The sequence below is a fragment of the Nicotiana sylvestris genome, chromosome 9, assembly GCF_000393655.2.
Source record: "Nicotiana sylvestris chromosome 9, ASM39365v2, whole genome shotgun sequence".
Lineage (NCBI taxonomy): Eukaryota > Viridiplantae > Streptophyta > Magnoliopsida > Solanales > Solanaceae > Nicotiana > Nicotiana sylvestris.
The window spans coordinates 101,740,569-101,812,657 of record NC_091065.1 but is presented as its reverse complement, the minus strand read 5'-3'; the positions used below and the strand labels follow the sequence as shown (position 1 = coordinate 101,812,657).

At 38.6% G+C, this 72,089-nt stretch overlaps 4 protein-coding genes and 1 long non-coding RNA gene across 5 annotated transcripts; 2 read left to right on the top strand and 3 right to left on the bottom strand.

Annotated features, from left to right (window-relative positions):
- Positions 1 to 36,061: 36,061 nt before the first annotated feature.
- Positions 36,062 to 42,866, bottom strand: LOC104227636 (BRCT domain-containing protein At4g02110-like). Its single transcript, XM_009779916.2, has 10 exons — positions 42,569 to 42,866; positions 42,361 to 42,450; positions 42,010 to 42,114; positions 41,247 to 41,348; positions 41,032 to 41,116; positions 40,323 to 40,392; positions 40,147 to 40,191; positions 37,274 to 39,454; positions 36,984 to 37,200; positions 36,062 to 36,883 (listed from the first exon to the last, which is right to left on the bottom strand). Exons 1-10 carry the CDS (start codon positions 42,668 to 42,670, stop codon positions 36,551 to 36,553), a joined length of 3,330 nt encoding a protein of 1,109 aa, XP_009778218.1. The 5' UTR covers positions 42,671 to 42,866; the 3' UTR covers positions 36,062 to 36,550.
- Positions 42,867 to 46,359: 3,493 nt separating this feature from the next.
- Positions 46,360 to 47,172, top strand: LOC138877077 (uncharacterized). Its single transcript, XR_011402390.1, has 2 exons — positions 46,360 to 46,535; positions 46,619 to 47,172. It is a non-coding gene; the product is annotated as an uncharacterized lncRNA (long non-coding RNA).
- Positions 47,173 to 48,093: 921 nt separating this feature from the next.
- LOC138877983 (uncharacterized) lies at positions 48,094 to 49,010 on the bottom strand. Its single transcript, XM_070157634.1, has 3 exons — positions 48,986 to 49,010; positions 48,602 to 48,941; positions 48,094 to 48,519 (listed from the first exon to the last, which is right to left on the bottom strand). The coding sequence occupies exons 1-3, from the start codon at positions 49,008 to 49,010 to the stop codon at positions 48,294 to 48,296; spliced, it is 591 nt and encodes a 196-aa protein (XP_070013735.1). The 3' UTR covers positions 48,094 to 48,293.
- On the bottom strand, positions 48,914 to 49,976 carry LOC138877026 (uncharacterized). Its single transcript, XM_070156420.1, has 3 exons — positions 49,610 to 49,976; positions 49,223 to 49,351; positions 48,914 to 49,112 (listed from the first exon to the last, which is right to left on the bottom strand). The coding sequence occupies exons 1-3, from the start codon at positions 49,897 to 49,899 to the stop codon at positions 49,085 to 49,087; spliced, it is 447 nt and encodes a 148-aa protein (XP_070012521.1). The 5' UTR covers positions 49,900 to 49,976; the 3' UTR covers positions 48,914 to 49,084.
- A 16,773-nt stretch (positions 49,977 to 66,749) lies between these two features.
- LOC138877982 (uncharacterized) lies at positions 66,750 to 67,592 on the top strand. The gene has a single exon (XM_070157633.1). It carries the CDS (start codon positions 66,750 to 66,752, stop codon positions 67,590 to 67,592), a length of 843 nt encoding a protein of 280 aa, XP_070013734.1.
- Positions 67,593 to 72,089: the final 4,497 nt, after the last annotated feature.

The window sequence follows — 72,089 nt, the reverse complement described above, 5'->3', positions numbered from 1 at the left end:
GAAATGACCCCGAAACAGAAGTAAATGCGGATGCAGTCAAGAGATACTACGTCTGAGTGACGCCTCGGCGATCCTGACACATTTGAAATGCTGAAGGTTTTTTTTTCCACTACCAACTCTCTCTACAAGCCTTTGAGCCGCTTACAATAAAAAAAAATGAAACAAAACATTGATTGAGGCCTGAACTACGTTTGACTTGATTCCGAAAGGATACGTAGGCAGCCTCTCCCTGAGGTTCAGTCACACCAACAATAAAATCCCATTCACCCTGAAATTGAAACTGGGGCACGTCAAGCGGCCTAGAAGTTAGTATCATCTGCCTCTCTTTGCCAAGCACAAGCTTTCAGATCAAATTACCAAAGATAATGGGAAGCCAATAAGTGTCACGAATGGAGACCGGCACACTCTAAATTGAGAGATAAAATGAGAGAGTCTTGTTGGTGAAAACCTTCGGGCACCACGAGGCGACGGGAGTAGAGAAACCAAAATGAGAGAGCTTGTTTAGTAAAAACTCGCAAAGAGTGCTATCAAGCGATGACAGGAAGAGAAATGAGAGAGGTCAGCCAGCGAAAACCCGCAAAAGGGCACTGTTGGCCGAAAAGAATGACTCCACCCCAAGGAGATCTCGGCAAAGTTCCACCGGTTTGGAATCACAGATCCGTTTTGGTTCGGCAGGAAACGCAAGTTCATTGAAGATCAGGCGTCCAGTCCAAAAAGCATGTCATGTTCATTTAAAGCCAACATTGTCTTCCTCAGATAAGTCTTTCTCGTCCCGAAGGTGATACTCCTTTTCTGAAATTCGTTTCCTCTTTTCTTTGTTTTTCTTCAAATCTCTTTCATGTTTAACCCCAAGTTCTAGATATACCGGAAAGGACAGGTGGCAGGTTTGTTTGCACGGAATTCCGTTTCATGAAGGAAAACACCTCGTTTCGTTGGTACGTTTGTCTAAACCTGAAGAATCAGGATGTTTGACGGCGTTCGAAGTAAAGAGGAAAGAGAGAAGTTTCCCCAGCAAGTCCGCCTCGGACAAATCCCCACAGGGTTTCCCTTTGTACGAATCCGCACAAAGAATCCACTTTGTAAATATTCCCCAAAAGGTTTGCTCCAGCGAAATCCACACAGATTTTCTCTTGTACAGATCCCCACAGGGTCTTCCCTTTGTTAATAAAAAATGGGACACAAATCCCCATCACATCCCTAGCGAGTCCCTTTGTAAAAAATTCCCCAACAAGCTTACCCCAACAAATCCTAGAAAGCCCTCTTTGAAACAAATCCCCAGCATGCCCCGTTATACAAAAATCCACACAAAGAATCCACCTTGTAAATATTCCCCCACAGAGCTTCCTTTTGTACAAATCCCCACAGAACACCTCCAATAAAATCCCCGTTGAGAATCTCCAAGCAAAACGGGACAACAAAAAAAAGGAAAAAAGAAAAAAGAAAAAAAGAGCCTTACGAGGCAAATCATCACAGAATCTGGAAATACAAGCCTGAGCAGTCTAAAGGGTTTCGCCATTTGAATCAAATCAATGGCGGGACTTCGCAACAGAAATAAAGACGCAACAAAGCAACTGGGAACGATCAAGGTCACCGAACCGACCGTCATTTCCGAACTAACAATTGTTCTTTGTCTGAAAAGTTGAAACAGGTATAATCCAAGACAACCGTGCAAGAAGCAGGTGTCGCCCAAAGAAGAAGGTACATGGGTACAAGAAATATTTTGGCAATAAGGAATTCACTCGAAAGGTAAGTTTCCACGAAACTCCCTTTTATCTTCTACTAAAACAAGAAAATTCAAAAAAAGAGGTCGGTTAGTATTCTCGAACTTTGTCCCCAGCCAGTCAGCATTAGGGTTTTAAACCCTAAACTGAACTTTTTCATTTAATCAGCATTAGGGTTTTTAAACCCTAAACTGAACTTTTTCCCTTTAGTCAGCATTAGGGTTTTAAACCCTAAACTGAACTTTTCCTTTCAGTCAACATTAGGGTTTTAAACCCTAAACTGAACTTTTCCCTTTAGTCAGCATTAGGGTTTTAAACCCTAAAACTAAACTTTTCCATTCAGTCAGCATTAGGGTTTTAAACCCTAAACTGAACTTTTTCCTTTAGTCAGCATTAGGGTTTTAAACCCTAAACTGAACTTTTCCAGCCAGTCAGCATTAGGGTTTTAAACCCTAAACTGAACTCTTTCCCTTTAGTCAGCATTAGGGTTTTAAACCTTAAACTGAACTTTTTCCTTTAATCAGCATTAGGGTTTTAAACCCTAAACTGAACTTTTCCATTTGGTCAGCATTAGGGTTTTAAACCCTAAACTGAACTCTTTCCTTCCAGTCAGCATTAGGGTTTTAAACCCTAAACTGAACTTTTCCATTCAGTCAGTATTAGGGTTTTAAACCCTAAACTGAATTTTTTCCTTTAGTCAGCATTAGGGTTTTAAACCCTAAACTAAACTTTTCCAGCCAGTCAGCATTAGGGTTTTAAACCCTAAACTGAACTATTTCCCTTTAGTCAGCATTAGGGTTTTAAACCCTAAACTGAACTTTTTCCTTTAATCAGCATTAGGGTTTTAAACCCTAAACTGAACTTTTCCATTTGGTCAGCATTAGGGTTTTAAACCCTAAACTGAACTCTTTCCTTCCAGTCAGCATTAGGGTTTTAAACCCTAAACTGAACTTTTCCATTCAGTCAGCATTAGGGTTTTAAACCCTAAACTGAACGTTTTCCTTTAGTCAGCATTAGGGTTTTAAACCCTAAACTGAACTTTTCCAGCCAGTCAGCATTAGGGTTTTAAACCCTAAACTGAACTTTTCCATTCAGTCAGCATTAGGGTTTTAAACCCTAAACTGAACTTTTTCCTTTAATCAGCATTAGGGTTTTAAACCCTAAACTGAACCTTTTCCTTTAATCAGCATTAGGGTTTTAAACCCTAAACTGAACTTTTTCCTTTAGTCAGCATTAGGGTTTTAAACCCTAAACTGAACTTTTCCATTTAGTCAGCATTAGGGTTTTAAACCCTAAACTGAACTCTTTCCTTCCAGTCAGCATTAGGGTTTTAAACCCTAAACTGAACTTTTCCATTCAGTCAGCATTAGGGTTTTAAACCCTAAACTGAACTTTTTCCTTTAGTCAGCATTAGGGTTTTAAACCCTAAACTGAACTTTTCCATTCAGTCAGCATTAGGGTTTTAAACCCTAAACTGAACTTTTTTCTTTAATCAGCATTAGGGTTTTAAACCCTAAACTGAACCTTTTCCTTTAATCAGCATTAGGGTTTTAAACCCTAAACTGAATTTTTCCTTTAGTCAGCATTAGGGTTTTAAACCCTAAACTGAACTTTTCCATTTAGTCAGTAGTAGGGTTTTAAACCCTAAACTGAACTCTTTCCTTCAGTCAGCATTAGGGTTTTAAAACCCCAAACTAAACTTTTTCCTTCCAGTCAGCATTAGGGTTTTAAACCCTAAACTGCACTTTTTCCAATCAGTCAGCATTAGGGTTTTAAACCATAAACTGAACTTTTCCTTTCAGTCAGCATTAGGGTTTTAAACCTTAAACTGAACTTTTTCCAGTCAGTCAGCATTAGGGTTTTAAACCTTAAACTGAACTTTTTCCTTTAATCAGCATTGGGGTTTTAAACCCTAAACTGAACTTTTCCTTTTAGTCAGCATTAGGGTTTTAAACCCTAAACTGAACTTTTCCCTTTAGTCAGCATTAGGGTTTTAAACCCTAAACTGAACTTTTCCTTTCAGTCAGCATTAGGGTTTTAAACCCTAAACTGAACTTTTCCATTTAGTCAGTATTAGGGTTTTAAACCCTAAACTGAACTCTTTCCTTCAGTCAGCATTAGGGTTTTAAAACCCCAAACTAAACTTTTTCCTTCCAGTCAGCATTAGGGTTTTAAACCCTAAACTGCACTTTTTCCAATCAGTCAGCATTAGGGTTTTAAACCCTAAACTGAACTTTTCCTTTCAGTCAGCATTATGGTTTTAAACCCTAAACTGAACTTTTTCCAGTCAGTCAGCATTAGGGTTTTAAACCTTAAACTGAACTTTTTCCTTTAATCAGCATTGGGGTTTTAAACCCTAAACTGAACTTTTCCTTTTAGTCAGCATTAGGGTTTTAAACCCTAAACTGAACTTTTCCCTTTAGTCAGCATTAGGGTTTTAAACCCTAAACTGAACTTTTCCTTTCAGTCAGCATTAGGGTTTTAAACCCTAAATTGAACTTTTCCCTTTAGTCAACATTAGGGTTTTAAACCCTAAACTGAACTTTTCCTTTCAGTCAGCATTAGGGGTTTAAACCCTAAACTGAACTTTTCCCTTTAGTCAGCATTAGGGTTTTAAACCCTAAAACTGAACTTTTCCTTTCAGTCAGCATTAGGGTTTTAAACCCTAAACTGAACTTTTCCTTTCAGTCAGCATTAGGATTTTAAACCCTAAACTGAACTTTTCCTTTCAGTCAGCATTAGGGTTTTAAACCCTAAACTGAACTTTTCCTTTTAGTCAGCATTAGGGGTTTAAACCCTAAACTGAACTTTTCCTTTCAGTCAGCATTAGGGTTTTAAACCCTAAACTGAACTTTTTCCATTCTGTCAGTATTAGGGTTTTAAACCCTAAACTGAACTTTTTCCATTTAGTCAGCGTTAGGGTTTTAAACCCTAAACTGAACTTTTCCATTTAGTCAGCATTAGGGTTTTAAACCCTAAACTGAACTTTTCCCCAGATGGTCAGTATTAGAGTTTCAACTCTAAAACTGAACTTCTCCCCAGCTAGTTGGTATTAGGGCTCCAACCCTGAACTGAGCATTCATATCTTCTTTCATCAATTTTATGCACTTCTTGGCGAATAATTCACGAAATTTTCCTAGTGAAACCGGGGCAAAAAATTTCGTTCGTTTGTTTTTCCCGCAGGTCTAACCTCGAGCCACACGGATCGAAATGACCCACGAGATGAGTCTCAACTCAGAATCTAAGAAGAAAAAGACAAAAAGAAGATGTCCCGAGATACCGGAGAAAATGGAAGGCGGATCGCTCCAAGATTTGATTAAGGTCCTGAACTCTGCCAGTCGCGTCTCACTCAGCATCCCAGAGAGTAAGCAAGCACCTACAACTCGCAAGCATCAAGATTCGGATCGAAGTCTACAAGCAAAATCAGCTAAGACCCAAGATCAAGTCGCAAAAGAATCATAGATAGGGATCTTGTAACTAGCAGTTGACTTGCGTATAAGTGTTTAGTTAAGTTTCAATTTTTCTTTGATTGTAATAAGGCGGTCAGTAAAGCAACGGTGACCACAGCAACAACAGTAACAGCAAGCATTGCAGTCCCATGGTAGTCTCAGCTATCATGAATTTCCCGAACTACATTGACCTGATTCCTATTTAGCCCAGGATATGTAGGAAATCTTTGAAGCAAAGATTCGGTCAGATCTTTCAAAACATGCTTCACACGGAGTAGTCCATAGGCAAAAATCGCTCATATCCGCTCACTTTATCTTTGCACGAAAACTCTTCGTGTTTCCGAACAAAGAGGGGCAGCTGTGAGCACGTGATTTTTGTTTTACGCGACAATCGCTCCAAAAGAAATAAAAAATAACAAATGTTCCTGTTGTACAATTTTTGGATTTTATGTGGCACTTTGTTAATTATTTATGATTTTTTGCCCATTTTTATTTTTATTAGAACAAAACACAAAAAAAATGTGTGTGTCATGCGTAATTTGAACCGTAATCTGGTTGTTAAATAGAAAATCATAAATATGCATTTTTGTCCTTGATTGTTGTCTTATTTAATTTTACCTACTTTTAATATTTTTATATGCGTGTAATAAAAACATTAAGTGTTAATTAATGGTGTTTAGTTTTATTTAATTAGGTTGTGTGTTTAGGAAAATTAGAAATAAAAAAAGGGGTGAAACTTGTTTTAAATGAATTTGGGCCGATTCCCATTTCAAAATATGAGGCCCAAACGAGCAGCCCAAGCCACCAGTCCAGTCCAGTTCAGCCCCTAACTCTCCAAACGACACCGTTTTAATTTGTCTGATCTGGGCCGTTGATCTCTGAATGATCAACGGCCAAGATCTCACACCCCGTACCCACGAACAGACCCGACCCGTCTTACCCGGACCAACCCAAACCCTGGCATAAGAGACGACACTGTTTCCCCATCAGGTGAAAGATCTTGGCCTTCCATCTCGCCTCATCCAACGGCTGAGATCAACCCACCCATTCCATATATAAGCTTCCTACCATACCCTGCCCCCTATCCAATACCCCAGCCTTCGTCCTCATCCCCTTCCCCACGAAACCCTAGCCGCCCCTTATTCCTCGCCATTAATCCCGGCGGCATGAACGCCGGTGGCCTTCACCTTAACACCCTAGGACCACCTTGACACCCTGAACATGAATCCACCAACCTTTCAGCTCGAATCCCATCACACCTTCTCGAATCTTCGTTTGAAGATTCGAGCAAAACTCGATCCACCCCGATCTACCCCAGCTTCGCACCAGACAGTCCCCGAACCTCCCTCGTGACCAAACCATGCTTGGTTTGGTCCGAATCTAACCATGGAAGCCCAAGTCCCAAATCTACCATCCACGAACCCTAGAAACCCCAAGCCTGGTCCGTGTCCGTTTGAGCCGAGTGATTTGGGTCTAATGGACCTTAATCGAAGTGTTTCTCATTTGAGAAACACTTCGATTAAAGTCCTTTCAACCCCAAGAAGGGTCTGTTCGAATCCAAGCTAAGACTTTTGATTTTTCGGGATTTAAGGTGAGTTTTTGTTTTCCTTTTTCTTTATTTTAATCCATGAGCTGATTAAAGGTCTGTTCGTTGGCCAAATGTCTTGTTTAATTCGTGTTTTGAATTTTTACCAACTGTGTCCTGTCCACTTTGCCTGAACCTCTGTTGTTTGATCGGGTTTTTCTTCTATTCATTGATAATGTGTAGATGTGCATGTGTTGTGCAATTGGTTAAACTTCAAATTTTGATTGATTAACTGATTCCTCGAGTACAATTTTGCTTAGTCAGTACAATTCGAATCATGTGTTCGATACTGTTAAATGTCTGATCATGGTTTCGATGATACATGTTATGATTAGTATAGTCGAGTCGACATATGTCGTCAATTAGTTTCAGTTTGTCCGAACAATAACCAATTGACCTGCTTCTGTTAAGCATTGCCTGAATCAATTAGGAACTTAGTTTAGTTACTTATAGTTGTTAATTTGATTTCAGAAATCTAATGTTTGGTCTGTAATTGCAATCTGAATTGATGGCATGTGCACTTGTGCACAACATGTGCATAAAGGCCCTTTTTGAATTAAAATAGTTTGACAGCATATGCTGTCAGATTACATTCTGCTGCCCATATTCTGCTTTAGTTCCATAAATAATAAACCTTACTCAAAAGGTAAGTCTGCCAGGGAATATCATGGGGTTGTGTTTTATTTAAATAGTAAGTGGAAACTGAAAAGAAGATAGCACATGGAAGGGGTGTTCTGATTGTCGAACAGGCTGTTAAAGGGCTGATTTTAGGTTTATAAAAGGGAGAACTTCCATCAGTTTAGAGGAGGACATTGATAATAAAAAAGATACAGATAGAAAACTCATACTGAATATTTGAGAGCTGAGTTCTGAAAAACAGAAAACTGGAAAGAATTCTTCTTGACAACTCAAGTAAAATTTCAAAACTGAAAATTGGAACTGGATTTTGAAGAGAAAAGAGATAGTGAGAGAAAATAGAGGGGCTTATACAGATACACATTCGAGAGGAAAATATACAGAAAATCAGCAACTGTTTCTTCCTTGTTTGTGTGATTCTCAGTTTGTTCAACCTGTTCAATCAACTCTGTTTTCTTTCAAGTATCAGCTGAGTTCATTGGTTGATTCACATTGTTTGTTTCTCCTGGATTTGGTCTGCCTTGGAGTTTTGTTCCTACTGCATTGTTTACTGTTGTCTTTCTGCCATTTTTTCATCGGCTCTAACTGTATCTTGCACTGGGAGCTGTCCTATTTGTGCCTGTTGTTACTGCTGTTGTTTGGTATTGCTTCTATTGCTCTACTGACCCCTTGCTTCTTCTGTTGTATCCAACATCCAGGTACATACTAAGACTTTGCATCTGATGTAATAATGAAAACATGAAATCAAAGATATGCTGGAGTTTAATCATTCGTTTGCTACAGTTACAGTTTTTACGAATGTTATTAGATTTGTGTAATTCATTTAGTTTGTAATCCAATAAAGAAACACATTAGGTAGCCTTGTACTTAATCGCAGCTTAGTTCGTCCTAAATTGTGATTTCGTTTGCTTAATGGGTTGTCTGATAAGGAATGTATGAGTGTTTTGGCACACAGATAATTAGGTAACCTTTCAACTAATATTCTGCATGTATAGAACAGAATGCCTTAATCTTGCCAGATATGATGTAGTTTTATTGAATCGTTGTAGGTAGTTCACATGATCCTGTTCAAACTCTATTAGTAATAGTTTCCGATAAGTTAATTCCACTGACCTGGTTTAAATAGGCGAGTTTCGAACTCGAATCTGAAGAACATTTATCATAAGCTTTTAGCAGTTCTATTGATCTTGTATATTAATTTCCCCTGACAATTTAACAACATGTTCATCCATGAAATAAGGCACAAAACAATTCACGCCTCATAAAATCAGATAATCAAATAAGGATCCGAAGCTGGTCAAGCATGTAATTAGCACGTAATCCTCTTTCTTTCATTTTATTAGAGACGAACACAATAGAAATGTAGTCGCTATAGGTTTATCCTCTTAAATAAAATCGAGACGAGCCTCGCCAAATAAAAATGCAAATTGCGGGGCCCTCAATAACTAACCATAATAAATATTTAGAATTCAGGACAGGCTGTTTAGTGAATTTCATGGCCTTCCCCAAAAATAATAACGCGTTTAGACTCTTTAGGCGCGGCTCAATTAAATTACATTCTTAAACTCGGGTGCACATTGATGTGACCCGAATCCAAATCTCAACGGAGTCGAAATGTGTTAACAACTACGGGTGCATTGATTGCGACGTGGCTCGAGATACATTTTCACGACGTTGCAATTCTATAAAAAATAAATGATAATAAAAGCGGTTTAAACTTAATAAAAGCACATAAGTCACAACATGTATTTAAATCAGATATTTATCCATTATAACAATTTAAGCGACCGTGCTAGAACCACGGGATTCGAGGGTGCCTAACACCTTCCCTCGGGTCAACAGAATTCCTTACTTAGAATTTCTGGTTCGCAGACTTCATTTGGAAAAGTCGAAAATTTCCTCGATTTGGGATTCAAGATAAACCGGTGACTTGGGACACCAAAAGCCAAACCTTTCCCAAGTGACGACTCTGAATTAAATAAATAATCCCATTTCGAATATTGTCACTTAAATTGGAAAAACTCACTCGCGCATCTAACCCTTTGGGGCGGGGCGCGCAAAAAGGAGGTGTGACAATTAATTACACTACAAAATTATCAATTTTGATTATTCTCTTTCCATATTGTTATTTATTACCAAGTGCCAGGCGCTACTATATTAAAAACAATAGGTGAATCCACTATCATTAATTCCATTATAGATTATCGGTTTTGATTATTCCCTTTTCAAATTCTTTATTACCAAATGCCAAGTTGTTGGTCTTTTTTGTAAGCAAAAAAGGAAATACATTAAATATTTATATTATATCTGATTAGATTATGTCTTAAAAGTGCCAAGTGGCATTTTCACCACTTGACTTAACCACATGCGTCACTACTCTCCTTTTAATATATTATAGATATAGATAATTCCGTTGGCTTTTAAACTTATATTCCCTTTTGTTGCTCTGAAAATCATTTGTTATCAACTTTTAAATCACGCACCAAAATAATGTACAGTACTAATTATTTTTTTATATTTGACTTAAGATCTGAATTTGAATTTAACACAATCATTCTTCATAAATGACCGTTTACACGTGCCAACCGATTTAAGATTGTGGACGGCAGTTTTTTCAAAATAAAATGTCTTATGCGATTTAAAAATATACTAGTATACAGATTCCAAATTATTTGCCAGAAGCATTTGATCATATATCTGCCATTGACTGCAGGTTTCCCATTGGAAAGGCTTATACACAAAGATGGATCTAGGTTAATGTATTGGGAAAAAACTGAATTTACATTGTAGGTGATTGTAGGTGACGTGGCATGACACGTGGACTGGTCAAACGGTCAAAACACAATAAATAGCCAAGAGGCACGGGCGACAACAAATAAGGGAAAAAGAAAGCAACATAGGTGTGGATCGTTACTAAAATAGGTACGAGTCTCGTACCTATCCAAGTCATTTAAAGACCGAAGATCGGAAGAAGTTGAAGATACGAATCTGATAACGTAAAAGAGTCTAAATACAACATTAAATATCAAATACGTTAGAACATTTTAATTAAAAAGAAATGATTGTGTAACATTTCTTTTAATGTCATTTATTGCTCATAATTGCCTCATTAAGACAAAGACATTACATATTCTCCTAGAATTAACTATAAAAGAAGAAGAACTCACCATCTGTAAGGATACGAAAGACTATTGGGATCTTACTGAAATACAAAACTATTTATTGCTTTACCATCATTCTAAAAAATATTTTATTTTCGTCTCCTGATTATCAGTAACCCGAATTTCTTTTTTAGCTTTGACCAAAGACTCAGATTTTTGGTTAAACAAATTGGTTCCGTTGCCGGGACTCTGATAATCTTTTCTTTTTACGCTATATCTTGTCCATTGTTATCACCATGTCAAACAACACCGACAATAACAGTAATAACCCATTGGGAAACCATGAAAATCAAATCCATCAAAATCAAGGTGACGTGGTCTCCTCCCCTCCAAATTCCCCACGTCAATCTCGTGAAGGCACTCCTGTTACTGAATCCTGTGCCGATCAACAAGAACAATCTGAACACTTTGAAGGAGGCACAAATGAAGCTTTACAAAAGCTAATTGATGCACAGGTCGGCAAAGCTCTTCAGGCTCTAGTTAGTCGACTGTCTGCTGCACCACCCACACCAACTCCTAATAATAATACATTGGAGAATTCCCGTTCTGGTCTTGTTAATTCTGGGAATGGAGGAACCACCAGCGAACCACAGGAAGGGGGACCAGGTAATTTAAATAATTCCTATTTGCAAAATTTAGTACTAACCTTGCAGAAACAGATTAAGGAACAAAATGAGCGTATTGAGCAAATCCCTGGAGTTCCGCCTGTAATAAAAGGAGTAGACATGGACAAATACTCACAACAACCTTGGAAGCCAAGTGCTGCTCCCCTTCCAATTCCGAAAAAGTTCAAAATGCCTGACATCCCGAAATATGATGGTACTACAGACCCACGTGACCACGTGACTGCATTTACAACAGGCGTGAAAGGCAACGACTTGACCAAACAAGAAATTGAATCAGTACTGGTCAAGAAATTTGGAGAAACACTCACCAAGGGTGCATTAACCTGGTATTCTCTTTTATCTGAAAATTCTATAAATTCTTTTGCTGAGCTTGCAGATTCTTTTATTAAAGCACATTCGGGAGCACAAAAGGTTGAGAAAAGAATGGAAGATATTTTCAAAATCAAACAAGGGGATTCAGAGTTGCTTAGAGATTTTGTTGATAGATTCCAGCGTGAAAGAATGACTCTACCCCGTGTGCCTGACAACTGGGCTGCAATAGCCTTTGCAAGTAATTTAAATGACAAAAGTTCTGAAGCCACGAGACGACTCAAAGAAAGCCTTCGAGAATTTCCTGCAACCACGTGGAATGATGTTTACAACAGGTATAGTACGAAGCTGCGAATTGAAGAAGATACCGTACCTAAGTTTCATCATGAAGAAAGGGGTGGTCCCAGAAGATCAGAAACCAAAAAAAGATCAGGTAAAAACAGGTACGATCCATATATGGGACCTGCAGGAAAAGACCCACGGTCAAAACAAGATAGCCAGCAATATGATCAAAAATCGAGGAACAGGGACTCTGGTTCTTCTTCGAAATTCAGGAATGATCGGAACACACAAGAGTCACGCGATGATGACAAAAGTTTAAAGGCACGATTCGGCGGATATAATTTTAATGTTTTTACCTCCGAGCTCGTGGCTGTTTTGAGAAGCATGGGAGATAAGGTACGGTGGCCAAAAGAGATGCGGTCAAATCCAAATAGATGCAATCCAGATCATTGGTGCGAATTCCACAATGATCACGGGCACAAAACTTCAGAATGTATATTCTTGCAGAGTGAAGTGGATCATCTATTGAAGCAAGGGTACCTCACTGAGTTATTTAGTGAAAAAGGAAAACAAGCCTATATGAAAAATAGGCAAGAGCCACCAAAGCCTCCTTCACCCAAGAGAACAGTGAATGTGATAAGTGGGGGAGAAGATATTCACGGCATAACCTACACATCCTCCAACAAGGTTTCTAAGGTAACAATTACACATGGGAAACGGGTGCGGCAGGTTTTAGAAAATGAAAGTATTTCGTTCGATGACGCAGATACCGAAGGAGCGATAACTCCACATAATGACGCTCTGGTAATATCTTTACTTGTACATGATACTAATGTAAAACGAGTTTTGATTGATCCAGGGAGTTCCGTAAATATTATACTACTAAGGGTATTACGTGAAATGCAAGCTGAAGACAAAGTGATACCCAAGGCGCACACCTTGTCAGGCTTCGACAATTCAAGTGTGGTAACAAAAGGAGAGGTAATTCTAACAACTTTTGCTACGGGTGTTGTTAAAGAAACTAAATTTCAGGTAGTTGATATGGAAATGGCCTACAATATGATCATGGGGAGACCATGGATACATGATATGGATGTTGTCCCATCAACTCTACATCAAGTTATTAAATTCCCATCACCATGGGGAATTTGCCAAATTCGTGGGGATCAGCAGACGGCTAGAAGTGTCAATGCTGTAACATGTACGAGCACCGTAAATAAAGAAAAATAGCAATTACAGGAAACAGTTGAAGGTGTAAAAGATCAAACTTCAGCTGAACAAGAAAAGACAGATTTGGACTCGAGGCCTGATACAATTCAGGAACCTGAAGAAAATGAAAGCATCAAAACAATAATTGAAGATCTCGAGGCAGTGAATTATTTGAGCAATGGCCTGAACGGAAGGTTTATGTCAGAGCCAATTTAAGCTCAGACATGCGAGGTATGATAATTGAATTTTTAAAAGCTAACGTAGACTGCTTTGCTTGGTCCCACGTTGATATGACAGGGATACCACCAGATGTGATGACTCACAAACTCAATGAGGACCCCTCTTTCACACCAATAAAGCAAAAGAAAAGAAAGCAAGATGCTTTCAAGAACCAGGTGATTCAGGATGAGGTCCAAAAATTGTTAAAAATCGGATCGATCCGCGAGGTAAAGTATCCTAATTGGCTAGCTAACACGGTGGTCGTACCCAAGAAAAATGGTAAGTGGCGCGTTTGTGTGGATTATACCGATCTAAACAAAGCCTGTCCAAAAGATTCTTTTCCTTTACCGCATATAGACCAACTAATTGATGCAACTGTAGGTCATGAACATTTAAGCTTTTTAGATACATATTCGGGATATAATCAAATTAAAATGGATCCTAGTGATGAAGAAAAAACTTCTTTCATCACAGACAGGGGGACTTACTGTTATAAAGTAATGCCCTTTGGTCTCAAAAATGCTGGGGCAACCTATCAAAGGTTGGTCACCAAAATGTTCCAAGAACATTTAGGGAAAACAATGGAGGTATATATAGACGATATGCTCGTCAAAACCCAGCAATCTCATGATCATATTTCTCATCTATCTGTTACATTTGATATTTTGCGAAAATTTAATATGAAACTCAACCCAGAAAAATGTGCATTTGGAGTTGCATCAGGTAAGTTTTTGGGTTTTCTTGTTTCTAACCGTGGTATTGAGGTAAATCCTTCTCAGATCAAAGTAATAGAAGAAATCTCTGATATCCTTACTAATAAGAAGGAAGTCCAAAGATTAACGGGAAGAATTGCAGCTTTGGGGAGATTTATTTCCAAATCCTCAGAAAAGTGTTTCAAGTTTTTCTCTGCACTCAAAAAGCAAGATCATTTCGAATGGAATGAAGATTGTCAACAAGCCCTTAGAAATTTGAAAACTTATTTGTCAAAACCACCGTTATTGGAAAAACCAAAGGTGGGGGAAAAGCTTCTCATCTATCTGGCTGTATCTGATGTTGCGGTCTGTGCTGTTTTAGTCCGAGAGGACCAAGGTAAAGAATCTCCTATTTATTATGTAAGTAAGTCCTTATTAGATGATGAGACACGATACCCACAGCTAGAAAAGTTAGCATTAGCTTTGATCATGGCATCTAGAAAATTAAGACCTTATTTTCAATGTCATCCCATTATTGTAGTTACTGCTTTTCCGCTTCAAAATATTTTGCATAAACACGAACTGTCAGGAAGATTAGCAAAATGGGCTATAGAACTAAGTGAATACAAAATCATTTATCAACCTAGGACCGCTATAAAATCTCAAGTACTAGCTGATTTCGTGGCCGATTTTAGTCAGGGGATGCATTTAGAAGCAGAAAAAGAATTACTAGTTTTTAATGGTGCAAATCCGGGGACTTGGGTTTTATTCACTGATGGTTCATCTAATATAAAAGGGGCAGGTCTAGGGATAGTCCTCGTACCACCTACGGGTGAGACTATTAGACAGGCTATAAAATGTCACTCTATAACTAACAATGAAGCAGAGTATGAGACTGTAATTGCAGGTCTAGAATTGGCACGAGAACTCGGCATAACACAGATTATAATCAAGAGTGATTCTCAACTCGTGGTCAATCAAATGCTGGGGACTTATACAGCCAGGGAGACGCGAATGCAAGAATACCTCGCAAAGGTACGGGAGTTAATGAAGCAATTCCAAACTTGGAAAGTAGTGCAGATCCAAAGAGATGAGAATGTAGAGGCAGATGCTTTAGCTAATCTCGCATCTGCAGCAGACGTAGCAAATGATACAAATGCTTCAGTCATACATTTATTTCATTCCGTTCTCGAATCTGATAAAAACGAGGTAAATTTTAATCATTTAACATGGGATTGGAGAAACGAAATTGTTGCCTTTTTACAGCACGGTACCGTGCCTAATGACAAAGGAAAGGCTCACGCGCTTCGCAAAAAAGCTGCTCGATATTGTTTATATCAAGGAAATCTTTATCGAAAGATGTTCGGTGGACCACTAGCAAGGTGTCTCGGACCCTCTCAAACAGAATATGTGATGAGAGAAGTGAACGAAGGACATTGTGGAAATCACGCAGGGGGAGGTCACTGGTAAGAACATTAATTCGCGCAGGATATTATTGGCCTAAGATGGAAGAAGAGGCAAACAGTTTCGTGTCCAAATGTGATAAATGTCAAAGATACGGCAATAATATGCATAGACCAGCTGAGTTACTACACCCTGTTATAGCCCCATGGCCCTTTATGAAATGGGGAATGGATATCGTAGGTCCACTTCCACAAACAAAAGGTCAGGTAAAGTTTCTACTTGTACTCACAGATTATTTCACTAAATGGGTAGAAACAGGAGTATTTAAACAGGTACGAGAGAAGGAAGTTAAAGACTTCATATGACGAAATATAATATGCCGCCTTGGAGCACCAAAGGAGATCGTGTGTGACAATGGACCACAATTCATAGGATCTCAAATCACAGAATTTCTTCGAAGTTGGCAGATTAAAAGGATAACGTCTTCGCCATACCATCCAGTGGGTAATGGACAAGCGGAATCCACTAACAAAGTCATTATCAACAACTTGAAGAAGAGGTTACAGGATTCAAAAGGTAATTGGCCTGAGGTGTTACCTGGAGTATTATGGGCTTATCGTACAACGACAAAAACAAGCACTGGAGAAACACCATTTTCAATGGTTTATGGTGCGGAAGCCTTAATTCCAGTTGAAATAGGTGAACCAAGCACACGGTACGATCGGGCAACGGAGGAATCTAATGATGAAGAGATGCGGGTCAACCTTGATTTGCTTGAAGGAAGAAGAGAAACTGCATTGATAAGAATGGCAGCACAAAAGCAAGTAATTGAACGATATTACAATAGGAAAGCATGCCTCAGATTTTTCAAACTTGGGGACTCATGCTTTAAAAGGTGTTCCAATCTGCAAAGGCTGCTAATTCAGGAAAGCTAAGTCCAAAGTGGGAAGGACCATACAAAGTTCGTGACATTGCGGGAAAAGGAGCATACGAGTTGGAGACAATGGACGGCAAAGTTTTACCCTCACATTGGAATGCCGTCCATTTAAAGAGGTATTACTTCTGAAAAAGTACCCGCGGTCAGGTATCACCATGTTAAAATTTCTCTCTTGAATTATTAATGTTTTACTAACTATTTTAGATGTTAGGCAAAAAATCCTAACTCGTGCCAAATGATGAGTCACAACCTGCAAGGCAAAATGGAGTATTCTTAATTTCCCAGCCCAGGGTTACAATTAATCTGATGGAAATACACACGAGTTAGGCAGTCTTCATCTATAATCGCACCTCCGAGTCCCGTATATTTTTCTGTTTCAAGAAAAGGGCCAAAGTAAAAGAAATAAACAAGTACTCGAGGCTTCATACTTCACCGCTCAAACACTTGGGGGACTATATATTATACACATATTTGTGTAGAAAAACAGATACGAATATCGAACAAAAGTCGGCCACAAAGAGACAAGTGTTGAGAAAAAGTTACGAAGTCTTCAGCATTCATGAGAACAACAGAGTCATCTCTCAAACTCATAAACAAAGTCACCTCTCAAACCCTTCTTAATATATAAATATAGGGTCATGACTATGTACTGAAACAGGTTATGAAGAAAAACCTTGTTTATTCTATGTTATGTACAAATCTGTTACAAGAAAAATAGTTACGAGAAAGTTGTAGATGTATTGTAATACATGTAATAGTCAAACACTTGTTAAAGTTCATGAATAAAAACTTGCCAAAGTTGTTTCATACAAAACATGTGTATTCCTATTTCTTTCATCGTATTATAACACCATTATGAAGTTGAGACGTCTTCTTCATTAAGTGTCGATAAAATAAAAGGGCCCTCTTTTATAAGCCTCATGTTGATAATCCATGAGAAGAATCATAAAGCATTTTAAAAGGATAAAAATGCTAAGCTATTCTATAAGTCCTAGATAAATAGGCAAGAATAAAATATACAGAAGTACCAATAAAAACTTCTTAATATAAAAGACTAAGTACAAACTTAGTCAGCAAAATATTTGTTTTTTACAAATGCCCCATTATGATAACTGGGGACTTCGTCAAAAGATCCCTTAAAGTTGCCAAGGGATAACACCACCAATTAATAAAAACAAAAACAAAAACAGCAGTAAAGTTTGAAATACATTCAACTAGTCACTGAAGGGGTTGGAACATCAGAAGTTGCAATTTCATTTTCAGGAGCAATTTCAATTGGGCTTGGAATGTTGAAATCACCGAGGGAAGAAAGAGTCACAGGAGCTTCAGCTTCCATGGACTGTGTCATAGAAGTTTCACCCTCGGGAGCCTGAATTGCAACTCCAATTGCCACAGTAGCCACTTCTTCATTTAAAAGCTCTTCCGTTCCAGGAGCTTCAAGTGCAGGAGAAGGAGTATCAACAGGTTGTTGACTTTTCTCGATAGTGTCTAAGACTTTGGCTAATTCAGATTGCAAATCAAAGCTTTCCTGAGCAGCTTCCATCAAAGCATCACGGCGAGATTTAAGGAAAGCCCAACTTACCTCTATGTTGAAGTTCTCCTCCAGAACTCCATATTCCCTTTCCCACATAGCAAGATCATTCTTCAATATTTGTTGTTCAGCTAAATGGGAATCAAGGGAAGCTTCAAGGGAGGCATGAGAACTCTTCAAAGCTCGAATCTCGTCAGAGAAGGTCTGTAAGTCAGCTTGAGCTTGAGTCAAGCTTTGCACTAATTCTCCTATACTCTTCTTTCTTGGCTAAAAGTGCCTTAATCTCCCTGACTTCTTCACTAGCCTTTGATAATTGTTCTGACAATGAGCATTCCAAAAGCTCTTTATCTCTTTTAAACTGGTTTGAAGAAACCTTGGCAGTTGCTAGTTCAGAAGTCAAACCACGCTTTTGCTGCTCCAGGAGATTTCTACTTTCTTGCAACTCCTCTATGGTCCCCTGAGCATTCTCAAACTGTTCTTTCCAATTAGCTGCTTCAAGCTGGGCTCCCCTGGCTATTTCCTCGGCCTCATGGATAGATTTTTCAGACTCACGGGTTTTTCTTTCCAGAAGGGAAATTCTTCCCATCAATTCTGTACCAATGAGGTTAGCCTACAGATACAACTCATAGAAATGAGGATTTGTAGATTAAAAACAAAAAACTTGTTGGTAAAGGAAAAATACCTTCAAAGTAGAATGAACTATGTCATTCATCAGAGTTAGGCAGCTGTGGCTCTCCATCTTCTTCTTCTCAATATCTCCGATTAGAGGCTCGATCCAAACATAAACTCTACCAGTCTTTCTCAAAAGGCTATGGTTAGCAGGAACTTCAAGAGTAACACTTCTCATAGCCATGGTTCCACTGCTAGAACCCGCTTCTGTATGCTGAACAAAGGGAGAAGGAGCAATGGAAGGAGGAGTAGTAGAAAAGGTAAACACAGCAGCAGGAGTTATAGGAGTCAAAGTAGGAATGGAAGGAGAAGATGTAGAAACCAACACAGGAGCGGAAGCAGGTGCAGTTGAAACTGGCAAAGGAACGGAAGCCCTCAAAGCTGGTAAAGAAATACTGTCGGTTGGCAAAGGAATGGAGGAAATAGGAACGAATGAGGAGAGAGGAGCTTCATCAAAAACAGGGCCGAGCTCGCCACTCTCAAAACCACTATCAAAAAGATGCTGAGTTAATTCATTAGTATCTCTTGGCACGGTGTCCTCGTCAGAATGAATCAAAACAGGCTCGGTAGATGAGGTTTGAGCAGGGGTATCTTCAATTTCATCACTATTAATGACTCGTCTCCTAACTCTTGGCCTGGCAATTAAAGAGGTATCTTCCTCTTCCTCATTCTCAGAACTTTCTCCTATAGCTTTCCTTTTGGGAAGCGAAGCTCGAGCCTTGTTCAAATCAAGTGCAGCATTAGCAGACATGCGAATGGCCATAGCTACTTCAGCTTCCTCTAACACCAAATCCTGATTAAAAGAAGGATACATAATCAACATTGAGAAAAAGGTGTTTAACATGTAAAAAGAAAAAAAACGTGTAAAAAGGGACATACCGTGTGTTTTCAACTTCCAACCGTGTAAAGAAGAAATTGATTTCCAAGTTCTTTGATCCTTAAGAGCAATCTTCAAAATTGAATCTACCCAACCACGGAAGTCAGGAATAAGTTCCACATCTCCCATGGTTGCTACAAAAAAAACAAAAAGAGACGAAGTTAGAAAAAGAATCAGAATTCTCAAAAATAGGTGCGGTAAATAAAAGGAAACTTACGTGCAAAATTCCACTCCTCAGGGAAGGGAATATTTGTTTCACCAAGCAAGTCTACCGTACGTACAGCAACGTAACGGGTGTACTATCCACGATCTCTGTCATCTTCAGGGCTTACCAAAACCTTTTTGCTTCTTGCAGTTAAGGTAAAAAACCCATGGCGCATGAAATTGGGATGGTATAAATGAATAAGGTGAGAAAGGGTGAAGTTGACATTGGCTTTGACAGATAAGTATCTTAGACAAGCCACTGCTCTCCATACTAGGGGACCGACTTGGGCCAAACAGATTTTAAAGAAACGGCAAAAGTCAATAATGACTGGGTCAACCGGAGGATTAAAACCCAAAGTAAATGGGTAAGTATAAACAGAAGAGTAACCACTTCTAAAGGAAGAAATTCTTTGATTTGGGGAAGGAATTGACATTCGAAGACTATTGCTCCAGTTACAATCCCTTCTGATGGTAAGAATTGTAAGCTCGGTCACTAATGAAGGATAAGTGTTAGCTTTTTCTAAATTTACAATTTGCTTTTGAAGAGACGTTCTATCACTCCCAAAAGACAAATCACTGGGAACAATTTCATCGACTAAAGGTTCTTGAGAAGAATCAAGGATTTCTTTACCTTTAAAAGAAGGGGTCTTCGGAATAGAACTCCCGATACTAGAAGAAGAAGAAGCAGGACCAGATAAACCACCACGAGCGGACCCTAGACCCAAGCTCCGAAGCCTACCTCCTCTGCCTCTCCTATGGGGGCATTGGGGAAGTGATCGAGAATTGGAACTTTTCTAGGGTTAGGGTTTGGAGATGACATTGTTGAAGAAGGATGTACTAAAGGGGAGAGAATATACAAGTAAGTAAGAAATCGCTTGTTGAAGATCTATGAAGAAGAAGGTAAACGAAAGAGGGTTAAAAATGCTTATAATGACAACCGTCAAACTTAGAAGTGCAATGAAGGAAAACCTATAATAAAGGCAACTATCATTTCATGAATAGTGTGAATGAAGAAGTCTCGAAAAAAAGGGTGTAGAATTGCAGAACCAATCAGAAGGTGACACGTATGTAAGGCATTAAATGGAAGAGACAATTGAAGCGTCAGTATTTATCATAATATTAATTACGGCAAAAATTCCCTTTTTATGAAGATCCACTTCCCAATTATTTACTTGATAAATGGGGGGACTATCTGTATTGGGAAAAACTGAATTTACATTGTAGGTGACGTGGCATGACACGTGGACTGGTCAAACAGTCAAAACACAATAAATAGCCAAGAGGCACGGGCGACAACAGATAAGGGAAAAAGAAAGCAATATAGGTGTGGACTGTTACTAAAATAGATACGAGTCTCGTACCTATCCAAGTCATTTAAAGACCGAAGATCGGAAGAAGTTGAAGATACGAATCTGATGACGTAAAAGACTCTAAATACAACATTAAATATCAAATACGTTAGAACATTTGAATTAAAAAGAAATGATTGTGTAGCGTTTCTTTTAATGTCATTTATTGCTCATAATTGTCTCATTAAGACAAAGGCATTACATCTTCTCCTAGAATTAACTATAAAAGGAGAAGAACTCACCAGCTGTAAGGATACGAAAGACTATTGGGATCTTACTGAAATACAAAACAATTTACTGTTTTACCATCATTCTCAAAAATATTTTATTTTCGTCTCCTGATTATCAGTAACCCGAATTTCTTTTTTAGCTTTGACCAAAGACTCAGATTTTTGGTTAAACAGTTAATGTTCGTGAGTTCAACTAAATTGTACACACTGCTTACTGCTTGAACAATATATACATATATTTAAAATAATAAAATTGTATACATATCAATATAAATTCGCCTATGGTTGTACAGCTTGTTCAAGTGCTTTAATCGGCTGTAAACTTGACTATTTGAACATTATTTTATTTGAATTATCTAACAGCATGTGCCTCACTATTTTGATCTAATCGAATCAAATTATCATAGACAAAGGCAACAGATTTTTATTGGTTCAGTTGACTATTCCTTTCCATCCTAAACTAACCAAGAGGGGTAAACAAACATGTATAGACATAGCAAAAGTCTATGGTTAATTTTAATGAATAGAGAAAGACATTCTTTTCCTTGAGTTCCTTAACAGCTTTTCTTTAGCTTTTACTGATCAATTAAGCTTAAATACATGATTAACAGGAAAGTGGGACAAAATGGTGGGAATAGTAGTTGCCTAGGATTGCTTGGCTACACGAGATAGGTGAAGCAAAATGTCATTTATTTTGTTTTTGTTCTTATTTTCTTTTCTTTTCTTTTCTTTAAGAGAGAGCGAGGGTGAACGATCTTTTCTTTGATATTGTTTAGGACAAAATTGTTTAAAACTCTTGAAAAATTATGTGTTACTCCCTCCGGTCCAAAATAAGTGATTTTTTAGATGTTTTCACACAGATTAAGAAATCCACCTTTTAACATTAATTAGCAATAGAATTGACCATATTAATCTTTACTATCTCACATAAATACTCCTAACACATATTCCAACATTATTTACTCTAAGGACAATATAGAAAAAAAATAATTAATTCATTCTTGAAATCTGGAAAAATCACTTATTTTGGACCACAAGAAAAAGACCAAAAAGTCACTTATTTTGGATCGGAGGGAGTAATGTTTGACGGGAATGCCTTCCACAATGAGTTAATGACTAAAAATTTAAAGATTAATTAATTTTTAAATACGATTTTTCAACTTCAATATTACATTTTACATTTCTCAACTTCAATCAAATGTTGCCTAAAATCGAAATGCCTATCAACTGTGACAGACCAAACGACACACCCAACTCCTGTTTCACTCCCTCTCACCCCCTACCCAAGAGATAATAGGAATCTTTATATAAATAGTTGGCCAAATTTATTTTTTATTTTTTTGTTTTACATAAATTATACATTATTATGCATAATTATATATACTATACATGAATTAAACATCCGTAAGCTATTTCTAATTTAAGTTATGGAGTGGACTATTATTTAAATTAATTCAAGGAAAAAAATAGAGAAAATGCCATTTTATAGCTGCTCTCAAAATAATAGCTGAAAAAAATATATTGTTTCTATATGTATGTATGTATACACACACACACACATATGTATGTTGTATATACAAAATATATAAATTTTATACACTTTTACGACTACCATATGTAAATAATTTCGACTGTGGACTAAAGTGATCGTTGCCCTCAAAACTATACCTCGCCAGTGGCAAATAGGTCGATCTTAAATAGGCCTGTAAGCCTTGGACCGAGTAAAAATTGTATGAGGTAGCCACTTTTTAAAGTGGCATTTACTTTTTATCCAGTATTTTCAATGCTTAGCAATAGTAGCCACTAGTCTATTAAAATTAATATGAAAAGACTGTGTTACCCTTTCTTCTATCTCTTTCATGTTAGGGAGAAGAACTGTACTGCCATCTTGAGGCTCTTTCTCCATAATGGGTTCGCCGGAAAACGGATAATTCACCGATCGGAATACCAGAAACCAGGATATAGTCCTTGAAAATGACAGTTTTCACGTGACACCCAATATTTGAGTCTTGGTGCTATGGAACAGAAGAGACTATGAGAGGAATAGGTCTTGTTTGGCTATCGAATAGGAACAAATTAGAACATTATTATCCTTGGTACATTAAAAAGTTACAATTAATTCTTTTTTTTTTTTGCTATCAATCCATGACCTATTTAAGTGTAGATAATATTTAGTAAATGATTAGTTTATTGGGCCCTCTGTCTTTTCACATTGAGCTTAATACCTAGGTCCTGAACTTAGGCTAAGAAGTTCAAAAGTTAAGGACAATAGGTCCTGAACTTAGACTAACAAGCTCAAAAGTTAAGGACACTTGGTCCTAAACTTACAGTTACAAGTTCAAAAGTTAAAGAAACTTGGTCTTGAACTTAGACTAACAAGCTCAAAATTAAGGACAATAGGTCCTGAACTTAGACTTACAAGTTCAAAAGTTAAGTACAATACGTCTTGAAGTCCTGAACTTAGGCTAAGAAGCCCAAAAGTTAAGGACAATAGGTCATGAACTTATAGTTACAAGTTCAAAAGTTAAGGACAATAGGTCCTGGAGTCTTGAACTTAGACTAACAAGCTCAAAAGTTAAGGACAATAGGTCCTGAACTTACGTTAAGAAGCCCAAAAAATTTAAGGACAATAGGTCCTGGACTTAGACTAACAAGCTCAAAAGTTAAGGATACTTGGTCCTGAACTTACGGTTACAAGCTCAAAAACTTAAGGACATATAGTCCTGAAGTCCTGAAGTTAAGTTCAAAAGTTAAGGACATGTAGTCCTGATGTCTTGAACTTAGAGTTCCAAGTTCAAAAGTTAAGGACATGTAGTTCTGAAGTCCTGAAGTTAAGTCAAAAGTACTTAAGGACATGAGCAGAAGAGTATTTTCGTCGGGGCAGTTAAAGTTTATTAAAGCAGTGGCTAAAAACTAAAGACATTTTAAACAGTGGCTTAACAGTAAATACATGTGTTATTAGTGTCTAGCCGTGCACTTTCCCCTTGGACCGAACCTAGGGTCGGTTCTACTCTGATGGGTCTTGCTGACTGATCCCCTTACCCTTGGCCCCTAGGCTCTAATCTTTATACTAAGAAAATAAAAGTACAACAAATTAAAAATATAATATAGGCCATTAGATATATACTGTAGTTATTATATAAAGATTAGAGTATGTTTATCTCAAAAAATGTGAATAACAATTGAATGTGATTTGTGATTTTGTTTACTTCGAAAAATATGAGTAACAATTAAAGGTGATTTGTGGTTTTAGAGATATGTAATTTATTCAAATACTAGTAAATATACAAGTAATATTAGGTTTAAGTAAGAAGAATTGATGAACAAAACTAATGTTGCTAAAGCAACGGGGACATCGAGCTCGATTATTTCGGGGGCCTCAACATGAGTTAAGAGCAAGTAAAGTATGAACAATAATCGAACTTGAAGAAAAATTGTGGAGCACAGTAAACGAGAAAAGCAGAGTAGGATGTTCTATTGCAGTGAATGAGATGATGATCTTTACAAATGATTAGGTTCTCCTTTATATAGGAGGGGAAAACCCTAATATACTACATTTCTAATTATGGTAAAGAATTATATTGGTACAACTATATAACAACCTAGTACAAGCTTGTACTATTTCATACAAATCTTATCCCATAATTTATGCCCGGATCCACGTGTCCTTGAGAAATTCCCACTCTTTCTTGAGTGTCATCAAAATTGTACTGCCCTCGAGGCATATCATGACGGGTCTCCGATTTGCTTTCCGAGGTGCGCACATCCAGGCCAGGTTCAATTCTTACTTCGAGCTTCCCAAACTCGAGCTCGGGGTATGATCAAGTCTTCAAAATTGAGCTCTCCGATTTCGACCGTACAGATAGTCCCTGCGTTTCTTACAATGAAATGATATGAAATGATTTGAATTCCTGAAGTCCTTTATGATGACATCACTCTTATGAAGTAAGCGTTGAAATGACCAAAGCGTTCCGTCGGTTCTCTTCCCCAAAAGCATTAAATGCACATCAGAGCCGGTCGGTCATCAATATTAATGAACCGTCACCGCCTTCTTCTATATATACTTTTTTCTCTTCTCATTAAGAACTTTTCCGCCTTGCAATACTTATTTTCCTTTATACGTTTCCTTTTCACCACCAGTTCCCCCGCCGTATTAGATCAAAACTTTGCCAGTTCATTCATTTCTTCCTTCTTTTTCTAAAGAACCGATGGCAAAAACTTCCAAGTCCGTTCTTCAGAAAGAAGGAACCTCCACTTCTACTTCCCGTCCAGCCGGTGGTAAACTACCGGCGCTTCACAAGATCGTACCGAGCAATTTTTCCTTAAAAAAGGACTTTATAGTCGATAACCCTCCCGACGTCCCCGACCATCGAGAGCATACATGGAGATACATAGGGCCAATTGAGAAAAAACACCTCGATGCTGTGAGGAGAGAGTGTAAATGGGAAGAGAAGGTCGTTCTGCAAATACCTTCTCGTGAGGAGGACATTGCAACTTACGTAGAAGGGTTCTTGAGTGTACATACATACCCCTTTATGTTGGGTCCCCTCGACCCGCTCGTGCTTGAATTCTGCCGAAGATATCAAGTCACCCTGGGCAAGATTCATCCGTCCTTTTGGCGGATCTTAATAATGATAAGGTTCTTCCTCGAAAAGGTCAGGCTCGAGTTCACCCTCAACCACCTCATCCGATTATATTGACCTCAACATTTCTGAGGTTTAATCAAACTCCAACGCCGATCGACCATGTCCTTCTTCACCAATAATGACGAAGACAATGATCGAGGTTGGATGAGTTGGTTCATCAGGGTGAGGACCATCGATGTTATTCCCAAGGAGTTCCTGATGTTCCCCGAGGAATGGAACTTCAAATGTGAGTGGAATTTTTTGCTTTAGTTCTTTTCCATAATTTTGCTAAACTTGGCATAATTATTCCTTTCCCTTTTTCGCAGCAGTCCCGTGGATGCCTAATGCAGTCCTCGACCTCAAAGACTAGGTTCGCAAACTAGCTGCTACTTCATCATACGACAAACGCAAGTGGCGGGACTTGTTGAAGGGCAAGTGGGAAGCGAAACACCACGGTATGTGTCATAATGTTTCTTTCCTTATTAAGAATGTCTTTCGTCATGTGACCTGATTCCTCTATCGCCGATATTAGTGAGCTCTTCGAGATGAGGCCTCCCCCTCCCGGGGAGGAAGTAGGATCTTCGGCCCCAAATCCAAAGAAGGATAACAAGAGAAAAAGGTCCTCGAAGAGCAAGGACACTCAAAGCCAAGCAGGGCCATCTCGGAGGCGCAAGAAAAGCGTCGTCATCAGCGTGGATATTGAATCGGTCCACCAGTACATGGACGATAACGGTGACAAGATAGAGGGTTCGACGTTGGTGACTCGAACCAGTAAATATTTCGAGGCTATCAAGCCTGCTGAAATCGGGGCCCCTAGCCTCGAGGAAGGAACTTTAAAAGAGGGGATTAAGGCCCTGCATCACCTGACGTGATAACTGCTTCTCAAACTTCTAGGAATACTCCAAAGGGAGCGAGTTCGAAGCTCCTTTTCCTAAACAGAGCACCTCGGGTGATCTCCTCGAGGCCATGACAGTAGGTCATTCCCCGTCATTTCCGGCCTTCTCCGAGAATGCCATTAGGGATGCTCAGAATTTGAAGACGTCCGAGTTAGGCGGAGTCCCGAGTGAAAATGACCCCTTCCAGGGTTGCTTTGCTGGGGTCGACGAGGTTGACCCAGCGGATGCAAGCTTAATCTTCGAGGAGGCTCAACTTCTTTGCTCAATTGTAAGTTTTTAGTGGTACTGCAATTTCTCCAATGCCATACTTCTCTTATTTTGTCTAATTGATCATTACTTTCCTTTCTATAGGCCTTCGACAAATTGAAGACCGAATTGCATCATTGTGAAGCCGAGTTGCATAGAGCTTCGAGTGAGGAGAAAACCCTTAGGCTTCTCCTTGACAAAAAGGAGGGAGAATTGAAGCATCTTCGATCGGAGTTGACCAAAGCTCATAAATACGAGAGTGAGTTAGAAAATCAGGTAACCTCTGTTCTAAAAAAATACAGGCTACCTCTCCCATCTTCGGAGGCTAATACTTCAATGTCTTAGGTGCAGCAAAAGCTAGATATGATTGGGAAGCTCCGGGGCGAGGTAGATCAAGTTCGAGCCGAGTGCAATGAATGGAAGGTGAAGATGGACACCTTCATTGTGGCTAAAAATAATGCACTGGCGAAGGTAACATCCCTCGAGGTTCAAATTCGAAATACGTAAGGGAGCAACTTGGTTCAAGTTGGCAGAATAGCCGAGCTCGTGGCTGGTCTTGCGAAGGCCAAGGCCAAAGTTGTGGAAGTCCAGGCCGAAGCCAGAGAAATACAAGCCAAGGCTGACAGGATGGTGGCCATCTATTTGAAGGATGCTACCGATGCTCAGATGGAGTTGAGGGGTCTTCCGACCGAGAGAAAAGAAGCAATGACTATGCCCGACGCCGATCCCGGAGGGAGACCCTTGAAGAGGTCCATGCTAAGGGCTTCGATCTTTCCAAGGAGATAAAGCAAGCTAAGGCAGATGCCAAATTGGTCCTTTTCTCTGACGATGATGATGACATCGAAGATGATGAAGAGGAGGAGGTTGCCGAAGAAGCTACCCCCGGGAAAGGGGCTGGTCCCGGGGGAGTGATAGGTCCGGGGGGGGAGGGAATGCCCTTCTGGTGTAGGTAGAATTTTTTCTATCTTTTTGTAATTTTTTTCTTTGTAGGACTCCTATGTAATATCTTTTTGTAAATATAAAAAGGAAAGGAGTTTCCTTGATCGTTTTCCTTCAATTTTTCTTCAAAGTTTGCTTGATTTTGATGCTATAATCTCTGAGCGTTGATTCAAATTTGGGGTAGAGTAGACCCTCAAGTTTTGTGTTTTGATCAACGATCGATAATAGGTTACCACTTAAGGTTCGATCTTCAAGCTAAGTTTTAGCTCGGGACTTTTGAGTCCGAGCTGGGTAAGGTCTCGAGCATGGTGTGCTTCGGCCTTTAAGCTCTTTAAATATTCGCCCTTAGGTTTTTTAGGTTGTCCCTTAGGCTCTTTTAGGGTGGCCCTTAGGCTCTTTTAGGTTGGCCCTTAGGCTCTTTTGGGTTGGTCCTTAGGCTCTTTAGGTAGGTCCAACTCGGCCTCCAAAATGGCTATAAATTTTTCCCTCTTTATGGCTAAAGACTTAGTGAAACTTTTGGTATGCCTTAGCATGTATTTTTTGTATTCATATTCGTTCGATTCTTTCGAAGGTTTGATTGATTGGAACCTCGTTTGAAACTTGATATGCAACATTAATCGAATACCCCTTGAGGTTTTTTCGAAGGCTGATGTTATCGAAGCCTTCGCATTATTCGAGGGCTGATTATATCGAAGCCCCTTATAATTTTCTTTTGCTGAGGGTAGCCTGATTTAATCGATTTTTTCGAAGTATATGAAGGCCTTTTAGTTTTATGGCGGAAGTCGGACGTCTCCAAGGCACATTATTTCGGCCGTAGCTTTTTCATATGACCGTAGTCTTTTATATGGCCGTAGCCTTTAGTCCCCGAGTGTGATGGCCTTGGCCTTAATATCGAGGGGATGCCTCTTCGATCTTGTGAGCTCTAGTGTGACTCTTTGAGGTCTTATAAGTTCGAGTGTGCCTCTTTGAGGTCTTATAGGTTTGAGTGTTCGATGACTCGATGTGCTGATTGTCGATGATAGTCCCCGAGTATTCAGGTGCATTCGGGGTTTTGGCCATTGAGCCGTTAAATGTGAAAATAGTAGACTTCTTTGAGGCACAAAGTGTTTTGATATAATAAGAATGCTTCTTCAAATAATTGATACATGCATACATTTTTTGCCGCTGGGGGCTCGACTATTCTACATGGACACGATTCATTTGACCGTTTGGCCCATTACAACATTCCCCTATCGAGGCCCTCCTTGGCATGAATTGCTTTCTTCGAGAATGCGTCTTCCGAGGGTGATGCCCCCAGTGTTCGAGGTTGATTAAAAAGAAACCTTGAATACTTGTTGAATATTCCTTAGGTAGCATATAAGTGTTTCCTCATTAAAACCTTGCCGGTAAAACCCATTTGGGATAAAACCCGATCTAAGGAAAAAAGAGTGCAACACATGCTTTAAAACCCAAGGCCTTCGATCTGAAAGGTGCCTCAATGTTTCCAATCGAACATCTGCAATGAGTTAGTTTTAAATACAAATGGAAAAGGGGAGAAGGTCGTACCTCAGCAGTAATAGCGTTTGAGCAATGATACATTCCAATTGTTTGGTAGTTGCTCATCTTCCATTCTGCTAAGTTTGTAGGATCCTTTCCCTACGACTCCAAGGACACGGTACGGTCCTTCCTAATTGGGGCCTAGTTTCCCTTTGTTTGGGTCTCGAGTGTTGAGAGTGACTTTCCTTAGGACTAAGTCCCCAACTCTGAAATATCGAAGGTTCGTCCTTCTGTTGTAATACCTTTCGATCCTTTGTTTTTGTGCGGCCATTCGAATTAATACGGCCTTACATTTTTCATCTAGTAGTTCGAGAGAAGTGTTCATAGCTTCGTGATTTGAGTCCTCCGAGGCATGCTGAAACCTGACGCTAGGTTCCCTGACTTCGACTGGGATCAATGCTTCGGACCCGTATACCAAAGAAAATGGGGTCTCTCCTATGCTCGGCTTTGACGTCATTCGATATGCCCATAGCACCTCGGGTAATACTTCTCTCCATTTCCCCTTTGCATCATCTAACCTTTTCTTTAAGTTTCGAATGATGGTTTTGTTTGTGACTCGGCCTGAACATTTGCACTTGGGTGGTAAGGCGCTGATAGAATCCTTTTGATTTTATGGTCCTCGAGAAATTTGGTCACTTTGCTGCTGATGAATTGTTTTCCATTGTTGCATACTATTTTGGCAGGTATTCCGAACCGACATATGATGTGGTCCCATATGAAGTCGATGACTTCTTTTTCTCTTATCTTCTCGAAGGCTTGCGCTTCTACCCATTTTGAGAAGTAGTCAGTCATAAACAAAATAAATTTAGATTTACTTGGCGCTGTTGGTAGGGGGCCGACAATGTCCATCCCTCATTTTATGAATGGTCACGACGATAAGAACGAATGGAGTCGTTCACCGGGTTGATGGATCATCAGTGTAAACTTTTGGCATTTATCACACCTTCGAACGAACTCCTTGGTATCCTTTTCCATGCTATCCCAATAATCCCCTCTCTGATTACCTTGCAAACCAAAGAGTCAGTACTAGAATGGTTCCCACAAGTGCCCTTGTGGATTTCTCATAATACATAATCGGTGTCCCTGGGTCCCAAGCAACTGCCAGTGATCTATCAAAGGTTCTTCTATATAACGTTCTAGTTTCATCGAGTGAGAATCGAGCTGCTTTGGCTCGAAGTGTTCTCGACTCTTTTGGGTCCGTGGGGAGCTTCCCATGTTTCAAGTAGTCGATGTACTTATTCCTCCAATCCCACGTTAAACTTGTTGAATTAATTTCTACATGGCCTTCTTCGACCACCAACCTCGATAGTTGGACGACAGCCCCCAGGACGATATCATCTTCTTCAACCGATGACCCCAAGTTTGCAAGTGCATCGGCCTCGCTATTCTGTTCTCGTGGTACATGGTCCAGTGTCCATTCCTTGAAGCGGTGCAATGTCACTTGAAGTTTGTCTAAGTACCTCTGCATTCGATTGTCTCGAACCTCGAAGCTCCCGTTTACTTGATTTACTACCAAAAGGGAGTCACACTTTGCCTCGATGACCTCTACTCCAAGGCCCTTGGCTAGTTCGAGACCTACACATGACCTCATACTCGGCCTTATTGTTAGTCAATTTAGAAGTTTTGATAGATTTGCTAATGACGCTGCCTGTAGGCAGTTTTAAAATGATGCCGAGCCCGAATCCTTTCACATTCGAGGCACCGTCTGTGAAGAGGGTCCATACCCCCGATGACGTACCCGTTTTTAGCAAGAGTTCCTTTTCTACTTCGGGTACGAGGACAGGTGCGAAATCGGCCACGAAATCTACCAAAATTTAAAACTTGATAGCCGTCCGAGGTGATATTCGATGCCATACCCTCCAAGTTCGATGGCCCATTTGGCCAATCTGCCCGGTAATTCGGGCTTATGCAAGACACTTCGAAGTGGGTACGTAGTCAGTACACATATAGGATGGCATTGAAAATATGGTTTTAATTTCCTAGATGCGCTTATTAATGCAAGAGCTAACTTTTCTAAATGTGGGTACCTGGCTTCAGCATCTCCTAGGGTCTGACTCACATAATAGACAGTAAATTGTGTACCTTGCTCTTCTCAAACCAACACGCCACTTACCGCCACCTCGGACATGGCTAAATACAAGTATCATCCTCCTTCGGAGTATGGAGCAGGGGTGGGCTCGAGAGATACCGTTTTAATTCTTCCAAGGCTTGTTGGCACTCCAAAGTCCATGCGAAGTTAATTTTCTTTTTGAGTAGGGAAAAGTAATGATGGCTCCAATCTGATGACCTCGAGATAAATCGCCCTAGGGCAGCTATCCATCCGGTCAGCCGTTGTACGACTTTCACATTGTTCAATATGGTGATTTCCTCTATGACTTTGATTTTATCTGGGTTGATCTTGATACCCCTATTCGACACCATGAAGCCCAAGAACTTGCCCGAGCCGACTCCAAAAGCGCATTTCTCGGGGTTGAGCTTCATGTTGTACTTTCTTAGGATATCGAACGTCACCTGCAAATGGGTTAAATGGTCCTCTGCACGTAGGGACTTAACTAGAATGTCATCAATATAAACTTCCATGGATTTGCCTATCTGATGTTCGAACATCTTATTAACTAGACGTTGATATGTGGCTCCTGCATTTTTTAGCCCGAAGGGCATTACATTATAACAATAAGTACCATACTTCGTGATGAACGAAGTCTTTTCCTGGTCCTCTGGGTTCATTTGAATTTGGTTTACCCAGATTAGGCATTGAGAAAAGTAAGGATATTATGGCCGGCCGTAGCATCGATCAAACGATCGATGTTGGGCAATGGGAAAGAAGGGAATGCTTTGTTCAAATCTTTGTAGTCTACACACATTCTAAGTTTATTCCCCTTTTTAGCGACTACCACTATGTTAGCTAGCCATTCGGGATATTTTATTTCCCTAATGGATCCTATCTTGAGAAGTTTGGTTACCTCTTCTTTGATGAATGCATGCGTTACCTCGGACTAAGGTCTCCTCTTTTGCTTCACCGGTTTAAATCTGGGATCGACACTTAGTCGATGGGTAGTTATCTCTGGTGGGATCCCTGTCATATCCAAGTGGGACCAATCGAAGCAATCAATGTTATCAATAAGAAATTGAATGAGTTTTTCCCTGAGTTTGGGGGTTAACCCTGTCCCCAGGTATACCTTTCGTTCTGGAAGATGCTCGATCAATATGGCCTGCTCGAGTTGTTCGACCGTGGACTTCGTCGCATCTGATTCGTAGGGGGAAAAGAAGGCTTGGGGGATGAGGAAATCTTCTTCTTCGTCCTCGACCACCTGTTCATCAAACGCCTGTCCCTTGGGCTCAACCGAGGGTATGGGCTGTGATTGCTATTTGGCCACCTAAGATGTGGATGGTGTCGATACCGGTGCCAAGTCGTGTACTGCAAACATCTCCTTAGTTGCATATTGCTCTCCATATACTATTTTCATGCCATTCTTTGTTGGGAACTTCATCATTTGGTGAAGGGTCGATGGCACCACCCTCATGCTATGGATCTACGGCCTTCCAAGCAAAGCATTATACCTTATGTCACCTTCGATGACATGAAATTTGGTATCTTGTATGGTTCCGACCACGTTGACTGGGAGGATTATTTCTCCCTTTGTTGTTTCACTTGCCATGTTGAAATCATTCAAGACTCAAGATGCTGGTATGATTTGACCGAGCAACTCGAGCTGCTCCACGACCCTTGACCTGATTATATTTGCAGAACTACCTGGATCCACGAGAACATGTTTAACTTGAACTTTATTTAAAAGGATAGGAATTACTAGTGCATCGTTGTGAGGCTGAGATAAGGCCTCAATATATTCCTCGCTGAATGTGAGGGTGTCCTCAGGCATGTAGTCCTGAGTCCACTTCTCCCTTGTGAAATATACTTTGGTACGTTTGAATATGGGTCCCTATGGGACGTCTACTCCACCGATGATCATGTGAATGACATGTTGAGGTTCTTCAGGTTCATTATTCCTGTTTGCGTCTCTTTCTCGGAAATGGTTCTTGGCCCGGTCGTTGAGAAATTCATGAAGATGCCCCTCATTGAACAACCGGGCTACCTCTTCTCTAAGTAGCCTGCAATCTTTGGTCATATGCCCATGTGTACCATGATACTTGCACATCAAGTTGAGGTTCCTCTGAGAAAGATCGGTCTGCATAGGCTTGGGCCATCAAGTATCTCTAATTTTGCCAATGGCTGAGACGATACCTGAGGCATTGACGCTGAAGTTGTACTCTGATAATCGGGGTGCCTCCACTGGTCCCAAGTGCCTATCAAACTGGGTTTTTCTCATGAGTCCCCGGGAACTTTGATCTCGATCTGATCTTCGATCATTCTGAGGTATTCTACGCCTTGAAATGTTCCTTCGATCTTCGACGTATGGCTTATATCTTTCCTTATTCGACCTTGACTCCCTGTCTGCATTTCCTGACTCCTTTGCTAGTAAACTTCTTGGATAAACTGAGCCCGAGGGGGCTCCCAACTGGTCATCCCCGACCCTAATTTTTGATTGGTACTTGTTATGCATATCCGCCCAAGTCACGGCGGGATACTCGATTAAGTTTTGCTTCAGCTGCTTCGAAGCTATCGAACTTCGTTCATTTAGCCCTTGAGTGAAGGCTTGTACGGCCCAGTCATCGGAGACCGGTGGTAATTTCATTCTTTCTGACTGGAAACGGGATACAAACTCCCTCAGCATCTCGTTCTCCCTTTGCTTTATTTTGAATACATCGGACTTCCTTATTGCAACTTTTATGGCACCAGCATGTGCCTTTACAAATGAGTCTGCCAACATGGAAAATGAATCGATAGAGTTCGGGGGTAAGTTATGGTACCAAATCATGGCACCCTTAGATAGAGTTTCCCCAAACTTTTTTAGCAAAACAGACTCAATCGCATCGTCTTCCAAATCATTTCCTTTTTATGCCACAAGTATATGTGGTGATGTGCTCGTTGGGATCAGTGGTTCCGTTGTATTTTGGGATGTCTGGCATCTGAAACTTCTTTGGGATGGGCTTCGGAGCCGCACTCTGGGAGAATGGTTTTTGCACGAACTTCTTTGAGTCTAGTCCTTTCAAAATCGGAGGTGCTCCCGGTATTTGGTCGACCCTTGAGTTGTATGTCTCCACATTTTTGTCATTTTCTTCAATCTTCTTTTCTCCGGTCTCGATCCTTTTGGCGAGCTCTTCGAGCATCCTCATGATGGTGGGGTCAGTCCCCGAGTTATTTACGTTTGATCTCTCCGGTTCTGATTCAGCAGGCCGAGTATTCTCATGTTCAGCTACGCTCGGGGTCCTATTTTGACTCTGAAGTTGAGCGATGGCAATTTATTGAGCCTATAGCATCTCAAATATCACTTGGAGACTGATTCCCCTATCTCTCATTCCTCGTGCTCTTTGGTCACCAGATCGAGCTTCCATGCGTTCATTCCCTACGGGATCTGTGCCCGAGTCCACTTTTAGAGCATTATGTGAACTGATATCAACTGGCTCCATATTTGGTACTTCCTCAGAGTTGATTGGTGGTCACCGACCCCTATACTGCTATTTTCTCTGTAGGTTCCGAGACCGTCGTTTCCATGCACGAGTGCGTTTGAGCTAGACATATCTTGGCCTGAAATCAAAGAATCCTTAACAAGAAAAAGTGTGAAGAATAACGTGTGTTATTAGAAAACTAGCACTAAAATAATAATCATTATTATCTTTAGCCCCACGGTGGGCGCCAAACTGTTTACCTCGAAAAAAGTGAACAACAATTGAATGTGATTTGTGGTTTTAAAGATATGTAATTTTGTTTACCTCGAAAAATATGAGTAACAATTAAAGGTGATTTGTGATTTTAAAGGTATGTGATTTATTCCAATACTAGTAAATATACAAGTAATATTAAGTTTAAGTAAGAAGAATTGATGAACCAAACCAGTGTTGCTAAAGCAACGGGAACCTCGAGCTCGATTATCTCGGGAGCCTCGAATTGAGTTAAGAGCAAAAAAAATATGAACAATAAAGCTGAAGAACAATTGTGGAGCACAGTAAACGAGAAAAGCAAAGTAGGATGTTCTATTGCAGTGAATGAGATGATGATCTTTACAAATGATTGATGTTCCCTTTATATAGGAGGGGAAAATCCTAATATTGTACATTTCCAATTATGGTAAAGAATTCTCTTGGTACAGTTGTATAACAACCTAATACAGACTTGTACTATTTCGTACAAATCCTATCCCATAATTTATGCCCTGATCCACGTGTCCTTGAGAAATTCCCGCTCTTTCTTGAGTGTCATCGAAATTGTACTGCCCTCGAGGCAGATCATGACGGGTCTCCGATTTGCTTCTCGAGGTGCGCACATCCAGGCCAGGCTCGATTCTTACTTCGAGCTTCCCGAACTCGAGCTCGGGGTATGATCAAGTCTTCGAAATCGAACTCTTCGAAATCGACCGTATACAGAGTAATTGAAAAGTAAATGAGAAGGTTAAAACTTTAAATCGACATGTATAGGAACTTAATGTGTCTGCTTCAGTTTTCTTTTTATTTCTGTGTATTATTGCAAGGTGCATCTCTACAAGGTCTGCTTAATTTTGGAAGAGTGCACTCCTCGAATTTGAATATGCATTTTTCTCAAAATTTTGAATAATATTAAATCATTTCCATGAAGCCATCATCCATAGTTCTGTAAGATTGTTAATGTCGATATTACGATCCAATTAAAAGTTAATCATAAATTCACAATTTCTAAGTAGGTTATAGTACAATTTTGCACAAGCTCAAATCATGACGAGCACACTCCAGGCTAAGAAAATTGGTACAAGATATGGCAGCAAGAGGCTGCTCTATACAAAATTAAACAGTCTCTAACCCCTAAACCATAAGAAACTACTACTACCGAATAAAATGGCACTGTGCCTAAATCATATGAGCAAAATAACTTCTTCGTACATCCAAAATTATCAACTTAAATTGGAAGTCAGCCGGTACCACCTTAACTAAAAGGATTATTACTTTCGTAGTAGGGGTCCGCCTTGCAGCAATTCCTTGGAATACTTTTGTTCATATTATTCATGCTATTCTTGCTATAGACTGGGAAAAGCCTCTAGGACACATACAAGCTGAGAGTCGCAGTAATAAAACATGAGAGTCGATGCCACATCCATGGGAGCCACTTTCATCACCATATATTACATGTTAGTTACTATTGTCATCTGATGGCACCATGTCCTCAACAACCTCTTCCAAGCGATCTGTCAGGTTCTTCAATGACCTTTCTACCCAAGTATGAGTATTGTATTTTACATAACTGTCACGGAGATGACCGGGCTTGCACACATAAGCCACCAAGTAATCAGGCAAAACACAAGGTATCTCGTGCCTTAGGAATTCTTGAACCCACTTATCATAATGGGGCATGGTCTCATCGACAATAGCAAAATCAACACCTGACTTAAGGAACTGAGTGTAAGGAGGTGAAGTTGCTAATATAATACCATCTCCGGTCTTGACAGCACGTTTTAGTGTATCCTGATTCAAAAAAAAAAGGTGCAATCTTGAAAAATTCTAGACATATTGGAATTCAATCTAGTAAGAAATTTAGTGAACAAACAAGTGCAAATTAACTGACCAGTGGTGGTACAATGCAGTCTCCATATATGATTATCTTCATTCCATAAAATGCACCATGACCAGTTCTCTCCCTCAGAAGCCGCCACTTTCTTGGGGCCTCTAAGTCGATGGCTAAATCTTCTGTCAAGCCCTTTTTGTGCCATTCATATTGTTCTTCATCCAAGAGTCTTCCAGCTTCATTGCTGGCAGTTAAATAATCGGTCTTCAGGATCCACCTGTAAGAACCAACAGACAATCAATTTACCTGTACAAATAGACACTACTTAGGCCATGGTTATTGAGGCATACCTTCCGGAGGCTGCAGCAGCTAAAAACTTTTCAGTTCTGCGAACTGGATCCGGGACAATGAAATGTGTTGCCTGATATGACCATTGATGAGAATCTCTGCACACATTTCCTTTCAAACGTTTGATGACCTTCTCAAACTCCTTTCTTTGTAGCCTATGCCCACTAAGGATAAACCACATCGGCTCAGTACCTACTTTTGTAACCTGCAAAGCGTCAGGATTTGCAACAATAGCCTTTAGAGGCTTTATTTTACATTTTGGAGACATTTCGCCAGCCCCTTGTTCAATATATGTTGTGCATTGGCCTCCAATAGCAGGTTCATTCTCCTTCTCTGCATCCATGGAGTTCAATTCATGATCAGGTGCCAGTGTGGCTTCGCCTGTTACAGGTAAACCTCTTCCCTTCTCTAATTCTGCATTCTTTGTCTCGCTTTTGGACTTCTTCCTTTTGGCAACTTTTGTCGAAACTACAGCTCTTTTGGCAGCTAAATTAGTTGTCCTGCTCCTCTTCATCAAATACTTTGGACCTTTGGTTTCTTTCACATCTACATCATTCTCCACAGAAGTTGATTTATTTGACCTAGTCTTCTTCCTGGAAATAGTCTCTTGAGCTTTAGAACTTTTGTTGTCAGAATCATGCCTCACAGCACAATCTTCCACATCAGTCCGATTTACCAACTGGTTCACAGCTGGATTCTTCTCCGTAGGATTAACCCCTGAGTGTGGTGCTCCACCTAACTCTGCTCTTGCGACATTCAACTCATCATACTCTTTGTTTTCTGGAGTCTCAGCATCTCTATTTATGGATTCAGCTGTTTTAATATCTTCATTTCCAGAATCAAAGTGTTTTCTTTTCTCAGTCTCTTTGTTTGATTCTGCAGTATCTGCTGGTGGAACCTCAACCTTTTCACAGCTGAGAACCTCTTGGTGCTCTGTGTTCTTTATGCCCCCACTCACAGAGGGTGCAGACTCATTCGCGGGAACAACCTTGTTAAGAGATATAGTACCTTTCTGATTTCTCGAGTCCCCTTTACAGAGACTTTGTCTAGATCCCAGTGTCTTCTTGGAAAGGGATTTTCTCTTTAATGGCTTAGACCCTGACGTAGAATCTCCTACAGCATTTTCCAATTCAGCCAACCGACTGGACTTCTCAATATCTTCACCTCCATTGCCTGGAGATGGATTTTTGGCAGCTTGCAGTTCATTCCTTAAGCCGTTAAGATCAACAGTAGAATCCTTAGTCTCACATAAGTGAAAATTCACAGGGTCCACATTGCTGCTCAACGTAGTCTTTTTTAACCCCGTGATCGCGCAAGTGCCAGCTTGCAATGCATCCTCATCACACTCTTGCTGATTGCCCAGTTTTATGGGATTGGAAATGGAAGAATCACAGTTTTGCGAGGGATCAAGACTTGCACCATTTTCAGAATGAACATTCTTCCCTAATAACAAATGTCTTCCTAACTCTATGCCACGATCTTCTACCAGGCCACGATCTAACATGCTGTCTGGATTATGACTAGTTTTTGAAGAATTGGAGCTACTATATAACATGCCCACCCTCCTTTTCCCAGGGAGCAGACCACTTTGGTCCTTTTCTGCAGAAAACAATTCAGTTCCATCCTGTTCTTTTTCTGAGGAGATGTTCACGTTATCAGAATGTTTACTCACCTCATTAATGGGAGGACATCCTGCACTCTCAATTTGTTCCGAGGCCATGGTGAGACCAGTTTTTCTAGGTTTTTTTCGGGAATAACTTTTAAAACAACTGTTTGACAAACATGACTTAGGAGACTTTTTAGCACTAGTAGAAACTGAAGCCGGACTATTTCCATTTAGTGGCATGCTATGCGGCACCTCTTTATTTCTACTCAGAGTGGTGCCAAGGGTCTCAAGATGGCTCTTGTGAGATTCTTCAAAGGCTGTAACCAGGTCCGATTTTGATTCCTTGGAAGCACATAACACCAGCTGATCATGGTTTCCAAGATCTGACAAACCTGTAGGCGTGCGTATCTCTGAGATGTTTCTACAGATCTCCTGCTTCAAACGGAATTGACTGGGACTCTTTGAATGTTGAGGACTAGTGAAAGAAACTCTCTCTCTGCTTGTGTTTGCAGCAATGTCGTCTTGTTCATCTTCAGAATCCTTGGCTTCGGCTTCCACCATCTCCGACTCATATCCACTGGAGTAAAGAGAAAAAAAGCACAATGTGTGACCATGCCACGAGTTTCTTGTTAATTTAATTGGGTAGTCAAAATTGAGGCTCACAAACATAAGCATATCGCGTCTAGCATGACCTTTGGGTTTTTTTGTACCTAATGTCATTTTCATTTGACGGCTCTATAACTTCATTTTAGGAGCACAATGCTTTCATATTATGTTTGTTGACTCCTTTCCTTGGCACAGGAAGCCACCACAACTAAGAAAGAAAACGAAGCATTAGCATTACCGACCTATGCTATTCTAAGACAATTCGATGACTAAAGTCTGAGGAGGTGCCTCGAAAGTTTTGCACGAGTTCCACCTAGATTGAGCTTAAGCACACATAATAATCCATGTACTTTATACTATTGATTACACAAGACAAGTTGATGAGTGGAGTGCCTTATGCAAATTGACCTGATAACCTTGAAAAATTAATCTTTGTGTTGATTGTTTCAAATAGGAATACTGACATATTCTAGAACAGGTTTTCTTAATTTCACAACGTAAAACTTCATATTTTCAAGTTCTTTAAAATAAAGGGCAACCTTGTGGACTTCGCACACTGAAACGGCCACCAAGGAGACCTCGATTAAAGCCTACCTAAACAAAACAAGATGCCCTCTGATAGAGAGAATGGACCATTAGAATTCAAGGCGGAAAAGGTCTCACCTTTTATCATATGCAGCCTCAGGAAGAATTTCCCAATCCCTTAAACTGCAGAATAAAAGAGATTAAAAGGAACAGCTTGAGCAACTTGAAAGCAGAAAAGTTTCTATCTAGGAAAAGTGACCAAACAGGTGTGGCCGCCCAGGCATGTGCGACTTCTATAAAGAATTCTGGCTTACCAATCTTCTAACCACTGGTGATTCACTAGCTTTATCCTCTTCAGTTTCTTGGCAAGCTCATATTTCTCTCCTATCAAATAACGTTGGCTCATTTAATTGTAAACAGAAGAATACCAGATACAGTTAAAAGAGAAAAATCAGATTGAATTTGAAGTATCTTTCTTCCTCTCCTGATTTGGTGGAAGAAGCATATTAAAAGGCGTAACCAGTTACATGAAAGTGGATTACCATAACTTAAGGTAATTCACAGCTTGCCATAATGGCAGATAAGAACAGATGTTTTAGCAAGTGCTGATACCTTAAGCCTCGAAGCCTGAAATTTACCACAGTAAACCATACATATAAAGAAAGACAGAGGGTGAAACTTATCAACCACTTCCAGTTTAACACACCGATTTCACATATGCAGGTGATCATTACAGTAGATGCTATGCTAACTGGATTTTTCACTTTGCTGTGAACTACACATGTTCAACACATACCACACATCCAACATTCATGCCTCAGAACCAGCAGTCTACGTGAAACAAATTAGATTTATATTCAAGTATTAAAATGAGGTTTAAAGAGTTTCTCCGTGAAAGGGGCTTTGGCGACCTGAAACCCCTTTAAACTCCTGCTAGGATAAACTACCCTGAGCAAAGAAGACAAGAAACTAAGGGAGCAGGTATTACAGTCAGCAGTGCTGCAACAGTAGAAACAGGTTTACCCTCAAATTTGTAGCAAATAAGATGCGTGACTTTGTGTGAAACCAACGGCTTTGAAAAATTTGCACCCATCCGCCCAACCATTGTCTGGAAGAAGAAGCAACCAAATAGCAAGGTGACATGAGATATAATTGAGAAGCCACTGTTTAATTTTCTTTTTTAAGAAAGATATACTCCTAATAGAGTTTTAAGGAAACAAGAGTTGAAATCTACAAACCATAATATCATCTCGGTCTTGTCGCTGATATCCGGTTAAGCACAGAATTAGCGATTTAGCACCTGGGATTCCATTCAAATCTCTCAGAGGTCTGTACATCATCTGTAAGAAACATAGTGAATATTCTGAGTTATATCAACCACTATTTGGCGTTTGGGGTTTGGAGGGAAAGGAGGTATACTGTCAGCTATTTAAAGGGCCTATCACAAGTTCAGACATGGAGCAAAGAATAAAAATGATCCAGCAGAGAAAATTTTGAGCTCTTATAAATAAATGAAGACATTCATGTGGAACTTTAAAGCAACAATACACAGGCTAATGGATACATTTATGACGCCATTAAAATTCAAAGTAGTTAGTTAGTTAGTTAGTTAGCAGAAATTTTGTAAATATCTGCCTTGCACAGTATTTCCAAGTCTGCTTTCTCCCTAAAGATAAAAAACAAATGTTGGCACCTGAACGTACTTCACAATGGATCAGATATACAGCCTTGTGGGAAAGCAAAATGATGTGAAACATCCATTCATGCACCATAGTGACATTCGAAGGAATAGAACAAGCAACTCTCACAAAGAAATGTGCGTATAGAGTCAATCGGCAAAAATGCTAATTCAATTGTACAATTGAAGACACTAATTGCAGTCATTATCGTAAACATTCAGCTATAACCACACATTCAACTTTGAATGGGCTCAAAGAAAGCATTTTCCAATTCATAAACATGTCATATGTATGACATAAAGACATTTCCCAATGAACTCACAGAAAGGTGATCGGCAGCCATTCCCACATCAAAACTGTGCTCAACCCATAAGCTTGTGACTAGAACTTTTCCATCCCGTTGGGCAGCAACACATATGGGATCATCCTAAACATAAAGAGTCAGTGCCCAGTTTCAGTAATAATGGTAAGATATCTAAGTGAAAAATTAGAAAAGTTGGGATGAGTTGATCAATAAAGCAAATCTTATAAACACATGAACACAGAAATTCATATAATTAATTGATTGATCGACATAATACGGAGGAGCAATGACTGAAAACAAGAACTAACGAAATTGCAGAATGAGAAAAATAATAAATTTGGTACAAAATGAGCTATTTAGTGTACTTACATAAACAATTCTATCTACAATAAGGTGTGTGCAATCCGGTCCATATCCTCTCGCGTCAACTCCACCACCATCCAAAAGCTTTGACCGAATCTTCAAACAAATAGTGAAGAAAGTTAAGAGTAGAGCAATGAAAGCAGCATCCAAACACTTTGAACAGCGGAAATACAAATTATTGAACTTTCTAAATTAGGGGATGAATGGGTAAAACCTGCTCTTTTCTTAGAGAGTCGAATCCGAAAAGAACAAAACGAACACCTATGAAGATTCTGGAGAAGTCTCCGTGTAACATATCTTGGTTGATTTCTGCCATTGAAATTCCTATCAAATATATTAACAAAATTCAGAGTTTCCTTGTAATGAAATGTAAGAACCCTAGAACTGATACTGTGGAATTAGGAATAATTGAGTTTTCGAAATCATAGGAGGGATCATTTTTAATTTTTTTCAGTGGCTTCTCTTTTGAAAAAATTGGATTTCAATGGCGCCTGGCGGGAGATAAAATTCGGTCGATGCATAGAAAAACTTTTAGTGGCACAAATAGCCACTAAAAGTTGTGGCTTTTATTTTAAAGCCACTGTTTTCAATGTATTTAGACTTTAGCCACTCCTTTTTAAAAACTTATACCTGACTGGACGAAAATACCCTTCTGGTATAACTTATACCTACGCTATCAACACAAGCAGCAGTTACACAAAGAGAAGAAGCGAGCAACAGCAGCAGCGGCGATCAACTGAGGACGAACCACCATTTCTCTTCCCGATTTCAAAAATTCAGCAATCTAATCCAAAAAAACAACATAGATAAACAGTAAGTTATAATTTCATGTGTTTCTATCAATTTTTATTTCGCTATAGTTATACTTTTTTAGATCTGTATTGATTTGATTATATATTAGATAAGAATTTGATTTTTTTGAATTTCTGGATTGATAAATTTATAGACACCGCCTTCCTATGATAATTTTGTATTCCGGACATAGTGTCTTCATTTTGGAAATTGAATTCAAAAAAATAAGAACACTATGTCCTTAACTTTGATTCTACTGGCCTCATTTTGCAAATTGAATAAAAAACTTAAGGACAAAATGTCCTTCACTTTGTTGTTGTTCTTCTGTATACAAAGTCCTGTAGCTTGAGTTTCAAATTGTATTTTTAATTTCTGGTTCAAATGTTAAGGACTGACAGTCCTTAACTCTTAAATACATGTTTAAATGTTAAGGACTAGCAGTCCTTAACTTTTAATTCCATATTTAAATGTTAAAGGACAGGCAGTCCTTAGCTTTTAATTTCTGGTTCAAAAGTTAAGGACTGGTAGTCCTTAACTTTTAACTCCATGTTTAAAACTTAAGGACTGACAGTCCTTAACTTTTAATTTTAATTCCATGTTTAAATGTTAAAGGACAGACAATCCTTAGCTTTTAATTTCTGGTTCAAAAGTTAAGGACTAGCAATCCTTAAGTTTTAATTCCATGTTTAAATGTTAAGGACTGACAGTCCTTAACTTTTAATTCCATGTTTAAATGTTAAAGGACAGACAGTCCTTAGCTTTTAATTTCTGGTTCAAAAGTTAAGGACTGGCAGTCCTTAACTTTTAATTCCATCTTTAAAAGTTAAGGACTGGCAGTCCTTAACTTTTAATTCCATGTTTAAATGTTAAGGACTAACAGTCCTTAGCTTTTAATTTCTTGTTCAAAAGTTAAGGACTGACAGTCCTTAACTTTTAATTCCATGTTTAAAACTTAAGGACTGGCAGTCCTTAACATTTAATTCCATGTTTAAATGTTAAGGACTGATAGTTCTTAACTTTAATTACATGTTTAAATGTTAAAGGACTGGCAGTTCTTAACTTTAATTACATGTTTAAATGTTAAGGACTGACAATCCTTAACTTTAATTACATGTTTAAATGTTAAGGACAAACAGTCCTTATCTTGGTCTTGCACTTACAGTACACCTGTTCTTAATTCTACAAGGATTGCTTTATAACGTATGTCGTTTGTTTCCCATTCTCTTGACTTGTAGGATGGAAACAATATGCATAATAGTTGCTTTTAATGGTAGATGGACTGAAGACTATAAATATCTTGATCATCAAACAAAGCTTTTCCTAGCACCTGAGTCAATTCAGTTTGAAGATTTCGTTAAACAGATTTTTGAGCTTATTGAATTGGATAGTGAAAAGTTTGAAATAGTGATATGGTTTGATATCAACCTTGGAACAAGCAAAGGAATGCTTGTATCCAAAGATTTAGATCTTCACACATGTATAGAGTTGCTAAAAACTCATTCACTCTTCAAGAGCTGTCGTTTCATAGTTGATATTTCGGAAAGAGTTTTTGCATCAACAAGCAATGAACATGCCAACACAAAAACTCAACATGACAATCAAGAGCGATGCCAACAGATAGTTGAAGTAGATATGGTTGAAGCTCAACCATTAAATGAAGAGGTGCATCAAACATTTGATTCTATTCAAGTAGAAGGACAAAGCATTATAGAGATTGACAACGAACAAGCTTTGGGTATTCAAGTCTTAGAGAGTGCACCGGTAATCGAAGTAGTTGCTGACAAAACCTGCACTCAAATAACTAAACGAAGATCAAATTTGAAACAAAAAGAATCCCCAACTACGATATTAAGAGAAAATGCTTCTTTGGATCAAATAAAAGTCGGATCAGTATTTGACAAGAAGAAGAGCATAATTAATTGTTTTTCTAATGTAGCAATCAAAGGACATTTTGAATTCAAAGTTGTTAGATCAAGCTCAACAAGATATTCGTTGACATGCAATGATGATAGGTGTCGTTGGTGTGTGCGTGCTTTCAGAATTAAAGACTCAACATTATTCAAGATAGTAAAGCTTGAGAAAAAGCATGACTGCTCTGTTAACACTAGGAAAGCAGATCAAAGGCATGCTACTTCAAAGTTGATTAGTGGTTACATTATCGATAATCTTCGGGACCCAAGATTTGAAGTTACACCAGCTTTTGTCATGGCAGAGATGCAAAAATTGCATGGACTAGACATTGGATATCACAAGGCGTGGCGTGCTATTCAACATGCTTCCGCTTTAATAAGAGGAAGTCCCGAAGAAAATTATGAATTATTGTGTTCATACTTGTATATGATGACAAGTAAAAACCCGGGAACTTATACTAACATAAAGATAGACGACAACAACAGGTAAACAATTTAGGACATGTTGTCTTTAGCCTTGTTAACTTTTGAGTTATAACCAGAAGTTGAGGACTGCCTATCCTTAAGTTTTGAACTTGTAATTAAAAGTTAAGGACTTCCAGTCCTTAAGTTTTGAACTTTGAAATAAAAGTTAAGGACAACATGTCCTTAACTTTATAACTTGTAAATGTAAGTTAAGGACTGACTGTCCTAAACTTCGGGTATTTTAACCTTGTTTTATATTGTATTTTCAGGTTTCTTTATATGTTTTACGCATATGGATCATCGATAGCTGGTTGGAATCATTGTAGACCAGTGATTGCTATTGATGCGACTTTTTTGAAGTCAAAATATCGTGGTGTTTTAATGATTTCAGTTTCAAAAGATGCAAATAACCAAATTTTCCCATTAGCCTTTGGAATAGCAGAATCTGAAAACAACAATTCCTATGAGTGGTACTTTAGTCAGCTTCGCAATGCAATTGGGAGCCGTGAGAATTTGATTTTTTTATCAGACAGGCATCAAGCTATTGCAAATGGCATTGTAAAGGTATATCCTGAAAGCCATCATGGGATTTGCATCTATCATTTGGAGCAGAACCTAAAGCGAAGAAAGGTGAAAAGTGAGGTCATAAAACTTTTCCAAAGTGCTGCAAGAGTATACAAGCGTAAAGAATTTGACATATACATGTCAGATATTGCAAATGTAGATAAGAAAACTTATGACTACTTGATGGAAGAACCACCGGAAAGATGGGCACGTTCTTGTAGTCCACAACGAAGATATGACATGCTCACAACAAACATAGTTGAGTCGATGAATTCAGTGCTATTAGAAGCAAGGGAGCTGCCTATACTAAGAATGATGGATTTCATTCAAGTGAAGCTACAACATTGGTTTTATGAAAGAAGAAATAAAGCAGAAGGAACATTTTATGATGTTTCTTGTTGGGTAGAGGAGGAATTGAAGAACAGAATAGATTTAGCATTTACTTTGAACGTAAGTATTATGTTTTATGTTTATATTATGATTTTGACATTTTTTAACATAATGTACTCACTTATAATTTTTCAACATTGAAGGTCTTCCCTGTTGATTCATGGCGTTCTAGAGTTGAAGAAGAAGGAATAACTTTCTTGGTGGACTTAAACAAAAGAACATGTGATTGTTTTCAATTTCAACTTGATGAATTACCATGCATACATGCAATTGCAGCTATCGAGAAGAGAAACATCAAGAAGTCTGACTTTTGTTCGCACTGGTACTTAAAGGAATCTTGGCTGAAAACATATGAAAGACAAATACATCCTGTAGGACATACTGATTCATGGATTGTACCAGAGAGTGTTAAGTCACAAATTGTTAAACCTCCAGATTTCAAAGTGCCACCAGGTAGAAGGCAAAAGAAAAGGCATATTCCTGCTACCGAGCCATCAAAAATAACATTCAAATGTGGTCGTTGCAGAAGAATTGGTCATAATAGAACAGCTTGTATATATTCTCCGGCACTCCATCCATTTTCAAGAAAGCATAGAGAAGAGTAGAAATATACACTTATGTTTATCGACTCTTTTAAGTTTTTGCTATAGATTGTATTCATTATTATTCTAATTTGAGCGGATGCCTAGATTTTCAATATTTATATCTTGTTACGTTCTTTTAATTTCTTTTGAGTTCAACAATTAAAAGTTATTAACAGGAGTCAGTAAGTTCAACTTGCAATTTTGAAAACGTAATGACTGTCTGTCCTTAACTTTGAATTTCAAGTTCAAAAGTTAAGGACATGAGGTCCTTAAGTTATAGTCTCATGTTAAAAACTTAAGGACTGTCTGTCCTTAACTTTGAATTTTAAGTTCAAACGTTAAGGACATGAGGTCCTTAAGTTATAGTCCCATATTAAAAACGTAATGACTGTCTGTCCTTAACTTTGAATTTCAAGTTCAAAAGTTAAGGACATGAGGTCCTTAAGTTATAGTCCCATGTTAAAAACTTAAGGACTGTCTATCCTTAACTTTGAATTTCAAGTTCAAAAGTTAAGGATATGAGGTCCTTAAGTTATAGTCCCATATTAAAAACTTGAGGACTGTTTGTCATTAACTACATGAGTCCTTAAGTTTGAAATACAAGTTAAAAACTTAAGGACTGTCTGTCCTTAACTTTAAATTTTAAGTTCAAACGTTAAGGACATGAGGTCCTTAAGTTATAGTCCCATGTTAAAAACTTGAGGACTGTCTGTCCTTAACTTTGAATTTTAAGTTCAAACGTTAAGGACATAGGTCCTTAAGTTATAGTCCCATGTTAAAAACTTGAGGACTGTTTGTCATTAACTACAGGAGTCCTTAAGTTTGAAATACAAGTTCAAAAGTTAAGGACATGAGGTCCTTAAGTTATAGTCCCATGTTCAAAACTTAAGGACTGTCGGTCCTTAACTTTGAATTTCAAGTTCAAAAGTTAAGGACATTTGGTCATTAACTTTGAATTTGAAGTTCACTTACACTTAGTCATGAACAAATACTAACAAACTCAATGGACAAATCAACAGTTGAGAGAAACAACGAAATAAATAACAAAATGCCTTGACATAACTTTTGAAATTGTAATTTTGCATAGCTGTTACAAAAAATTACGCTATGCCAACAAAACAAAATATAAGTGCCTTTTCACAAATTTACAGAATATTTCAGAACTATCCTAAACTGGCATAATTCAGATGTCACCTTTACAGCAATTTTATACAAAAATAACACCACAATTTCTTTACAACTCCTTTGGACAGAATGTTTCATTTTCACTCTCATAATCATCACCAACATTTTCTGGTGGAGTATCATAACCAGAATTTCTTTTCCATTCACCATGTGCCCAAAGATTTGCAGCAAGTTCTTTTCGAAAGTCTTTTATGTCTTCGGGTTGGAATTGCTGCACGTCCTTTCCAATCATCAGCAACTCGGCAAATTTGATCAGGAATGCACCACAATCAGTCCTAAGAGAAATGTAAGATATGCAGTGAATTAAACAATAAATCTTAAGTACATATAAATAATATAACAAATAATAACACGTACGATCCAGTTTGGTGTGGTGATCTTTGCCACTGTATATCAAATTTGTTGAAGACATTCCCAAAAGACTTGTGATTTTTGTCAAACTGTGAGAACTTTAGCAAATGGGGGATCATGCGTGCATACATTTGCATGTAGTTCATTCCTGCTTCATATGGCTCACTGTATATGGAATCATATACATCAATCTTTTTTTGATTCAAGTCCAATACTCCCAACAAAAAGTGTGTCACAGCTTCATCATCTTCTGAAGGAAGCCGACATGGAAAAAAGATTTTGTCAACCTCAGTCCATGCAATTCCACATCTACGGCTGTCCCCCACACATATGGTGTCAGAAATAACTGATTATCACCAGCACACCAAAACTCATCACTAGCATCTTCACTGAAATCTTTATACACAAGTGCCATATAATTATCAAAAAGAACATCAGTAGTTGTGCATCGAAAAGGATGATCGCGAGGGTGGTAGCATTCCTTCTTTCTCAGATAATAGAGAGCAATGTCAATATGCTTCATAAAAAGGCAAAAAATAAAACAAATCAATAACAAATCAGTCATAAAATAATGAAAAAATGATAAATTAATAATAGAAAAAATAAATGCCTTGTGAATTATCTAACCTTATCATCAAGAACAAATTTGCTATCTGAAAGCTCAAGGAAAACATTTTGCTACTGATTTTTTGATGATACAATTTGTATGGTTTTTTCCTCAAACTATTATCATCAGCATATAAATCAATTTGTCCCCTGAAAATTTTGAAAATGTCAAGTTAGAATTTTGAAAACTTTAATCTATAACTTAAGGACCAAGTGTCCTTAGCTTTTGAATTTGATACTCAAACTTAAGGACTGCATGTCCTTAGCTTATGAATTTTGAATTCAAACTTAAGGACAAGAAGTCCTTAAGTTTTAAACTTGAATCTATAAGTTAAGGACAGTTAGTCCTAAAATTAGTCTTACAATCACAGAAGTTAAGGATGTAGTGAAACACATTAAGAGACTTACTCTTTTTTGCGACCTCTCCTTTTCTCCTTGCCCAACCACACAATGAATTTCTTCACTAATTTTTCATCTTCTTTGGCATAATGAAAAATACACCTACGAGTATAGGTTGATTTTATCCAACCTGAACTCTTCAGAGTATTTTGATTGTCTGCCTTGGAACTTACTGCTTTTCCTTCCTTATCAAAAGGAGATTTCAACTGCCAGCTTAACTTCTTGTTCCTTTTACCTCGACCAAGTTCTTCTTCAACATTTCCTTCACCCTCCATAGTCAAAGTCGCATCAATGTCCATTTGTATACTTGGAGGAGTAGGAGTAAGAAGAGAAAATGACGGACCATCATAACCAATACTGTCTCTCTTTCTTTTCCTTGTATATTGGTTAAGATCGTCATCATTGGTGTCCCCTTTGTTTTCCTCTGCTGGCGACACTATATATATATATATATATATATATATATATATATATATATATATATATATATATATATATACATATTCATATTAGTTTTCTGCAACATGTCAAATGAAGAGACAAAATTTCAATTGTACATATAATAATTAGGGCACAATCAGTACCTGTCTTCTCCGCAGTACCTTCTTGTGTTTTTTCAAGAGACAACTCAGCTAAAATATTGCGTGCAACATTTTCTTTTTCTTGCAATTCCACATTTTCTTTATCTTGCAGTTGTTCACCATGATCTTTAGATGCTTGTTGACAAGATTCTACAAAAATATTTACAACAGCTAACATGTTAATAATCTTTAATTAAAACAAACATATATAAAATTTAAAAAGCACTGCCTAACCATTTGCAATATCCAAGATCATTCCAGCTACATCATCATCATCACATGTTGCATCTATAGATTTGGAACCAATCTCACTTCTGCCTATGTCTTGAGATTGTAGTCCAGTTTTCTCTTGATACTGCACTCCAGCTTCTTCGCTTGCTGCTTCAAAAGATACAATATATAATGAAATAAAGATACAATATATAATGAAAATTTTATCTAACCTTGACTGGCACAAGTTTGAACTCCAAATTTTTCTTTGTATGACAGCGGTGTAGAGAGATCATACGTTCCTTCTAAGCATTTGCATACAATCTCGCTGACACTTGTCCCCAATGGACTTGTTAAATCCTCCTGTGATTGCAATCCACAAACTCTACAAATTTTCTCCGGCACTCCACAAACTTTTGCATGCACATGAATAGTTTATATGTATTAATCTATTGAATATACATTTCAACGAAAATAAAAATCAAAATCTATAACTAACCTTTCCCAATATCAGTAACATTTTCAGTTTCATCCTCTAGATGTGCATCTCTAAATTCTCTTTCATACTGACCCTCTGCATGCACATCCATATAATCACGTTCAACACCACCTGCATCTTGGTTGAATATGCCAGTACGCTCAGTAGCACGACAATGATCATCAACTCCATATTTTCTAATTGGAACACTAGATTCTCTATCTGTGTTCATCTGATCAGCTTTCCCAAACATGTTCATCAAAGTATCAAGCTTTGATCCTAGAGTTTTCTTTAAATCCTGAGAAAGCAACTAAGTTACAAAGAGAAGGACATGTTTAAAACTTAAGGACAGACAGTCCTTAAGTTTGAACTTAAAGTTCAAAACTTAAGGAAATGCAATCCTTAAGTTTGAACTCCAAGTTCAAAAGTTAAGGACAAGAAGTCCTTAACTTTGAATTCCAAGTTCAAAACTTAAGGACATGATGTCCTTAAGTTTCATTTCAAAGTTCAAAAGTTGAGGACAAGAAGTCCTTATCTTTCAATTCCAAGTTCAAAATTTAAGGACACAAAATCCTAAAGTTGGACTAACTGAAATTACCTTGATTTCGTTCTTAATCGTTTTTTCTGATACAACAATTTTTTGATTAACTCTGGTAACTTCTGCTTGCAAATCCTTCTTAAAACTCTCTAATAATCTCTGAATCAAAAAACATAATATATAAAAAAAGGTGTTCGTAAGCAAGAAATAATCAAATAAAAAACTAATACTATTCAAAGGCAGAAACACATACTCTAACAATTTCCTTAAGTACGCCTTCATCAAATTGTGTGGAAGAAGACCTTGAGCCTCGATCTTGTGAAACTGGCTCCTCCACACAAAGAGGCTTTGTATCTTCTTCTTCTTCCATGGGAATAAAGGGTGACACCTCAATCAACTTAAACACCTATTATATAAGAAAAACTAAACATAAGTATACATAACTAAAACAAATAAACAAAAAAAGAGATAGTAATTACATTAACTTACTTTTTTATTATGGAAATATTTTCTACAAAGAGCATCAAATTGTGGAGACTTCATTTCAGAATAACATAACATTCGAGGATAACCAACTTCTTTGAAGTTCACAAATTGTTTCTCTTGGAAAATAGGAAGTACTTCCATAATCCAGACACAAAACGCAAAAGGAAAGCCAACTAAAGTGTAGCTATCAATATCTTTTTCTTTCTCTTTCTCCTTCTGAACATCATTCTCATTTGATTTCAAGCAACTCTTCAATGATTTTAATAGCGTCTCATAAGCAAGAGAGCCCCAATTGAAGGAAGCGCAAAGTGCATCATCGTCAACAATTTTCATTATTTGCTCCGACACATTCCTATTTTTCCTCTTGCCCATCAAAACCGACTCAACAAAATAGAGTGTTGCCAACTTCAAAGCATCATCATCACTGCCAGCAAATGATGAAGTTGTACCATGTGGGCGACTAGAAATAAAACTATACAAATCAGCCAACTCAATTTTGTCCTTTCCAGGGAAATAGACTCTTAAAAGCCTATTCTCTTTCTCATTTAAACCTTTCATGTCAAGCGACGAATAAGACTTCAAACTAGTAATAATATGGAATGCATCACGAGTAAACTTAATATCGCGGTCAAATACCTTGAAGGTCATCGAATCAGGTTCATTACTAACAATTTCAGAAAGCAATACACAGTGCATAAGTTTACCCGAGAACTTCACACTTTGTAATCTGAAGAAGTTGCCAAAAATACTTTCCCTCAATTTCTTCCATTGGCTATTCGACAGAAAACTTTTAATTGTTTCCTTATATTGAAAATCTCCTTTCCAATATACCAGAAAATTACGCCAATCGTCAAAATCAAAAAAATGATCGCCTTCCATTATAACACTAGAAAAGAAGGAAAAACAAACAAAGATTAGGACTTAACTTAAAATTTCAAGTTTAAAAGTTAAGCAAATACAATCCTTAACTTTAAATTTTAAGTGCAAACGTTAAAGAAATACAGTCCTTAACTTATACTTTCAACTTCCAAAGTTAAGGACACTTAGTCCTTAACTTCAAGTTTCATGTGCAAAAGTTAAGGACAATAAGTCCTTAACTTTAAATTGTAAATGCAAAGGTTAAGGAAATACAGTCCTTAACTTATACTTTCAACATCCAAAGTTAAGGACACTTAGTCCTTAACTTCAAGTTTCATGTGCAAAAGTTAAGGACAATCAGTCCTTAACTTTAAATTGTAAGTGCATAGGTTAAGGAAATACAGTCCTTAACATATACTTTCAACATCCAAAGTTAAGGACACTTTGTCCTTAACTTCAAGTTTCATGTGCAAAAGTTAAGGACAATCAGTCCTTAACTTTGAATTCCAACTACAAAATTTAATGTCGTTTCTTCTTTACATTTAATGAACACAGTTAACTGAAAATTCATAATCAGTAAGCTTATGAATTTCTACGACTATTTTTATGAAATATACCTACATAATCAAATATATTGAATCAACCACAAACACATTTCAAATTTCACACACTAAAAATTTATCAAAAACAGAATCACACAAAATATACTACACTGAATCAACATATAATGCTAATTTTTGAAATTTCACACATACTTCACACGGCATTGAACCAACTTACAAATAAAGAAAAACGAAGATGACGGAGAAGATGACGGAGAAGATGAAGACAGAAGATGACGGAGAAGATGAAGATGAAGATGATGGAAGATGACGGAGATGATGAAGGAGCAGAAGTTTAACTGAGATTGCAGTTTGCATACGAGGAAGATGAAGAAGCGCAGAACTCTGAACGAATGAAATAAGGGTTTTCGTCGATTTTGGGATTATACAAGAAATAGAGAAAGGGTAATTGTGTCTTTTCCCCCTTAGTAGTGGCTATTTTTGATAAGCATTTTAAATAGTGGATAAAAATTAAATATACCCTTATTTAGTGGCTACTACACGCCATTTTCTCGAAAATATACATGTTATTAGGTGTCTTTTGGGCCATGGGCCACCGCCCTTTACTATTGTTGGGCTACAGAAACCTGTCCCAATCAAAGCAGTCCAATTATCCAAAAAATTGCACCGCTTTTAAAAAATCGACTTTGCTCTTCTCCAATGAAAGACTACTTTCTCTCCAAATATATTGTATATTTACTCTATCTCTGTCTCTTTCCTTCTCTACCCTTGCGGTTTTGATTGTTTCTCTCTGAAATCAAACGTGTTTTGCCATTTGCTTTTCTAATTATTTTTGTAATTGTTTCTTCTCCAACAACATGAAGTATAATCACAGGTACGATTTTAATGGTTGATTTTGTTCAGTGATTTTTAACGAGTTTTAACTGTGTATGGGGTTTTCATTTACGAGTAGTTTTATGATTTAATTTATATTTTTTTGATTGTTGATAGTAATCTTAGTTGAATCATTTCCTTTTTTATTTATGGTAAAATAGTTTTCTAGGTCTTACTTTGATTAGTGCATCAGTTTTGTAGTTTTTACTTTTACGATTAGTGATTTTAGGTTTTTTAAAATTGTGTTTGTGTTTTTGATGAAAATGCTATATACTTCTCAATGATTTTTGGAGATGTTGAAATTTTCAAAAAAATAAGACTCAAGTAGATGATGTTATTAAAGTCTGAAATTTATAATACTTTAAGCATAACTTAGGTATAAAGTTATGCTATTAAAATCTGAAGTTAGAAGGCTTTAAACTATAACTTGGTCCAAAATGTTCTGAATTTTTTTAATCGTTCTTTAATTTGGTCATAACTTAGGCCAAAATGTTCTGTACTTTGGTTTGAAGTTATAAGACTTTATAACATAACTTATGCCATAATGTTCTGAAGTTATTTTTCCCACCTGTTAACTTTTTATATCTCAAAGGAAATTTGAGTCATGTTATGGTTTTTTTCAATATATGACACCTAAAAAATCCAAAGCACCTAAAGATCCTAATGTACCTAAAGCACCTAGAACACATAAAGCTCCTTCAATGCTTGTTGCAGTACCTACAAAACTAGGGGATATATTATGAATTTGGAGATTAGTTTAATGCCCATGCTTACTGGATGGGGAACCACGATTTGAAGCGTTTAACTTCAACTTTTTTGACACCTGTATAATGGGAGAAGTCGAATAATGGCACATTTTGGTATATCATGGCTATGGAGAATTTTCATTGCAACATGAAGTTGGTTCGTTGTTTGACCTTTCTTGCGTATTCACCAATGGCCGAGATTCCCGTAGTTTCAAGATTTTTGGGCGTGAAGTGTCGTTCAACCTTGAAGACTTTCACATTATAAGCGGTTTGAGGATCACAACACATAATATTGAAAACCCCATTAAACGAGATAGTAAGATTCTGAAGCGTTATCTTGAGAAGTCCAAGGGTGTCCGTTGAAGGACATTTGAGAGTATATGATACATAATGAAATTGATCAGGATGATGTGAATTTCAAACACGTATGCGAGAGTGATGAAGATGTTGTGAAGCTTATGAAAATTCTTATTGTGGAGTCTATTTTATTTGGAAGAAAACATGAATCAATTGTGTTGGAAGAAGATACAACTATTGTTGAAGACAATCAGGCTTGTGCTAATTATCCTTGGGGTAATGCGTCTTATAAGAAGCTAATTACTTCAATGAAACATGTTTTGGACAACAGGAACAAAATTAATTGTAACAACCCGGCTGGTCGTTTTGAGAGTTGTAGCCCTGTTCCCCCATTTACTACTCATTTTATTCTCTATAGCTGCTATGTGACTTGACGGTGTAGTTGATTTGGGTCCGGAGAGGTTTTAGAATGAGTTGCGACACTTAGTCTCAAGGTTGGAAGCTTAAGTTGAAAAGGTTGACTAGATATTGACTTATGCGTCAATGACTTCAGAATAAAATTTTGATAGTTCCGTTAGCTACGTTGGGTAATTTTGGACTTAGGAGTGTATCTGGATAGTGATTTGGAGGTCCATAGTTGATTTAAGCTTGAAATGGCGAAAGTTGGAAATTTAGAAGTTTGACTGAGAACGGACTTTATGGTTATCGGCTCAGATTGGGGTTCCGGGAATAAGAGTAGGTCTGTGGTGTCATTTTTGACTTGTGTTCAAAATTTAAGGTCAATTGGTCGTGATTTGATAGGTTTCAGCATCGAATGTAGAAGTTAGAAGTTCAAAAGTTCATTAGGCTTGAATTGATGTGAGATTTGTGATTTTAGCATTGTTTGATGTGATTTGAAGGATCGACTAAGTACTTATTGTGTTTTAGGACTTGTTGGTATATTTGGTTGACGACCCGAGGGCCTCATGTGAGTTTCGGGTGGTTAACGGATCAATTTTTGGACTTGGGGATGTGCCGAAGTCTTTCTAGTGTATGTATCTGGTTTCCTTGTACGCGATCACATAGGCTAATTGGGGCAGCTGGGAATTTGTTCTATGTGATCGCCAGTGGGGCATGCAATCGCGTAAGCTGGAAGAGTTTGAGCATCGGGAACGCATGGGAAGGGCCGCGTTCGTGTAGAAGAAGTGAAGCAACAGCTGAGTTCGCGCGTTGTTCTTCGCGACCGCGTGAAGAGGGACGCGATCACGTAAGTCTGAGGAGGCAGCGGTTGGTATGGGTGGACTCGTGGTTGAAGTGTATTCGGATTTTGTGACTTTTATCGGATTTCGAGATGTGGGCTCGGAGATTGACTTTTGAGTTAACTTTTTGACTTTTGATTAAAGATTAAGTATTTTGTTATGGAATTATTTCCTTTAGGTTGTGTTGATTGTATCGAATTATTTATGGCTAGATTCTAGGCGTTCGGAGGCCGATTCGCAAGGCAAGGGCTTGCTAGCGAAGTGATTCGAGTTGCTTTAGGTAAGTATCGTATTTAAACTCGATTGAGGCACCAGTTGCCTAAATTATTATGATTGCCACGTGCTTTTGGGTGCGCACATGCGTGGGGATGATCCCATGTGCAGGAACCAAGATTATATTCATGTTTGGCTTGTGCTCAAGCTCCTATAAGCCCAAAAATGACCGTTAAGCTTCGAGCTTCGATGTCTAACATGTGGCAATAGTTTATGTGATCTAGTTGAGCCATGATGAGTCTACTTTGAGGTGTAATCCCTAAACGAACTTGACAAATGTCTCTCATTGAAATTGTCGAATTTGGCTACGCTAGCACGCTTTGCACATGCTTACACTTTAGCATGCTATTTACACTGGTCCAAAGATAGGAGAATCTTATTTCATTCATGATATACCTGTATACTTGCTTTATTGCTTATGTATGATATTTTGGACTGGGCTTGCGGCTATGTTGGGTGGATTATGCTAATGGCACGTGAGTTATCCATGCAACACGTGAGTTACCCGTGCAACACGTGAGTTATCCATGCGGATCCATATATTGATATTATTGACACGTGAGTTGTTCGTGTCGCACATGAGTTATCCGTGCATATTATATTATTATCACGTGAGTTGTCTGTGCATTATGTGGAACTCATATTTTCTTGATCATGTATTTGATTTACGTGTTTCTTTCCTCTACATGCTATAATATTGTTGAGCAGGGTATTTGAGAACCAATGCACATGCACACACGGATATTTGTCTCACGAAGCCTTATGAGCTAGCTTTGAATTTTATGTTGTGTTAATAAAAAATGATAGAATTGCAGTGATTTAACTAGTGAGCTAAACAAATTAAGCTTCTTTTACCTTGCCTTGTTTATTTACGATAATTATTGAGTTGGTTGTACTCACACTACACCCTGCACGTCGTGTGAAAATCCAGGCATTTTCGGACACGTCGGTTGGTGATCGAGGAGTCTTATCTATTCGGAGATCATCAAGGTAGCTATTTGAGTATCCGCAGACCTTGACCCTCATTTTCCCTATCTTTCAGTGTTATGTATTTAGCCCTACTTTCCAAACAATGTACCAAACTATGTCATTATATATAGATGCTCATGTACTCGGTGACACCCAGGTTTTGGGGATTTTCCGTATTTAGTTATGGTCTTTTATCCAGTTTATGATAGTTTTAATTAGTTAAACCTGTTTTAGTACATTTTCCATTTAAAAGTGTTGGAAACATTAAAATGTCGACTTGCCTAGTACCACATTAGGCACCATCACGATAGATTAAGTTTTGGGTCGTGACAAGTTGGTATCAGATCCTAGGTTACATAGGTCTCACGAGTCATGAGAAGGTTTAGTAGAGTCTTGCGGATCGGTACAAAGACATCTGTACTTATCTTTGAGAGGTTGCCGAACCCTTAGGAAAACTTCACACTCTTGTATTCTTATCGTGCGGATTTGTTGATTCCAGGAACTAAACTTCTGTTATTCTATTCTTTCACAGATGGTGAGGACACTTTATACCGGTCAAGACAGACAACCACCAGCACCACCGGCCAGGGCCACGAGAGGCCGGGTCGCAGTAGGGGCTGAGGTACAGCTCGTAAAGCAGCTAGAGCAGCGCTTGCAGATCCACCAGTTTCTCCAGATCAGGAGCAGGTACCAGATATGGTTGAGCCAGTGGGGCCAACTCAGGCACTAGCTGTGCCCATTGTGATTCCACGCCTCCAGGAGGCTTTGGCTCAGATTTTGACTGTGTACACTAGCCTTGCTCAGGCAGTCTCAGTTTCGGCTGTCACAACCACTTCTTAGTTCAGTGAAGGTACTCAGACTCCTGTCATTCGTACGCCAGGATAGGTGATGTAAGGACTTTAGACACTGGGGTTACTACCAACCCAATCGGTTGCAGTTGCTCAAGCTCAGGTGGGCCCCGTTATGATCGATAACAAGCAGAGGAGACTAGAGAGGTTTGGGAGGCTCCAGCCTCTATCATTCAGTGGGGCTGAGTTTGAGGATGCCCAGGACTTCTTGGATAGGTGCTAGTGGATTCTTTACACGGCAGGTATTCTGGAGACCAGTGGGGTCTCATTCAATACTTTTCAGTTTACTAGGGTTGCCTTCGGATGGTGGGTGGCTTATGAGAGGCACATGCCGGTCGGTGCAGCACCACTTACATGGCATGAGTTCTCCATCCTCTTCTTGGAGAAGTTCGTGCCACAGTCTCGCAAGAAAGAGCTACACAGACAGTTTGAGCAGCTACGTTAGGATGACATGTCTCTGACCCGGTACGAGATGAGGTTTTCTGAGTTGGCTCGTCGTGCAGTTTGGTTGGTTCCCACTGATAGGGAGAGGATTATGAGGTTTATTGATGGCCTCACCTATCAGTTGCGGTTGCATATGACTCGGGGGAGAGTATCCGGTGCTATGTTCGATGAGGTGGTTGATATTGCTACCTGATTACTATGTTGAAGTTGTTTACCTAAAGCATTCTAACTCAATTCTGAGTCGTGTCCTATGCGTGCACTACCTGCCCCATGCCTGTGATCCAGGAGGCTTTGGACCTCTATTTGGGTGGTTCTAGACTTAATTAGGCTGCTCAAAAATGATAAAACTAATCGTGCATTCAAAAACAAATAGGACTACACATATTAGCAAAGAGTGGCTCATGTTAGCCTCCGCATATAAACAAAGAAGCATGCAGACTGATTTTCAGATTAAGCAATAGAACATTTCGAACTTGAGACTCAGAGCCCTTTCGCCCTATTGGCATGATCTCTACATGATTCCAATATTAAACAGGTAATTTTGCATTTTTAGGCCAACGTATGGACAAATTAAATTATTATAAGTTCTATTGACATGATTTCTAAGTGATTTCGATTTCTTAGAAATGTACCGGTTTTGCAGGTTACAAATCTATAGGGATAATTTCTAGATTGCTAGCGTAAAAAGGCAATCAAACGACCCCAGAACCATGAATTACCAACACTGATTTTATATCTAATAGGTGGCAATCGATTTTATAGTTTTATCTCTATATGCATGCTATCTAAACAACACAAACGATATGGAGCAGTTGGTTGATTTTTTATCCTATAGGCATAGAATCGAGATGAGCAGTACACTGAATAATTGAAGCAATTGATAGATTAATCATCCGAAGTCCTATAGGCATGGCACCTAGGTAAGTAAAATTGCATTGTTGTGCCCTATAAACATGTCATGTAAGAGTGCACAGTAATGGAAACAAGTACAACAAACACTCAAAATAGCATATGTTGGCAAGTAAGTGATGTGTGAGCTTGTGACTCCTATAGGCAGGCTTTCTACATATGAAGTTAATAACATGTAGAGCAAATAGCAAGTAGACCACATAGATCCTATAGGCATGCTTTCTACCCATCTATGTGAGAATTAGAGTACCATATCCCCCCTTTTCTTTTTACTAATTTTCCCATCTGTTTTTATTCACAATTATTACAGACCCAAGATAATGAATATGTCACGACCCGGATTTCCCACCATCGGGAGTCGTGATGGCGCCTACTATCGAAGCTAGGCAAGCCAAATATTTAAAACACCTTTCCTGCTTTCTTTCAAACAATAAAATAAACGAGACAAAATTTAAGCGGAAGACTTTAAATCTAAAGCAACTGAAAACCAAAAGTGCGGAAGTTTAATACACATCACTACCCAAGGTCTGGTGTCACTAGCTCACGGACTACTACAGAATACTACAAACAATGTTTGAAAGGGAATACATTATGTTTGTCTAATACAAGATGAACAAACGAAAACATGGAAAGGGGCTTCGGCCTGCGAACGCCAGCTAGGCTACCTCGAGAGTCCCTGGACTAAAGATAGCTCCTAGAAGTCCTACTGCTGTGGTCCGTAAGCTGTTCCCTGATCTGTGCACAAAAATGCATAGAGTGTAGCATCAGCACAACCGACCCCATGTGTTGGTAAGTGCATGGCCTAACCCCGACGAAGTAGTGACGAGGCTAGACATGACCTACCACAATTAACCTGTATAGATATATATACAAGTGCAAGAAGAAAATAACAAGATAATACAAAGTAAAGCTAGGAGGGGACATGCCATCGGGGAGTAACAGATAAAAATGAAATATCAGAAATAAACAGAAAACACTCCGGTTCCCATGATATATATATATATATATATATATATATATATAGTGGATGGCATGCCACACGATCCCATAATATCATTTGTAAGTGGACGGCGTGCCACACGATCCCAATTTTCATATATAAGTGGACGACGTGCCACACGATCCCATAATATCATTTATAAGTGGACGACGTGCCACATGATCCCAATGTTCATATATAAGTGGACGGTGTGCCACACGATCCCATAATATCATATATAAGTGGACGGCGTGCCACACGATCCCATAATATCATATATAAGTGGATGGTGTGCCACACGATCCCAATGTTCATATATAAGTGGACGGCGTGCCACATGATCCCATAATATCATATATAAGTGGACGGCGTGCCACACGATCCAATAATATCATATATAAGTGGACGACGTGCCACACGATCCCATAATATAACTCGAACCATCTGATTTTGTAAGGAGAGTCCCATTAGGGGAAATCAACAACATATCACTCTAACCCGACAATGGTACAACTAACAGCCCAAAATATCCCGGCAAGGGAGAGTATATATATCGGTCTACACATTCCGGCAAGGGAGTAATCACAACACATTCTCTTTTTAAATCCCTTCTTCCTCAACTAACACCATTCATGTTCGAGCTAACGCTCCAAAAGTACACCAATCACAATTTTACCTCAACCGTTCACATTATACGAAACTCATCGAATAAACAAGGAGATTGTGTCACGTTTTTCAAATTAAAAGCAATTAAGACTCACGGTCATGCTAGACTCCAGTGCATAGATAACCGTCACCATGCCTATACATCGTACTCCACATTAGCAAGTAGAAAATAACATCCTAATCCTATTCCCTCAAGCCAAAGTTAGAACAAACACTTACCTCGAATGCTCCAAACTCAACTCACGCTTCTAGTATAGCTTTACCTCTTGATTCCACCACCAATCCGCTCGAATCTAGTCATAAGTTACTTAATCACATTAATAATTACTAAATGAATCATCCCCAATGCATGAAAAATAGATTTTTCAAGGTTTTTCCCAAAATGGTCAAAAACACCCCCGAACTCACGTGGTCGAAACTCGAGGTTCGGACCAAAACCCGGTTACCTATTCTCCCACGAATCCAAATATATGCTTTGTTTTGAAATCGGACCCCAAATTGAGGTCCAACTTCTCAATTTGTAGAAAACCTAGGTTCTACCCAAAACACCCAATTTCCTCCATGAAAATCTTTGTTTTGAAGTTGAAATCATGTTAAAAGATGTTAAAAAGTGAAGAAAATGAGTTAGAAATCACTTACCAATCATTTTGAAGAAGAAACGTTGTTTGGAAAATCGCCTCTTAGGTTTTGGGTTTTTGAAAAGTGGAAAAAATGACTGAAAATCCCGAATTTATACATTTTGCTGGGGGCTGGCGCAGACCGCATAGAAATGGCCGCGGCCGCGCCGAGGTAGGGGAGAAGTGGGCTCTCTCTGAACCCACCCAGCGCAGACTGCACTGATTTGATGCGCGGCAGCGCTGGTCGACCCTCTGAACCCCACCACGCGGACCGCACAGAAAAGTACCGCGGCCACGTGGCTGCCAGCGCGAACCGCGCGGAAATGGCCGTGGCCGCGCTGGGCCTGCAACATCTGAACCTGTATATTTTTCTAAGTCTAAGATCTCTCGGGCCCTACTCAAAACTCACCCGAGCCCTAGGGGCTCCAAACCAAACATTCATATGATCTCGAAAATACCTTACGGACTTACTCGTGCGATCAAATCGCCAAAATAACATCATATATATAGGATCAAGCCTCAAAATACATGATTTTCTTTCAACTTTCATAAAAACTCAAATTCCCCATTTTAAGTCCGAAACACGTCATATGACGTCCGTTTTTATCCAAACTTTACAGATTGTGCTTAAAACATATTTAAGACTCGTACCGGGCGTCGGAACCAAAATACGAGCCCGATACTATAGTTTTCTGATCAATTTTCTTCTTCATTTTCCTTAATTAATTTCAGAAAACAATTTCACACAAAAATTCATTTCTCGGGCTTGGGACCTCGGAATTTGATTTCGGGTACACGCTCAAGTCCCATATTTTTCTACGGACCCTCCGGGACCGTCGAATCACAGGTCCGGGTCCGTTTTACCCAAAATGTTGACCGAAGTCAATATTATGCATATTAATATCAAAATTCATCGAATATTTCACAAAATTTGCATATTCTAACATAAAAACTTTCCGGCTACGCGCCCGAACTGCACACGCAAATCGAGGCAACTAAAAGCGAGGTTTTCAGGGCCTCAGAAGTACGGAACTAGGAAGAATTACGGTGATAACCCTTTGGGTCGTCACAGAATATATGTGCGAATATTACATATTGAAAAACTACAGGCCCAATAAATAGAGTAGTCCCAAAGAGAAATAACCCAGTAACACCTGGCCTTCAGCAAGCTTTCGCTTGCACATGAATAGTAGACACAGAACCCATCATATCTCAACTGTAAGAGTGTATCAACTACACACTTAGGGCCATACACAAACTTCTACCAGAATTAGAAGGGAGAAACCATATATGGCAACCAATTGGCAATCCTAAAATCTATTAGCAGTGATCATCATTCTTAGAAGCTAAGGGAACAAGATTGGTTAAACAAGAGGGCTTGAGCATACCAACTGGGTAGACAACTTTGGCATAGCAAGTTTGACATAGAAAAACTAACACCATATTGAACAATCATTCAACAAAGGAAAGAGTATAACATATTGAACATAGTTACACATTAAAAAGGCTGAAGACGCAAGTCTATTGAGTGAACAAGACAAACACACACACATGCTAATTTCCCAGAAATCAAGTTTAGCACAAGACATTAACCAAAATGGGTAAGAAAAGACTTTAAGCAAGTGAACCTCATTCAAAATAATTATAGTGAGAGGGATATGCAATTTCACATGAAGATGACCATAAACAACATAGCAACAAACTAATGGCATGATTTACCGTAAACCTCAACAGTGTCCTAACTCATGAGAATATACAACACTTAAAGGGAATGAGACAGGAAAGCATAGTGATAACAACTAGGTCGGGAATCCACAGAGTAAGAATTTGAGAAGTAAATGTGGAAGCAATAATAACAAGGAATTGAACAACTAGAATTAAAGAGATGAAAATAAAGGATATGGGAAAATTCAAGGAAAGAATTCCAAGAACTTCCAAGAACGCAAGTTCTATAGACTTGACAAGATCAAAGTAACAACTTCTTGATTTATGGAAGAAATCAAACACCTTTACTTAAAAAGCAAAACAAAACAATAGATTCAGATCTTGACCGCTTTACGAGTAACTTGAAACAACAATTAATAACTAGTATTAATTGCCTTCTAAGAATACCACAAAGGAATCAAAGATATCATAAAAGAGAAGTAATCTTACTACCTTGAACTATGAACTAGTAAAGGTTGAAAGATAAATCTCAAAGCACAAGTAACAAAGGTTCAAAAGAACTCTCAAAGTATGATATACTTAATCAATAATGTAGTGTCTTATGAATGAGAAGAACTCCCTATTTATAGGAGTACTAAGGCATAAAAGTCCTTAAAATTAGGTAGGGTGGTTGCTAAGGCATACAAAGTCATTACAATTAGGTAGAGTGATTGCTAAAGAGTAAGAAAAGTCATTAAAATTAGGTGGGGTTGGCCAAGACCCTTTGGGGCAGATTTGGGCCTTAAAACAACTAGTTTGGACTCCAATTGGTCTCCCTTTGTAACACCTCCTTTTGGACCTCTTTTAAGCTCATTTTGAGCCCATTTGGTGGACTTCAAGGGTTGATTTGGGTGACCTAATCTTCCTTCTCTTTAATTCTAATTATAGTTAGAAGCTTCTTTATTTGCCATTGAAGTCCAACAACCTTAGTCTGCAATTCTTTAGCTTGAGATCTTGTAAATGGCCTTCTTGGAGCTTCCAAAACTCTATCCTTATCAGTGATGCTATCACATAGCCATTCGTATCAATTGCCTAGACAGAAGGGAAGCTAGATTAACAAACCAAACATACAATAAAACTTAAATGGCATGGAAACATATTTTAGCTAATCAATACTGCCTCAGAAATCTATCATATTGGGCAAGAAGAACTCAACAAGGTCTAGAATACAAATATAGAAATACAGGACAAGGTAGAGAACACACATTAGTCTAGAAGCACCTAAGAAAGTTGGAATCCATTCCAATATTAAAAGCATATTACATGTACTGAAACCTATTGAATTCAACTAATAAAGAACATGAAATTACAAGGGGGTTATAAAAACAATTTCATGGAAGTAAAAAATACAGTATTAGGGATCCATGAATAACAAGACAACTGAGCCATGCTTACAAAATTCAAACAACATTAGCACATAGAACACACATGTCATAAACAAACAGAAAGGAGAATAGTTAACATTGTAAGAGTCAAAAATACTAACAGGTAGCAAAGTTAAACGAGCAAAAAGAGTGAGGAGTTTAGAATACTGGTAGCAGCAATTCAAAGAGAACCCAAATCTCCGATGCTTCACAGTTCACAAGAGCCTCGAGAAGGGGTCTGAGCAGTGCTTGCACCGGAGGAGGTCGTTTTAACAATATTATGACCTTGGTTTTTAGCCGGCCAAGAATTCAATGAATCCAAAAGTTATTCAAGTGTCTCAGAAGAAGTGAACGAGTGAGAGAAGAGTATAGTGAGTGTAATAGCAGTGAGATTAGTTCTGTCCAAAGGGGAAATTGGGGAGGAGTTTATATAGTAGCCAAAATCAACATCTAAACAAGGAAATATAATTAATCGAACATAAATAAGGAAATAAAAGCATGCAAAATCATTCAAAATTAATTTAAAAGAGAATCAAGCAAACCCTAGTTCAAAAGGAAAGCACAGATGGTCAAATATCTCACTGAATCGGACCATATAGCCTGATAGTGAGTGCATATAGAGGAAATATCGTCTAAATCTCAAAGGTTGAAGGCGGTGTCACCCGATTTGCAGGTTGGTAAATGAAAAAATTGAGTCGAGTACTATGTAACACCATAGTCTTGTAGGAAACGATGAGATGATCCATAAAAGGTAAGAGGATTGTAATAAGAATACATGATTTGATCGGATTTGAGTGAGGCAGCTAGGGTTTGAGAGTAGAGAGTAGAGAAGATTTTAGGGAGGCGGTCTCAGGGAAATGCGGTTAGGGTTTCTGGGTTGGGCTAATTAAAAGGGGGAATGACCGAGGGCCATCGATCTTGAGAGATCAACGACCAAGATTAAAAAAATTGAATGGGGCGGGTCACGAAGATGGGTACCGATCGGGTTTTGTAAAGGGTCATTTGAGGGGCTATTGGGTTAAGGATTTGGGCCAAATTTGGCCCCAAATTGACTTTAAAATGGACTGTAATTTAAATACACGATATTTATCAAAAAATAAATTATAAAAATAATTAATAAATAATAAAAATATTACTTATGCAATAAAATGATTAAAATAATAACTTAACATCATAAAAATATAGAATGCTATTTTGGCATAAATAATGTAATAAAACGCAATTATACATGAATACATGCTATTATTGTAAAATTACATAAATAACTAAAATACAGATGTAATTATATAAAATGAAGTAAAAAATATTATTAAGAGCACATGTGGATGTAAATGATAGATTTGGAGGATGAAGTCATCACAAACTTTGGATGATTAAGTCATCACAAACAATTTAAAAGGGTAGTTAATAAATATTTAAGTAATTTAAATGCAAGAAAATTAATTTTAAAGCTCTAAAAATTGCGGACAATTATGAAAAATGCTTGTATAAATATTGTAAATTAAATAATGACGCAAAATGACATTTTGAAAAATATATATACTATTTGGAAAAATGTGAGGGCAAAATTGGGTATCAAAAATGCTATTCCTGCCAGGCCAGATGTCGCTGCTTCAGATGCAGTGATCATAAGTATTGTCTCAATATGCCACAAGGATGCTTCTGTATTATTTGACCCTTGTTCCACTTATTCCTATGTATCCTCATATTTTACTCGTTATTTGGATCTACCCCATGAGCCGTTAGTTTCACCTATTCATGTCTCTACGCCGGTGGGTGATACTATTATTGTAGACCGTGTATATCGGTCGTGTGTAGTGGCCATTGGGGGATCGAAGACTAGAGTTGATCTCTTATTGCTTAGTATGGTTGATTTCGACGTGATCTTGGGTATGGATTGGTTGTGTCCATGTCATGCTATTATGGATTGTCACGCTAAGACCGTGACATTGGCAATGTCAGGGTTGCCAAGGATCGAGTGGAAAGGCTCTCTAGATTATGTTCCCAGCAAAGTGATTTCATATTTGAAGGCCCAACGAATGATTGGGAAGGGTTGTCTGTCTTATTTGACATTTGTGAGGGATGTTGGTATTGATACTCACACTATTGATTCTATTCCGGTGGTGCGAGACTTTCCGGATGTATTTCCTGCAGATCTGCCAGGCATGTCGCCCGATAGGGACATTGACTTTGGTATTGACTTGGTGCGGGGCACTCAGCCTATTTCCATTCCTCTATATTGGATGGTACCAACTGAGTTGAAGGAATTGAAAGAGCAGCTTCAAGAACTTCTTGATAAGGGATTTATTAGGGCTAGTGTGTTGCCTTGTGTGCACCGGTTCTATTTGTGAAAAAGAAGGATGGTACTACGCGGATGTGCATCGACTATAGGCAGTTGAACAAAGTTACAATCAAGAACAAGTATCCTTTTCCGCGCGTTGATGATCTATATGACCACCTTCAGGGAGCAAGGGTGTTCTCTAAGATTGATTTGAGGTCTGGGTATCACCATATAAAGATTCGGGACTCAGACATTCTAAAGACAACATTCAGGACCCATTACAGTCGTTATGAGTTTCTTGTGATGTGTTTTGGGCTGACCAACTCCCCAGCAACATTTATGCATCTGATGAACAATGTATTTCAGCCTTATCTCGACTCGTTTTTTTATTATATTCATTGACGATATCCTGGTGTATTCTCGTAGCCAGGAGGAGCATGCCCAACATTTGAGGATTGTGTTGCAGCGATTGAGGGAGGAGAAGCTTTATGCCAAGTTCTCCAAGTGTGAGTTTTGACTTAGTTCGGTGGCGTTCTTGGGACACATGGTGTCCAGTGAGGAGATTAAGGTGGATCAAAAGAAGATAGAGGCATTTCAGAGTTGGTCCAGACCGTCCTCAGCCACAAAAATTCAAAGCTTTCAGAGTTGGGCTAATTAAAAGGGGGAAATGAACGAGGGCCATTGATCTTGAGAGATCAACGGCCAGGATTAAAAAAATTGAACAGTGCGGGTCATGAAGATGGGTACCGACCGGGTTTAATAAAGGGTCGTTTGACTTGGGCTGGGGGGCATTGGGTTAAGGATTTGGGCCAAATTTGGTCCGAAATTGACTTTAAAATGGGTTGTAATTTAAATACACGAAATTTATCAAAACATAAATTATAAATAATGAAACTATTACTTATACAATAAAAAGATTAAAAACAATAACTTAACATTATAAAAATATAAAATGCTATTTTGACACAAATAATGTAATAAAAATGCAATTATACATGAATACATGCTATTATTGCAAAATTACATAAATAAATAAAATACATATGTAATTATATAAAATAAAGCAAAAAATATTATTAAACGCACACGTGGATGTAAATGATAGATATGGATGATTAAGTCATCACAAAAAATTTAAAGGGATAATTACTAAATATTTAAGTAATTTAAATGCAAGAAAATTAATTTTAAAGCTCTAAAAATTGCGAAACTTTATGAAAAATGCTTGTATAATTCTTGTAAATTAAATAATGACATCAAAATAACATTTTGAAAAATGTATATACTATTTGAAAAATGTGAGGGTAAAATTGGGTATCAACAACTGACCCTTTTTACCCGGAAATGATGAAAGAGTTGTCGGGTAAGGAAAATGATGACCAATTTTGGCCGAGCTGAGTGGGGAATAATGTGATTTGAAAAATGGGACCGAATCCTCGTTCTTGAGTTGCCTACATATCCCTGGTATTACGGGAATTAGGCCGTGTGTAGTTTTGGATCCAACGCCGAACAAAACCAATAGTGTTGTTATAAGAATGGTTGTATGTTTCAAAGAGGTTCTTTTGGGTAGGATAGTGTTGTAAGTAACGGACAATTTTAGGTGGAGTCATGAATGCGAATTTTGGATGTTACGGGTGTATGGGGCAAATATTCAAATGGTCTTAGAAAAGGTAGTCAATTACTGATAGTCAACTACGTTTGAGGTAGTCAAAGGATGTGAACATTGTGAAGATTGCTCCTGTTAGTAGAACGATTACCTCTTGAATTACCTGCAAAACTTAAAACACAGTGCATGCGAATATATATGGGTTATTGAGACAATTTAAACATGATACAAATTCCCTTTGGACCATGAAGGTTGTCTTTGGACGATAAGGATGATGTCCTTAGACCATGACGTCCTGGTCCATGAAGCGTATGATAAAGGTTTCGCAGGCCATGAAATGGTTTCCTCGGGCCATGAGGATGATTCCTCTATGATGCCTTTGAATAATGATGTGCAGTTTCAAGAAATCCTCAGGCCATGGAATGGTGTCTTTCGGCTATGAGGATGGTGCCTTCGGACTATGACGCCTTGGGATAAAATGACGATGTTTCAGCCTATGAAATGCAAAGATATGATGCTTAGTTGTATGCGAGGACGAGAGAAAACAAGGCTTAGTCTTAATGAGACGAGGGCAGTGCTTAGCCCTATGCAAAGGAAGGGGATAGTACTTAGCCTTATGCAGTGTAGTGGAGACAGTGTTTAGTCTCATGTAAGGAAAGGAGACGATGCTTGATCTCTGACAAGGAAAGGCAATTCTTAGCCTCATGCAATGGTGAGGGCGGTGTTTCCTATGCAAAAGAGTGGAGACAGTGCTTAGTCTCATGCAAGGGGAGGCACTGCTTAGCCTTATGTAAGGAAAAGAGACAGTGGTCAGTCTCATGCAAAGAAAGGCAACACCTAGTCTTATGCAACTACGAAGGCAATGCTTAGCCTCATGCGAGAAATGGAGATAGTGCTTCGTCTCATGCAAAGGAAGGCAGTGCTTAGCCTTATGTAATTGCGGAGGCAATGTTTAGCCTCATGCGAGAAATGGAGACAATGCTTAGTCTCATGCAAATAAAGGCAGTGCTTAGCCTTATGCAATTACGGAGGCGATGCTTAGCCTCATGTAAGGAATGGAGACAAAGCTTAGTCTCATGTGAAGAAGGGAGACAATGCTTAGTCTCATGCAAAGAAAAATAATGAATAGCTGTGAGAGAGTAAAATATTTCTTAGCTTGATGTGTTGCATTTGGCAACTTGTCATATGAAGATAGTGATTTTATTGCGTGTATACATTTGCGATATTCCTGTTGTGTTTATTGTGCCTGCATCCAAAGAAAAATTGTGAGTTTGCGGGGGGTGAGGGTGGGGGGTGGTTGGTCCGTGCTCTTGATTCCTTGCTTCGCCCTTATTCTGTCTTGAGGTCCTGCTTGAGTGTGACGACCCAAGGGGTCATCACAGTAATTCTTCCCTGTTTCGTGCTCCCGAGGCCTTGAAAACCTCGCTTTTAGTTGCCTCGATTGACGTGCACAGTTCGGGCGCGTAGCCGGAAAGTTTTTATGTTAGAATATGTGAATTATGTGAAACATTTGATGAATTTTGGTATTAATATGCATAATGTTGACTTCGGTCAACATTTTGGGTAAACGGACCCGGACCTGTGATTCGACGGTCCCGGAGGGTCCGTAGAAAAATATGGGACTTGGGCGTGTGCCCGGAATCAAATTCTGAGGTCCCAAGCCCGAGAAATGAATTTTTGAAAGAAATTGTTTTTCTGAAATTTGATATGAAAATTTGAAATGAAAAGGAGTTAGAAAATATAGGTATCGGGCTCGTATTTTGGTTCCGACGCCCGGTACAAGTCTTAAATATGTGTTAAGCACTATCTGTAAAGTTTGGCTAAAAACGGACGTCATATGACGTGTTTCGGACTAAAAATGGAGAATTTGAGTTATGAAAGTTGAAGAAAGAAAATCATGTGTTTGAGGCTTGATCCTATGTATATGATGTTATTTTGGCGATTTGATCGCACGAGTAAGTCCGTAAGATGTTTTTAAGGTTGTGTGCATGTTTGGTTTGGAGCCCCGAGGGCTCGGGTGAGTTTTGAATGGGGCCCGGGAGGTCTTGGACTTAAGAAAATGCAGGTTCAGGTGTTGCAGGTCCGGCGCGGCCGCGGCCATTTTCGCGCGGTCCACGCTGGCAGCCACGCGGCCGCGGGGCTTTTCTGTGTGGTCTGCGTGGTGGGGTTCAGAGGGGGTACCAGGTCGACCAGCGCGGCCGCGCACCAAAACAGTGCGGTCCGCGATGGGTGGGTTCAGAGGAAGCCCACTTTTTCCCTCCCTCGGCGCGGCCGCGATGCATTTCTACGCGGTCCGCGCCAGCCCCCAGCAAAAGGTATAAATTCGGGATTTTCAGTCATTTTTCCACTTTTCAAAAACCCAAAACCTAAGAGGCGATTTTCCAAACAACGTTTCTTCTCCAAAACGATTGGTAAGTGATTTCTAACTTAATTTCTTTATTTCTTAACATCTTTTAACATGATTTCAACTTCAAATCAAAGATTTTCATGGGGGAAATTGGGTGTTTTGGCTAGAACCTAGGTTTTCTACAAATTGAGAAGTTGGACCTCAATTTGGGGTCCGATTTAAAAACAAATAATCTATTGGGATTCATGGGGGAATGGGTAACCGGGTTTTGGTCCGAACCTCGAGTTTCGACCACGTGGGTCCGGGGGTATTTTTGACCTTTTTGGGAAAAACCTTGAAAAAATCTATTTTTCATGCATTGGGGATGATTCATTTAGTAATTATTAATGTGATTAAGTAACTTATGACTAGATTCGAGCGGATTGGTGGTGGAATCAAGAGGTAAAGCTATACTAGAAGCGTGAGTTGAGTTTGGAGCATTCGAGGTAAGTGTTTGTTCTAACTTTGGCTTGAGGGAATAGGATTAGGATGATATTTGCTACTTGCTAATGTGGAGTACGGTGTATAGGCATGGTGACGGTTATCTATGCACCGGAGTCTAGCATGACCGTGAG

Excerpts from the sequence above, each read along its gene's own strand:
- LOC104227636 (XM_009779916.2), bottom strand. The coding sequence starts at position 42,670 with ATGGCAGAAATCAACCAAGATATGTTACACGGAGACTTCTCCAGAATC. Across the intron at positions 41,349-42,009 it reads TGGCTGCCGATCACCTTTCT|ATGATGTACAGACCTCTGAG; the intron begins GTGAGTTCATTG and ends TGTTTCTTACAG. Across the intron at positions 36,884-36,983 it reads ACTGCATTGTACCACCACTG|GATACACTAAAACGTGCTGT; the intron begins GTCAGTTAATTT and ends TTTTTGAATCAG.
- LOC138877983 (XM_070157634.1), bottom strand. The coding sequence starts at position 49,010 with ATGGCACTTGTGTATAAAGATTTCA. Across the intron at positions 48,942-48,985 it reads ACTTGTGTATAAAGATTTCA|TTATTTCTGACACCATATGT; the intron begins GTGAAGATGCTA and ends GGTGATAATCAG. Across the intron at positions 48,520-48,601 it reads TCACCACACCAAACTGGATC|GACTGATTGTGGTGCATTCC; the intron begins GTACGTGTTATT and ends CATTTCTCTTAG.
- LOC138877026 (XM_070156420.1), bottom strand. The coding sequence starts at position 49,899 with ATGGACATTGATGCGACTTTGACTATGGAGGGTGAAGGAAATGTTGAA. Across the intron at positions 49,352-49,609 it reads AGGAGAGGTCGCAAAAAAGA|GGGACAAATTGATTTATATG; the intron begins GTAAGTCTCTTA and ends CAAAATTTTCAG. Across the intron at positions 49,113-49,222 it reads AATTTGTTCTTGATGATAAG|CATATTGACATTGCTCTCTA; the intron begins GTTAGATAATTC and ends CTTTTTATGAAG.
- LOC138877982 (XM_070157633.1), top strand. The coding sequence starts at position 66,750 with ATGACGCAAAATGACATTTTGAAAAATATATATACTATTTGGAAAAAT.